The sequence below is a fragment of the Hyla sarda genome, chromosome 4, assembly GCF_029499605.1.
Source record: "Hyla sarda isolate aHylSar1 chromosome 4, aHylSar1.hap1, whole genome shotgun sequence".
Lineage (NCBI taxonomy): Eukaryota > Metazoa > Chordata > Amphibia > Anura > Hylidae > Hyla > Hyla sarda.
In genome coordinates this window covers 1,697,589-1,769,677 of record NC_079192.1, presented here as the reverse complement: position 1 = coordinate 1,769,677, position 72,089 = coordinate 1,697,589, and the positions used below count along the sequence as shown (strand labels likewise).

The window sequence follows — 72,089 nt, the reverse complement described above, 5'->3', positions numbered from 1 at the left end:
GCTGTAATATAGATTGTTTCATGTTTGCTCATCTCTAACCATAATACTCAAAATGGGTGAAAATGTATCAAACTGTATCCCAGAAAAGCAAATACTGAATATAAAGTTCCTAAATATATATATATATATATATATATATATATATATATATATATATATTATTTTATGCCATATCAAAAAAACAAACATACACAATTTGGCCACAAAGGACAGTTAAAAACTATTAAAATTGCTCCGAGCCACAACACAAGCTCGGATCAGGGCCACGAACCCCCCACTCCCACGGTAGTGACCCCGTCGTGCGGTATAAATGTCAATAATAATACTAGCAATATGTAATGACGCTGTTCAACATGCATATTATGTAAAATAATGGCCCTTATTTACTAAGCCAAACACAACAGTTTTTATCAGGTTTTGTGGACTAAATTTAGGGGGCGGGGCATGTCACCATGAGGGGGCGAGGCTATGACATCACAAGCTCCCAGCGCTGGCTCCAGCAATCGGAAGAATTTGTTCTAAACACCCAGTACCCCTTTAAACCCTCGTGCACCTAAATAAACAAAACAATGTGAGAAAAATTAATAAATAACTAATAGAAAACAAAAGAGAACAAAAAAAACACAAACAAAAACTGTGGTACAGATCAACATATTACTAAAGCAATGTCAAAATACACATAACCCAGCCCAAAAATATAGGTAACTATAAGCATCACATAACACAAAGCACAGAAAATAATGGGGAGCCAGCAATACAGCAGGAACAGGGCCACAGGGACCCCACGCGTTCCGTCACAAGTAACTTCCTCAGGCTTCACTACCTTGGGAGTGCGGGTTCATGGTCCTGATCCGAGGTTGTTGTTACGCCGAGCGCTCCGGGTCCCCGCTCCTCCCCGGAGCGCTCGCTACACTCTCCTCACCGCAGCGCTCCGGTCGGTTCCACGGACCCGGGGCGCTGCGATACTGCCTCCGGCCGGGGTGCGATTCGCGATGCGGGTAGCGCCCGCTCGCGATGCGCACCCCGGCTCCCGTACCTGACTCGCTCTCCGTCAGTTCTGTCCCGGCGCGCGCGGCCCCGCTCCCTAGGGCGCGCGCGCGCCGGGTCTTTGCGATTTAAAGGGCCACTGCGCCGCTGATTGGCGCAGTGGTTCCAATTAGTGTTTACACCTGTGCACTTCCCTATATCACCTCACTTCCCCTTCACTCCCTCGCCGGATCTTGTTGCCATCGTGCCAGTGAAAGCGTTTCCTTGTGTGTTCCTAGCCTGTGTTCCAGACCTCCTGCTGTTGCCCCTGACTACGATCCTTGCTGCCTGCCCCGACCTTCTGCTACGTCCGACCTTGCTTCTGTCTACTCCCTTGTACCACGCTTATCTTCAGCAGCCAGAGAGGTTGAGCCGTTGCTAGGGGATACGACCTGGTCACTACCGCCGCAGCAAGACCATCCCGCTTTGCGGCGGGCTCTGGCGAAAACCAGTAGTGACTTAGAACCGATCCTCTAGCACGGTCCACGCCAATCCCTCTCTGGCACAGAGGATCCACTACCTGCCAGCCGGCATCGTGACAGTAGATCCGGCCATGGATCCCGCTGAAGTTCCTCTGCCAGTTGTCGCTGACCTCACCACGGTGGTCGCCCAGCAGTCACAACAGATAGCGCAACAAGGCCAACAGCTGTCTCAACTGACTGTTATGCTACAACAGTTACTACCACAGCTCCAGCAATCATCTCCTCCGCCAGCTCCTGCACACCCTCCGCAGCGAGTGGCCGCTTCTGGACTACGACTATCCTCGCCGGATAAATTTGATGGGGACTCTAAGTTTTGCCGTGGCTTTCTTTCCCAATGTTCATTACACTTGGAGATGATGTCGGACCAGTTCCCCACTGAAAGGTCTAAGGTGGCTTTCGTAGTCAGCCTGCTGTCTGGAAAAGCCCTAGCTTGGGCCACACCGCTCTGGGACCGCAATGACCCCGTCACTGCCTCTGTACACTCCTTCTTCTCGGAAATTCGAAGTGTCTTTGAGGAACCTGCCCGAGCCTCTTCTGCTGAGACTGCCCTGTTGAACCTGGTCCAGGGTAATTCTTCCGTTGGCGAGTATGCCGTACAATTCCGTACTCTTGCTTCAGAATTATCCTGGAATAATGAGGCACTCTGCGCGACCTTTAAAAAAGGCCTATCCAGCAACATTAAAGATGTTCTGGCCGCACGAGAAATCCCTGCTAATCTACATGAACTCATTCACCTAGCCACTCGCATTGACATGCGTTTTTCCGAAAGGCGTCAGGAGCTTCGCCAGGATATGGACTCTGTTCGCACGAGGCGTTTCTTCTCCCCGGCTCCTCTCTCCTCTGGTCCCCTGCAATCTGTTCCTGTGCCTCCCGCCGTGGAGGCTATGCAGGTCGACCGGTCTCGCCTGACACCTCAAGAGAGGACACGACGCCGCATGGAGAATCTCTGCCTGTACTGTGCTAGTACCGAACACTTCCTGAAGGATTGTCCTATCCGTCCTCCCCGCCTGGAAAGACGTACGCTGACTCCGCACAAAGGTGAGACAGTCCTTGATGTCTACTCTGCTTCTCCACGTCTTACTGTGTCTGTGCGGATGTCTGCCTCTGCCTTCTCCTTCTCTGCTGTGGCCTTCTTGGACTCTGGATCTGCAGGAAATTTTATTTTGGCCTCTCTCGTCAACAGGTTCAACATCCCGGTGACCAGTCTCGCCAGACCCCTCTACATCAATTGTGTAAACAATGAAAGATTGGACTGTACTATACGTTTCCGCACGGAGCCCCTTCTAATGTGCATCGGATCTCATCACGAGAGGATTGAACTTTTGGTCCTCCCCAATTGCACTTCGGAAATTCTCCTTGGACTTCCCTGGCTTCAACTCCAGCCTCCATCAGGCAAACTCCTCCAGGAAAGACCTTTGTTTCTCCACGCCAACGCCTCGGAATCCTCAAATGGGGTCACTCCTCCCATCTCGCAGGTCATGCGGGCATCAAGAAATCTGTGCAACTCATCTCTCGCTTCTATTGGTGGCCGACTCTAGAGACTGATGTGGTGGACTTTGTACGAGCCTGCACTATCTGTGCCCGGGATAAGACTCCTCGCCAGAAGCCCGCTGGTTTTCTTCATCCTCTGCCTGTCCCCGAACAACCTTGGTCTCTGATTGGTATGGATTTTATTACTGACTTACCCCCATCCCATGGCAACACTGTTATTTGGGTGGTCGTTGATCGATTCTCCAAAATGGCACATTTCATCCCTCTTCCTGGTCTTCCTTCAGCGCCTCAGTTGGCTAAACAATTTTTTGTACACATTTTTCGTCTTCACGGGTTGCCTACGCAGATCGTCTCGGATAGAGGCGTCCAATTTGTGTCTAAATTCTGGAGGGCTCTCTGTAAACAACTCAAGATTAAATTAAATTTTTCTTCTGCATACCATCCTCAATCCAATGGACAAGTAGAAAGAATTAACCAGGTCTTGGGTGACTATTTACGACATTTTGTTTCCTCCCGCCAGGATGACTGGGCAGATCTTCTACCTTGGGCCGAATTCTCGTATAATTTCAGAATCTCTGAATCTTCCTCCAAATCCCCGTTTTTCGTGGTGTACGGCCGTCACCCTCTTCCCCCCCTCCCTACCCCCTTGCCCTCTGGTCTGCCCGCTGTGGATGAAATTTCTCGTGATCTTTCCACCATATGGAAAGAGACCCAAAATTCTCTCTTACAGGCTTCTTCACGCATGAAGAGATTCGCGGATAAGAAAAGAAGAGCTCCTCCCATTTTTTCCCCTGGAGACAAGGTATGGCTCTCCGCTAAATATGTCCGCTTCCGTGTCCCTAGCTATAAGTTGGGACCACGCTATCTTGGTCCTTTCAAGATTTTGCGCCAGATTAATCCTGTCTCTTACAAACTTCTTCTTCCTCCTTCTCTTCGTATTCCTAATGCCTTTCACGTTTCTCTTCTTAAACCACTTATCATTAACCGTTTCTCTCCCAAATCTGTTCCCCCCACTCCTGTCTCCGGCTCCTCGGACATCTTCTCCGTCAAAGAAATTTTAGCATCTAAAAAGGTCAGAGGGAAAACCTTCTTTTTAGTGGATTGGGAGGGTTGTGGTCCAGAAGAGAGGTCCTGGGAACCTGAGGACAATATCCTGGACAAAAGTCTGATCCTCAGGTTCTCAGGCTCCAAGAAGAGGGGGAGACCCAAGGGGGGGGGTACTGTTACGCCGAGCGCTCCGGGTCCCCGCTCCTCCCCGGAGCGCTCGCTACACTCTCCTCACCGCAGCGCTCCGGTCGGTTCCACGGACCCGGGGCGCTGCGATACTGCCTCCGGCCGGGGTGCGATTCGCGATGCGGGTAGCGCCCGCTCGCGATGCGCACCCCGGCTCCCGTACCTGACTCGCTCTCCGTCAGTTCTGTCCCGGCGCGCGCGGCCCCGCTCCCTAGGGCGCGCGCGCGCCGGGTCTTTGCGATTTAAAGGGCCACTGCGCCGCTGATTGGCGCAGTGGTTCCAATTAGTGTTTACACCTGTGCACTTCCCTATATCACCTCACTTCCCCTTCACTCCCTCGCCGGATCTTGTTGCCATCGTGCCAGTGAAAGCGTTTCCTTGTGTGTTCCTAGCCTGTGTTCCAGACCTCCTGCCGTTGCCCCTGACTACGATCCTTGCTGCCTGCCCCGACCTTCTGCTACGTCCGACCTTGCTTCTGTCTACTCCCTTGTACCACGCTTATCTTCAGCAGCCAGAGAGGTTGAGCCGTTGCTAGGGGATACGACCTGGTCACTACCGCCGCAGCAAGACCATCCCGCTTTGCGGCGGGCTCTGGCGAAAACCAGTAGTGACTTAGAACCGATCCTCTAGCACGGTCCACGCCAATCCCTCTCTGGCACAGAGGATCCACTACCTGCCAGCCGGCATCGTGACAGTTGTGTTGTGGCTCGGAGCGATTTGAATAGTTTTATAACTGTTCTTTATATGTTTGTTCTCTGATATGGAATAAAATAATCTTATATATATGTGTGGTGTGCACTGTGTATTCAGAGTTTACTTTCCTGGGATACAGAGCAGACACAGAGTGAAGACAGAGCAGAGACAGAGTGAAGACAGAGCAGTGACAGATCAGAGACAGATGAGAGACAGAGCGGAAACAGAGACAGAGAGAGCGGAAACAGAGACAGAGAGAGCTGAGACAGAGCAGAGCAGAAACAGAGACAGAACAGACACAGAGTGAAGATAGAGCAGAGACAGATAAGAGACAGAGCGGAAAAAGAGACAGAGAGAGCGGAGACAGAGCAGACACAGAGTGAAGACAGAGCAGAGACAGATGAGAGACAGAGCGGAAAAAGAGACAGAGAGAGCGGAGACATAGCAGAGACAGAGCGGAGGCAGAGACAGAGACAGAGGAGACAGAGCAGACACAGAGTGAAGACAGAGCAGAGACAGATGAGAGACAGAGCGGAAAAAGAGAGAGAGAGCAGAGACAGAGCAGACACAGAGTGAAGACAGAGCAGAGACAGATGAGAGACAGAGCGGAAAAAGAGACAGAGAGAGCGGAGACATAGCAGAGACAGAGCGGAGACAGAGACAGAGGAGACAGAGCAGAAACAGAGTGAAGACAGATGAGAGACAGATGAGAGACAGATGAGAGACAGAGCGGAAAAAGAGAGAGAGAGCAGAGACAGAGCAGACACAGAGTGAAGACAGAGCAGAGACAGATCAGAGACAGATGAGAGACAGAGCGGAAAAAGAGACAGAGAGAGCGAAGACAGACCAGAGACAGAGCAGACACAGAGTGAAGACAGAGCAGAGACAGATCAGAGACTTATGAGAGGCAGAGCGAAAAAAGAGACAGAGAGAGCGGAGACAGAGACAGAGAGAGCGGAAACAGAGACAGAGAGAGCTGAGACAGAGCAGAGCGGAAACAGAGACAGAACAGACACAGAGTGAAGATAGAGCAGAGACAGATCAGAGACAGAGCGGAAAAAGAGACAGAGAGAGCGGAGACAGAGCAGACACAGAGTGAAGACAGAGCAGAGACAGATGAGAGACAGAACGGAAAAAGAGACAGAGAGAGCGGAGACATAGCAGAGACAGAGCGGAGACAGAGACAGAGGAGACTGAGCAGAAACAGAGTGAAGACAGATGAGAGACAGATGAGAGACAGATGAGAGACAGAGCGGAAAAAGAGAGAGAGAGCAGAGACAGAGCAGACACAGAGTGAAGACAGAGCATAGACAGATCAGAGACAGAGCGGAAACAGAGACAGAGAGAGCGGAAACAGAGACAGAGAGAGCTGAGACAGAGCAGAGCGGAAACAGAGACAGAACAGACACAGAGTGAAGATAGAGCAGAGACAGATCAGAGACAGATGAGAGACAGAGCGGAAAAAGAGACAGAGAGAGCGGAGACAGAGCAGACACAGAGTGAAGACAGAGCAGAGACAGATGAGAGACAGAGCGGAAAAAGAGACAGAGAGAGCGGAGACATAGCAGAGACAGAGCGGAGACAGAGACAGAGAGAGAGGAGACAGAGCAGACAGAGTGAAGACAGAGCAGAGACAGATGAGAGACAGAGCGGAAACAGAGACAGAGCAGAGACAGAGCAGACACAGAGTGAAGACAGAGCAGAGACAGATCCGAGACAGATGAGAGACAGAGCCGAAACAGAGACAGAGAGAGCGGAAACAGAGACAGAGAGAGCAGAGACAGAGCAGAGCGGAAACAGAGACAGAACAGACACAGAGTGAAGACAGAGCAGAGACAGATCAGAGACTTATGAGAGGCAGAGCGAAAAAAGAGACAGAGAGAGCGGAGACAGAGACAGAGCGGACACAGAGTGAAGACAGAGCAGAGACAGATGAGAGACAGATGAGAGACAGAGCGGAAAAAGAGACAGAGAGAGCAAAGACAGAGCAGAGACAGATCAGAGACAGATGAGAGACAGAGCAGAAACAGAGACAGAGAGCGGAGACAGAGCAGAGACAGAGTGAAGACAGAGCAGAGACAGATGAGAGACAGAGCGGAAAAAGAGACAGAGAAAGCGGAGACAGAGCAGAGACAGAGCGGAAACAGAGACAGAGAGAGCGAAGACAGAGCAGAGACAGAGGGAAGACAGAGCAGACACAGATGAGAGACAGATGAGAGACAGAGAGAGCGGAGACAGAGACAGAGCGGAAACAGAGACAGAGAGAGTGAAGACAGAGCAGACACAGAGTGAAGACAGAGCGGAAAACGGGCAGAGACATAGCATAGACAGAGTGAAGACAGAGCAGAGACAGATCAGAGACAGATGAGAGACAGAGCGGAAAAGGAGACAGAGAGAGCGGAGACAGATCAAAGACAGATGAGAGACAGAGCGGAAACAGAGACAGAGAGAGCGGAGACAGTGACAGAGAGAGCGGAGACAGAGCAGAGAGAGCGGAGACAGATCAAAGAAAGATGAGAGACAGAGCGGAAAAAGAGACAGAGAGTGCGGAGAAAGAGCAGAGACAGAACGGAAACAGAGACAGAGAGAGAGGAGACAGAGCAGAGAGAGCGGAGACAGATCAAAGACAGATGAGAGACAGAGCGGAAAAAGAGACAGAGAGAGCGGAGAAAGAGCAGAGACAGAGCGGAAACAGAGACAGAGAGAGTGGAGACAGAGCTGAGACAGAGTGGAAACAGAGACAGAGTGAGCAGAGACAGATAAGACAGATGAGAGACAGAGCAGAAAAAGAGACAGAGAGAGCGGAGACAGAGCGGAAACAGAGACAGAGTGATCAGAGACAGATCAAAGACAGATGAGAGACAGAGCAGAGACAGAGCGGAAACAGAGACAGAGAGAGCGGAGACAGAGCAGAGACAGAGCGGAAACAGAGACAGAGTGAGCAGAGACAGATAAGACAGATGAGAGACAGAGCAGAAAAAGAGACAGAGCGGAGACAGAGCGGAAACAGAGACAGAGAGAGCGGAGACAGATCAAAGACAGATGAGAGACAGAGCAGAGACAGAGCGGAAACAGAGACAGAGAGAGCAGAGACAGATGAGAGACAGATGAGAGACAGAGCGGAAAAAGAGACAGAGAGAGTGGAGACAGAGCGGAAACAGAGACAGAGAGAGCGGAGACAGATCAAAGACAGATGAGAGACAGAGCGGAAAAAGAGACAGAGAGAGCGGAGACAGAGCAGAGACAGAGTGGAGACATAGAGAGCGGAAACAGAGACAGAGCGGAAACAGAGACAGAAAGAGCGGAGACAGAGCAGAGACTGAGCGGAAAAAGAGACAGAGAGAGCAGAGACAGAGCGGAGACAGAGCAGAGACAGAGCGGAGACAGAGCGGAGACAGAGAGAACGGAGACAAAGCAGAGACAGAGTGAAGACAGAGCGGGGACAGATCAGAGACAGATGAGAGACAGAGCGGAAAAAGAGACAGAGAGAGTAGAGACAGAGCGGAGACAGAGCAGAGACAGAGCGGAAACAGAGACAGAGAGAACGGAGACAAAGCAGAGACAGAGTGAAGACAGAGCGGAGACAGATCAAAGACAGATGAGAGACAGAGCGGAAAAAGAGACAGAGAGAGCGGAGACAGATCAAAGACAGATGAGAGACAGAGCAGAGACTGAGCGGAAACAGAGACAGAGAGAAGGGAGACAGAGCAGAAACAGAGACAGAGAGAGTGGAGACAGATCAAAGACAGATGAGAGACAGAGCAGAGACTGAGCGGAAACAGAGACAGAGAGAGCAGAGACAGATCAAAGACAGATGAGAGACAGAGAGAGCGGAGACAGATCAAAGACCGATGAGAGGCGGAGACAGAGCAGAGACAGAGCAGAGACAGACCAAAGACAGATGAGAGACAGAGCAGAGAGAGAGAGAGTGGAGACAGATCAAAGACAGATAAGAGACAGAGCAGAGACAGAGAGAGAGAGAGCGGAGACAGATCAAATACAGATGAGAGACAGAGCAGAGACAGAGAGAGCAAAGACAGATCAAAGACAGACGAGAGACAGAGCGGAAACAGAGACAGAGAGAGCGGAGACAGATCAAAGACAGATGAGAGACAGAGCGGAAACAGAGACAGAGAGAGCGGAGACAGATGAGAGACAGAGCAGAGACAGAGCGGAAACAGAGACAGAGAGAGCGGAGACAGATCAAAGACAGATGAGAGGCAGAGCAGAGACAGAGAGAGCGGAGACAGATCAAAGACTGACGAGTGACAGAGGAGAGACAGAGCGGAAACAGAGGCAGAGAGAGCGGAGACAGATCTAAGACAAATGAGAGACAGAGCAGAGACAGAGAGAGCGGAGACAGATCAAAGACAGACGAGAGACAGAGCGGAAACAGAGACAGAGAGAGCGGAGACAGATCAAAGACAGATGGGAGACAGAGCGGAAACAGAGATAGAGAGAGCGGAGACAGATGAGAGACAGAGCAGAGACAGAGCGGAAACAGAGACAGAGAGAGCGGAGACAGATCAAAGACAGATGAGAGACAGAGCAGAGACTGAGCGGAAACAGAGACAGAGAGAGCAGAGACAGATCAAAGACAGATGAGAGACAGAGAGAGCGGAGACAGATCAAAGACCGATGAGAGGCGGAGACAGAGCAGAGACAGACCAAAGACAGATGAGAGACAGAGCAGAGACAGAGAGAGAGAGAGTGGAGACAGATCAAAGACAGATAAGAGACAGAGCAGAGACAGAGAGAGAGAGCGGAGACAGATCAAATACAGATGAGAGACAGAGCAGAGACAGAGAGAGCAGAGACAGATCAAAGACAGACGAGAGACAGAGCGGAAACAGAGACAGAGAGAGCGGAGACAGATCAAAGACAGATGAGAGACAGAGCGGAAACAGAGACAGAGAGAGCGGAGACAGATGAGAGACAGAGCAGAGACAGAGCGGAAACAGAGACAGAGAGAGCGGAGACAGATCAAAGACAGATGAGAGACAGAGCAGAGACAGAGAGAGCGGATACAGATCAAAGACTGACGAGTGACAGAGGAGAGACAGAGCGGAAACAGAGGCAGAGAGAGCGGAGACAGATCTAAGACAAATGAGAGACAGAGCAGAGACAGAGAGAGCGGAGACAGATCAAAGACAGATGAGAGACAGAGCAGAGACAGAGCGGAGACAGAGAGAGTGGAGACAGAGCAGAGACAGAGCGGAAACAGAGATAGAAAGAGTGGAGACAGATCAAAGACAGATGAGAGTCAGAGCAGAGACAGAGCGGAAACAGAGACAGAGAGAGCGGAGACAGAGCAGAAAATGAGCAGAGACAGAACAGTAACAGAAAAAAGACTGAGCAATGACATAGCATAGAGTGAAGACAGAGCAGAGACAGAATGGAGAATGAGCACAGAGAGAACATATAAAGAGTGGAGACCGATCAGAGACAGAGGGAAGACAAAGCAGAGACAGAGGGGAGACAAAGCAGAGACAGAGGGAAGACAGAGCTCAGACAGAGGGGAGACAGAGCAGAGACAGAGGGGAGACAGAGCAGAGACAGAGTGGAAACAGAGACAGAGAGAGTGGAGACAGCAGAAAATGAGCAGAGAGAGCGGAGACAGAGCAGAAAGAGAGACAGTAAGCGGAGACAGAGCAGAAAGAGAGACAGAGAGCGGAGACAGAGCAGAAAACGAGACAGAACCGTTACATAGCATAGACAGAATGGAGACTGAGCACAGAGAGAACATATAAAGAGTGGAGACCGTTCAGAGACAGAGGGGAGACAAAGCGGAGACAGAGCAGAGACAGAGGGAAGACAGAGCGTAGACAGAGGGGAGACAGAGGGGAGACAGAGCAGACACAGAGCAGAGACAGAGCATAGACAGAGTGAAGACAGAGGAGACAGAGGGAAGACAGAGCAGAGACAGAGCAGAGAAAGAGCAGAGATAGAGTGAAGACAGAGTGAAGACAGAGGGGAGACAGAGGGAAGACAGAGCAGAGACAGAGGGGAAACATAGTGAAGACAGAGGGGAGACAGAGGGAAGACAGAGAAGAGACAGAATGGAGACTGAGCAGAGACAGAGTAGAGACAGAGTGGAAACATAGTGAAGACAGAGTGAAGACAGAGGGGAGACAGAGGGGAGACAGAGGGAAGACAGAGAAGAGACAGAATGGAGACAGAATGGAGACTGAGCAGAGACAGAGCAGAGACAGAGTGGAAACATAGTGAAGACATAGTGAAGACAGAGGGGAGACAGAGGGGAGACAGAGCAGAGACAGAGAAGAGACAGAATGGAGACTGAGCAGAGACAGAGCAGAGACAGAGCAGAGACAGAGTGGAAACATAGTGAAGACAGAGTGAAGACAGAGGGGAGACAGAGGGGAGACAGAGCAGAGACAGAGAAGAGACAGAATGGAGACTGAGCAGAGACAGAGCAGAGACAGAGTGGAAACATAGTGAAGACAGAGTGAAGACAGAGGGGAGACAGAGGGGAGACAGAGGGAAGACAGAGAAGAGACAGAATGGAGACAGAGCAGAGACAGAGCAGAGAGAGTGGAGCTCACCCGGATTGTTACAACAAAATGAATCTGAATAAGAAGTAACAAGTTTTGCTGCACCACGTTTTCACTTTAAAGGGGTACTCCGGTGAAAACCTTTTTTCTTTTAAATCAACTGGCTCTGGAAAGTTAAACACATTTGTAAATTACTTCAATTAAAAAATCTTAATCCTTCCTGTACTTATTAGCTGCTGAATACTACAGAAGAAATTCTTTTCTTTTTGGAATGCTCTCTGATGACATCACGAGCACAGTGCTCTCTGCTGACGTTATTATAATAATAAGAACACTTTATTTATTGTTGTCCTTAGTGGGATTTGAACCCAAGTCACCAGCACTGCAAGGCAGCAGTGCTAACCACTGAGCCATCATGCTGCCCTTAGCATATATCTGCTATGCACGGTTGCTAAAATGGACAGAGATGTCAGCAGAGAGCACTGTGCTCGTGATGTCATCAATGTTCCAAAAAGAAAGGAATTTCCTCTGTAGCATTCAGCAGCTAATAAGTACTGGGAGGATTCAGATTTTTTAATAGAAGTAATTTACAAATATGTTTAACTTTCTGGCACCAGTTGATTTAAAAGAAAAAAGGTTTTCATCGGAGTACCCCTTTAAGGCTATTTTCAGGTAAAAAGAAAAAAAACTGTAAAACTGTGGTGGCTCAGTGATTAGCACTGTATGGTGTTAGCATTTTATGGTGGCTCAGTGGTTACCATAGTATGGGGCTCAGTGGTAAGTATTGTATGGGGCTCAGTAGTAAGTATTGTATGGGGCTCAGCGGTAAGTATCGCATGGGGCTCAGTGGTTAGCACTGTATGGTGGCTCAGTGGTTAGCACTGTATAGGGGCTCAGTGGTTAGCATTGTATAGGAGCTCAGTAGTTTGCACTGTATGGTGGCTCAGTGGTTAGCACTGTATAGTAGCTCAGTGGTTAGCACTGTATAGGAGCTCAGTAGTTTGCACTGTAGAGTGGCTCAGTGGTTAGCACTGTAGGGTGGCTCAGTGGTTAGCACTGTATAGGGTCTCAGTGTTTAGCACTGTAGGGTGGCTCAGTGGTTAGCACTGTGTAGGGGATCAGTTGTTAGCACTGTATAGTTGCTCAGTGGTTAGCACTGAATTGTAGCTCAGTGGTTAGCACTGTATAGTAGCTCAGTAGTTTGCACTGTAGGGTGGCTCAGTGGTTAGCACTGTAGGGTTGCTCAGTGGTTAGCTATGTATAGTGGCTCAGTGGTAAGCACTGTATAGTGGCTCAGTGGTTAGCACTTTATAGTAGCTCAGTGGTTAGCACTGTATAGGAGCCCAGTAGTTTGCACTGTAGAGTGGCTCAGTGGTTAGCACTGTAGGGTTGCTCAGTGGTTAGCTATGTATAGTGGCTCAGTGGTAAGCACTGTATAGTGGCTCAGTGGTTAGCACTGTATAGTAGCTCAGTGGTAAGTATTGTATGGGGCTTAGTGGTTAGCACTGTATAGTAGCTCAGTAGTTTGCACTGTAGGGTGGCTCAGTGGTTAGCACTGTATAGTAGCTTAAAGGTTAGCACTTTATAGGGGTTCAGTGTTTAGCACTGTATAGGGTCTCAGTGTTTAGCACTGTAGGGTGGCTCAGTGGTTAGCACTGTGTAGGGGCTCAGTGGTTCGCACTGTATGGTGACTCAGTGGTTAGCACTATATAATAGCTAAGTAGTTTGCACTGTATAGTGGCTCAGTGGTTAGCACTGTATGGTGGCTCAGTGGTTAGCACTCTATAGTGGCTCAGTGATTATCACTGTATAGGGGCTCAGTGGTTAGCACTGTATAGGGGCTCAATGGTTAGCACTGTATAGTAGCTCAGTGGTTAACACTGTATGGTGGCTCAGTGGTTAGCACTATATATTAGCTCAGTAGTTTGCACTGTATAGTGGCTCAGTGGTTAGCACTGTATGGTGGCTCAGTGGTTAGCACTCTATAGTGGCTCAGTGGTTAGCAATGTATAGGGGCTCAGTGGTTAGCACTTTATAGGGGCTCAGTATTTAGCACTGTAGGGTGGATCAGTGGTTAGCACTGTGTAGGGGCTCAGTGGTTTTCACTGTTTAGGGGCTCAGTATTTAGCACTGTAAGGTGGTTCAGTGGTTAGCACTGTATAGGGGCTCAGTGGTTAGCACTGTATAGGGGCTTAGTGCTTAGCACTGTCTAGGGGCTCAGTGGTTAGCACTGTATAGGGGCTCAATGGTTAGCACTGTATAGTAGCTCAGTGGTTAGCACTGTATAGTAGCTCAGTATTTAGCACTGTATAGTAGTTCAGTGGTTAGCACTGTATAGTAGCTCAGTAGTTTGCACTGTAAGGTGGCTCAGTGGTTAGCACTGTATAGGGGCTCAGTGGTTAGCACTGTATAGGGGCTCAGTGCTTAGCCCTGTCTAGGGGCTCAGTGGTTAGCACTGTATAGGGGCTCAGTAGTTTGCACTGTAGGGTGGCTCAGTGGTTAGCACTGTATAGTAGCTCAGTAGTTAGCACTGTAGGGTGGCTCAGTGGTTAGCACTGTATAGTAGCTCAGTAGTTTGCACTGTATGGTGGCTCAGTGGTTAGCACTGTATAGTAGCTCAGTAGTTAGCACTGTAGGGTGGCTCAGTGGTTAGCACTGTATAGTAGCTCAGTGGTTAGCACTGATTGGTGGCTTAGTGGTTAGCACTGTATAGGGTCTCAGTGTTTAGCACTGTTGGGTGGCACAGTGGTTAGCACTGTGTAGGGGATCAGTTGTTAGCACTGTATAGGGGCTCAGTGGTTCGCACTGTATACTAGCTCAGTGGTTAGCACTGTATAGTGGCTCAGTGGTTAGCTCTGTATGGTGACTCAGTGGTTAGCACTGTATAGTAGCTCAGTAGTTTGCACTGTATAGTGGCTCAGTGGTTAGCACTGTATGGTGGCTCAGTGGTTAGCACTCTATAGTGGCTAAGTGGTTAGCAATGTAGAGGGGGTCAGTGGTTAGCACTTTATAGGGGCTCAGTGTTTAGCACTGTAGGGTGGCTCAGTGGTTAGCACTGTATAGGGGCTCGGTGTTTAGCACTGTAGGTTGGCTCAGTGGTTAGCACTGTATAGTAGCTCAGTGGTTAGCAATGTATAGTGGCTCAGTGGTTAGCTCTGTATGGTGACTCAGTGGTTAGCACTGTATAGTAGCTCAGTAGTTTGCACTGTATAGTGGCTCAGTGGTTAGCAATATAGAGGGGCTCAGTGGTTAGCACTGTATAGGGGCTCGGTGTTTAGCACTGTAGGTTGGCTCAGTGGTTAGCACTGTATAGTAGCTCAGTGGTTAGCACTGTATAGTGGCTCAGTGGTTAGCACTCTATAGTAGCTCAGTGGTTAGCACTGTATAGGAGCTCAGTGGTTAGCACTGTATCGTAGCTCAGTGGTTAGCACTGTATGGTGGCTCAGTGGTTAGCACTGTATTGTAGCTCAGTGGTTAGCACTGTAGGTTGGCTCAGTGGTTAGCACTGTATAGTAGCTCAGTGGTTAGCACTGTATAGTGGCTCAGTGGTTAGCACTCTATAGTAGCTCAGTGGTTAGCACTATATAGGGACTCAGTGGTTAGCATTTTAGGGTGGCTCAGTGGTTAGCACTGTATGGGAGCTCAGTGATTAGCTCTGTATAGTAGCTCAGTAGTTTGCACTGTATGGTGGCTCAGTGGTTAGCACTGTGTTGTAGATCAGTGGTTAGCACTGTAGGGTGGCTCAGTGGTTAGCACTTTATAGTAGCTCAGTGGTTAGCACTGTATATGGGCTCAGTAGTTAGCACTGTATAGGGGCTCAGTAGTTTGCACTGTAGGGTGGCTCAGTGGTTAGCACTGTATAGTAGCTCAGTGGTTAGCACTGTATAGTAAGCACTGTATAGTAACTCAGTGGTTAGCACTGTAGGGTGGCTCAGTGGTTAGCACTGTATAGTGGCTCAGTGATTAGCACTGTATGGTAGCTCAGTGGTTAGCACTGTATTGGGGCTCAGTGGTCAGCGCTGTATAGTAGCTCAGTGGTTAGCACTGTATGGTGGCTCAGTGGTTTGTACTGTATAGGGGCTCAGTGGTTAGCACTGTATAGGGGCTCGGTGTTTAGCACTGTAGGTTGGCTCAGTGGTTAGCACTGTATAGTAGCTCAGTGGTTAGCACTGTATAGTGGCTCAGTGGTTAGCACTCTATAGTAGCTCAGTGGTTAGCACTGTATAGGAGCTCAGTGGTTAGCACTGTATCGTAGCTCAGTGGTTAGCACTGTATGGTGGCTCAGTGGTTAGCACTGTATTGTAGCTCAGTGGTTAGCACTGTAGGTTGGCTCAGTGGTTAGCACTGTATAGTAGCTCAGTGGTTAGCACTGTATAGTGGCTCAGTGGTTAGCACTCTATAGTAGCTCAGTGGTTAGCACTATATAGGGACTCAGTGGTTAGCATTTTAGGGTGGCTCAGTGGTTAGCACTGTATGGGAGCTCAGTGATTAGCTCTGTATAGTAGCTCAGTAGTTTGCACTGTATGGTGGCTCAGTGGTTAGCACTGTGTTGTAGATCAGTGGTTAGCACTGTAGGGTGGCTCAGTGGTTAGCACTTTATAGTAGCTCAGTGGTTAGCACTGTATATGGGCTCAGTAGTTAGCACTGTATAGGGGCTCAGTAGTTTGCACTGTAGGGTGGCTCAGTGGTTAGCACTGTATAGTAGCTCAGTGGTTAGCACTGTATAGTAAGCACTGTATAGTAACTCAGTGGTTAGCACTGTAGGGTGGCTCAGTGGTTAGCACTGTATAGTGGCTCAGTGATTAGCACTGTATGGTAGCTCAGTGGTTAGCACTGTATTGGGGCTCAGTGGTCAGCGCTGTATAGTAGCTCAGTGGTTAGCACTGTATGGTGGCTCAGTGGTTTGTACTGTATAGGGGCTCAGTGGTTAGCACTGTATAGTAGCTCAGTGGTTAGCACTGTATGGTGGCTCAGTGGTTAGCACTGTATAGTAGCTCAGTGGTTAGCACTGTATAGTGGCTCAGTGGTTAGCACTGTATGGTGGCTCAGTGGTTAGCACTGTGTTGTAGCTCAGTGGTTAGCACTGTAGGATGGCTCAGTGGTTAGCACTTTATAGTAGCTCAGTGGTTAGCACTGTAGGGTGGCTCAGTGGTTAGCACTGTATAGTGGCTCAGTGATTAGCACTGTATAGTAGCTCAGTGGTTAGCACTGTATAGGGGCTCAGTGGTTAGCACTGTAAATTAACTCAGTGGTTAGCACTGTATAGTAGCTCAGTGGTTAGCACTGTATAGTGACTAAGTGGTTAGCACTGTATGGTGGCTCAGTGGTTAGCACTGTATAGGGGCTCAGTGGTTAACACTGTATGGGGGCTCAGTGGTTACCATAGTATGGGGGCTCAGTGGTAAGTATTGTATGGGACTCAGTGGTTAGCACTGCATGGTGGCTCAGTGGTTAGCTTTGTATAGTAGCTCAGTGGTTAGCACTGTAGGGTGGCTCAATGGTTATTACTGTATAGTAGCTCATTGGTTAGCACTGTATAGTAGCTCAGTGGTTAGCACTGTATAGTGACTCAGTGGTTAGCACTGTATGGTGGCTCAGTGGTTAGCACTGTATAGGGGCTCAGTGGTTAACACTGTATGGGGGCTCAGTGATTAGCACTGTATAGGGGCTTAGTGCTTAGCACTGTCTAGGGGCTCAGTGGTTAGCACTGTATAGGGGCTCAGTGGTTAGCACTGTATAGTAGCTCAGTGGTTAGCACTGTATAGTGGCTCAGTAGTTAGCACTGTATGGTGGCTCAGTGGTTAGCACTGTATAGTAGCTCAGTGGTTAGCACTGTAGGATGGCTCAGTGGTTGGCACTTTATATTAGCTCAGTGGTTAGCACTGTATAAGGGCTCAGTGGTTACCATAGTATGGGGGCTCAGTGGTAAGTATTGTATGGGACTCAGTGGTTAGCACTGTATGGTGGCTCAGTGGTTAGCACTCTATAGTGGCTCAGTGGTTATAACTGTATAAGGGCTCAGTGGTTAGCACTGTATAGGGGCTCAGTGTTTAGCACTGTATAGTAGCTCAGTGGTTAGCACTGTATAGGGGTTCAGTGGTTACCATAGTATGGGGGCTCAGTGGTAAGTATTGTAAGTGACTCATTGGTTAGCACTGTATAGTTGCTCAGTGGTTAGCACTGTATAGTAGCTCAGTGGTTAGCACTGTAGGGTGGCTCAGTGGTTATTACTGTATAGTAGCTCACTGGTTAGCACTGTATAGTGGCTCAGTGGTTAGCACTGTACAGTAGCTCAGTGGTTAGCACTGTAGGGTGGCTCAGTGGTTAGCACTGTATAGTTACTCCGTGGTTTGCACTTTAGGGTGGCTCAGTGATTAGCACTGTATGGTGGCTCAGTGGTTAGTACTGTAAAGGGGCTCTGTGGTTAGCACTGTATGTTGGCTCAGTGGTTAGCACTGTATAGTAGCTCAGTGGTTAGCACTGTAGGGTGGCTCAGTGGTTATTACTGTATAGTAGCTCAGTGGTTAGCACTGTATAGTAGCTCAGTGGTTAGCACTGTATAGGGGCTCAGTGGTTAGCACTGTAAATTAACTCAGTGGTTAGCACTGTATAGTAGCTCAGTGGTTAGCACTGTATAGTGGCTCAGTAGTTAGCACTGTATGGTGGCTCAGTGGTTAGCACTGTATAGTAGCTCAGTGGTTAGCACTGTAGGATGGCTCAGTGGTTAGCACTTTATAGTAGCTCAGTGGTTAGCACTGTATAGGGGCTCAGTGGTTAACACTGTATGGGGGCTCAGTGGTTACCATAGTATGGGGGCTCATTGGTAAGTATTGTATGGGACTCAGTGGTTAGCACTGTATGGTGGCTCAGTGGTTAGCACTCTATAGTGGCTCAGTGGTTATAACTGTATAAGGGCTCAGTGGTTAGCACTGTATAGGGGCTCAGTGGTTAGCACTGTATAGTAGCTCAGTGGTTAGCACTGTATAGGGGTTCAGTGGTTACCATAGTATGGGGGCTCAGTGGTAAGTATTGTAAGTGACTCATTGGTTAGCACTGTATAGTGGCTCAGTGGTTAGCACTGTATAGTAGCTCAGTGGTTAGCACTGTAGGGTGGCTCAGTGGTTATTACTGTATAGCAGCTCAGTGGTTAGCACTATATAGTGGCTCAGTGGTTAGCACTGTACAGTAGCTCAGTGGTTAGCACTGTAGGGTGGCTCAGTGGTTAGCACTGTATAGTTACTCCGTGGTTTGCACTGTAGGGTGGCTCAGTGATTAGCACTGTATGGTGGCTCAGTGGTTAGTACTGTAAAGGGGCTCTGTGGTTAGCACTGTATGGTGGCTCAGTGGTTAGCACTGTTTAGTAGCTCAGTAGTTTGCACTGTAGGGTGACTCAGTGGTTAGCACTGTATTGTAGCTCTGTAGTTTGCACTGTATAGTGGCTCAGTGGTTAGCACTGTATAGGGGCTCAGTGGTTAGCACTGTATAGTAGCTCATTGGTTAGCACTGTATAGTAGCTCAGTGGTTAGCACTGTAGGGTGGCTCAGTGGTTAGCACTGTATATTGGCTCAGTGGTTAGCACTGTAAAGTAGCTCAGTAGTTTGCACTGTATAGTGGCTCAGTGGTTAGCACTGCATGGTGGCTCAGTGGTTAGCACTCTATAGTGGCTCAGTGGTTATAACTGTATAGGGGCTCAGTGGTTACCATAGTATGGGTGCTCAGTGGTAAGTATTGTATGGGACTCAGTGGTTAGCACTGTATGGGGGCTCAGTGGTTACCATAGTATGGGGGCTCAGTGATAAGTATTGTAAGTGACTCATTGGTTAGCACTGTATAGTGGTTCAGTGGTAATCAATGTATAGTAGCTCAGTGGTTAGCACTGTAGGGTGGCTCAGTGGTTAGCACTGTATAGTGGCTCAGTGATTAGCACTGTATAGTAGCTCAGTGGTTAGCACTGTATGGTGGCTCAGTGGTTAGCACTGTATAGTAGCTCAGTGGTTAGCACTGTATAGTAGCTCAGTAGTTTGCACGGTAGGGTGGCTCAGTGGTTAGCACTGTATCGTAGCTCAGTAGTTTGCACTGTATAGTGGCTCAGTGGTTAGCACTGTATAGGGGCTCAGTGTTTAGCACTGTATAGTAGCTCAGTAGATTGCACTGTATAGTGGCTCAGTGTTTAGCACTGTAGGGTGGCTCAGTCGTTAGCACTGTATAGGGGCTCAGTGGTTAGAACTGTATAGTGGCTCAGTGGTTAGCACTGTATAGCAGTTCAGTGGTTAGCACTGTATAGTGGCTCAGTGGTTAGCACTCTATAGTAGCTAAGTGGTTAGCACTGTGTGGTGGCTCAGTGGTTTGCACTGTATAGTGGCTCAGTGGTTAGCACTGTATAGTAGCTCAGTAGTTTGCACTGTAGGGTGGCTCAGTGGTTAGCACTGTATAGTAGCTCAGTGGTTAGCACTGTAGGGTGGCTCAGTGGTTAGCACTGTATAATGGCTCAGTGGTTAGCACTCTTTTGTAGCTCAGTGGTTAGCACTGTATAGTAGCTCAGTGGTTAGCACTGTATAGGGGCTCAGTGGTTAGCACTGTATAGCGGCTCAGTCGTTAGCACTGTATAGTAGCTCAGTGTTTTGAACTGTAGGGTGGCTCAGTGGTTAGCACTGTATAGGGGCTGAGTGGTTAGCACTGTATAGGGGTTCAGGGGTTAGCACTGTATAGTAGCTCAGTAGTTTGCACTGTATAGGGGCTCAGTGGTTAGCACTGTATAGCAGCTCAGAGGCTAGCACTGTATAAGGGCTCAGTGTTTACACTGTAAGGTGGCTCAGTGGTTAGCACTGTATAGGGGCTCAGTGGTTCGCACTGTATAGTAGCTCAGTGGTTAGCACTGTATAGTAGCTCAGTGGTTAGCACTGTATAGTAGCTCAGTGGTTAGAACTCTATAGTAGCTCAGTGGTTAGCATTGTGTAGTAGCTCAGTGGTCAGCACTGTATAGGGGCTCAGTGGTTAGCACTGTATAGGGGCTCAGTGGTTAGCACTTTATAGTAGCTCAGAGGCTAGCACTGTATAGGGGCACAGTGTTTAGCACTGTAAGGTGGCTCAGTGGTTAGCACTGCATACGGGCTCAGTGGTTAGCACTGTAGTGTGGCTCAGTGGTTAGCACTGTATAGTGGCTCAGTGGTTAGCACTCTATAGTAGCTCAGTGGTTAGAATTGTATAGTAGCTCAGTCTTCAGCACTGTATATGGGCTCATTGGTGAGCACTGTATGGTGGCTCAGTGGTTAGCACTGTTTAGTGGCTCAGTGGTTAGAACTGTATAGTAGCTCAGTGGTTAGCACTGTATAGGGTCTCAGTGGTTAGCACTGTATAGTAGCTCAGTGGTAAGCACTGTATGGGGGCTCAGTGGTTACCATAGTATGGGGCCTCAGTGGTAAGTATTGTATGGGGCTCAGTGGTTAGCACTGTATAGTGGTTCAGTGATTAGAACTGTATAGTAGTTCATTGGTTAGCACTGTATAGTACCTAGATAGTTTGCACTGTTTAGGGGCTCAGTGGTTAGCACTGTATAGTAGCTCAGTGGCTAGCACTGTTTAGGGGCTCAGTGTTTAGCACTGTAAGGTGGCTCAGTGGTTAGAATTGTATAGTAGCTCAGTGGTTAGCACTGTAGGGTGGCTCAGTGGTTAGCACTGTATAATGGCTCAGTAGTTTGCTCTGTATAGTGGCTCAGTGGTTAGCACTCTATAGTAGCTAAGTGGTTAGCACTGTGTGGTGGCTCAGTGGTTTGCACTGTATAGTGGCTCAGTGGTTAGCACTGTATAGTAGCTCAGTAGTTTGCACTGTAGGGTGGCTCAGTGGTTAGCACTGTATAGTAGCTCAGTGGTTAGCACTGTAGGGTGGCTCAGTGGTTAGCACTGTATAATGGCTCAGTGGTTAGCACTCTTTTGTAGCTCAGTGGTTAGCACTGTATAGTAGCTCAGTGGTTAGCACTGTATAGGGGCTCAGTGGTTAGCACTGTATAGCGGCTCAGTCGTTAGCACTGTATAGTAGCTCAGTGTTTTGAACTGTAGGGTGGCTCAGTGGTTAGCACTGTATAGGGGCTGAGTGGTTAGCACTGTATAGGGGTTCAGGGGTTAGCACTGTATAGTAGCTCAGTAGTTTGCACTGTATAGGGGCTCAGTGGTTAGCACTGTATAGCAGCTCAGAGGCTAGCACTGTATAAGGGCTCAGTGTTTACACTGTAAGGTGGCTCAGTGGTTAGCACTGTATAGGGGCTCAGTGGTTCGCACTGTATAGTAGCTCAGTGGTTAGCACTGTATAGTAGCTCAGTGGTTAGCACTGTATAGTAGCTCAGTGGTTAGAACTCTATAGTAGCTCAGTGGTTAGCATTGTGTAGTAGCTCAGTGGTCAGCACTGTATAGGGGCTCAGTGGTTAGCACTGTATAGGGGCTCAGTGGTTAGCACTTTATAGTAGCTCAGAGGCTAGCACTGTATAGGGGCACAGTGTTTAGCACTGCAAGGTGGCTCAGTGGTTAGCACTGCATACGGGCTCAGTGGTTAGCACTGTAGTGTGGCTCAGTGGTTAGCACTGTATAGTGGCTCAGTGGTTAGCACTCTATAGTAGCTCAGTGGTTAGAATTGTATAGTAGCTCAGTCTTCAGCACTGTATATGGGCTCAGTGGTGAGCACTGTATGGTGGCTCAGTGGTTAGCACTGTTTAGTGGCTCAGTGGTTAGAACTGTATAGTAGCTCAGTGGTTAGCACTGTATAGGGTCTCAGTGGTTAGCACTGTATAGTAGCTCAGTGGTAAGCACTGTATGGGGGCTCAGTGGTTACCATAGTATGGGGCCTCAGTGGTAAGTATTGTATGGGGCTCAGTGGTTAGCACTGTATAGTGGTTCAGTGATTAGAACTGTATAGTAGTTCATTGGTTAGCACTGTATAGTACCTAGATAGTTTGCACTGTTTAGGGGCTCAGTGGTTAGCACTGTATAGTAGCTCAGTGGCTAGCACTGTTTAGGGGCTCAGTGTTTAGCACTGTAAGGTGGCTCAGTGGTTAGAATTGTATAGTAGCTCAGTGGTTAGCACTGTAGGGTGGCTCAGTGGTTAGCACTGTATAATGGCTCAGTAGTTTGCTCTGTATAGTGGCTCAGTGTTTAGCACTGTATAGTAGTTCAGTAGTTTGCACTGTAGGGTGGCTCAGAGGTTAGCACTGAACAGTAGCTCAGTGGTTTGCACTGTTATTAACTCAGTGGTTAGCACTGTAGGGTGGCTCAGTGGTTAGCACTGTATAGTGGCTCAGTGGTTAGCACTGTATATTAACTCAGTGGTTAACACTGTATGGTGGCTCAGTGGATAGCACTGTATAGTAGCTCCGTGGTTTGCACGGTATGATGGCTCAGTGGTTAGCACTCTATTGTGACTTAGTGGTTATCACTGTCTAGCGGCTCAGTGGTTAGCACTGTATAGGGGCTCAGTGGTTAGCACTGTATAGGGGCTCTGGGTTTAGCACTGTAGGGTGGATCAGTGGTTAGCATTGTATAGGGGCTCAGTGTTTAGCACTGTATGGAGGCTCAGTGGTTACCATAGTATGGGGGCTCAGTGGTAAGTATTGTATTGGGATCAGTGGTTAGCACTGTATAGGGGCTCACTGGTTAGCACTGTATAGGGGCTCAGTGTTTAGCACTGTATAGAGGCTCGGTGGTTAGCACTGTATAGTAGTTCAGTAGTTTGCACTGTAGGGTGGCTCAGTGGTTAGCACTGTATAGTAGCTCAGTAGTTTGCACTGTAAAGTGCCTCAGTGGTAAGCACTGTATAGAAGTTCGTTAGTTTGCACTGTAGCGTGGCTCAGTGGTTAGCACTGTATAGTAACTCAGTGGTTAGCACTGTAGGGTGGCTCAGTGGTTAGCACTGTATAGTGGCTCAGTAATTAGCACTGTATAGTAGCTCAGTAGTTTGCACTGTATAGGGGCTCAATGTTTAGCACTGTATAGGAGCTCATTGGTTAGCACTGTATAGTAGCTCAGTGGTTAGCACTGTATTGTGGCTCAGTGGTTAGCACTGTATCACAGCTCAGTAGTTTGCACTGTAGGGTGGCTCAGTGGTTAGCACTGTATATTGGCTCAGTGGTTAGCACTGTATAGGGTCTCAGTGGTTAGCACTGTAGGGTGGCTCCGTGGTTAGCACTGAATAGGGGCTCAGTGGTTAGCACTGTATAGGGGCTCAGTGTTTAGCACTGTAGGGTGGCTCAGTGGTTAGCACTGTATTGTAGCTCAGTAGTTTGCACAGTAGGGTGGCAGTAGGGTGGCTCAGTGGTTAGCACTGTATGGTGGCTCAGTGGATCGCACTGTTTAGTAGGTCAGTGGTTAGCACTGTATAGTAGCTCAGTGGTTAGCACTGTAGGGCGGCTCAGTGGTTTGCACTGTATAGTGGCTCAGTGGTTAGCACTGTATAGTAGATCAGTGGTTAGCACTGAATGTTGGCTCAGTGGTTAGCACTGTATAGCGGCTCAGTGGTTAGCACTGTGTAGTAGCTTAGTAGTTTGCACTGTTGGGTGGCTCAGTGGTTAGCCCTGTATGGTCGCTCAGTGGTTAGCACTGCATAGTAGCTCAGTGGTTAGCATTGTATAGGGGCTCAGTGGTTAGCACTTTATAGCGGCTCAGTGGTTAGCACTGTAGGGTGGCTCAGTGGTTAGCACTGTAAAGGGGCTGAGTGGTTAGCACTGTATAGGGGCTCAGTGGTTAGCAATGTATAGGGGCTCAGTGGTTAGCACTGTATAGTGGCTCAGTGGTTAGCACTGTATGGTAGCTCAGTGGTTAGCTCTGTATAGGGGCTCAGTGTTTAGCACTGTAGGGTGGCTCAATGGTTAGCACTCTATAGGTGCTCAGTGGTTAGCACTGTATAGGGGCTCAGTGGTTAGCACTGTAAGGTGGCTCAGTGGTTAGCACTGTATAGTAGCTCAGTGTTTAGCACTGAATAGTAGCTCAGTGGTTAGCACTGTAGGGTGGCTCAGTGGTTAGCACTGTATAGTGGCTCAGTGGTTAGCACTGTATAGTAGCTCAGTGGTTAGCACTGTATGGTGGCTCAGTGATTAGCACTGTATAGTAGCTCAGTGGTTAGCACTGTATAGTGGCTCAGTAGTTTGCACTGTATAGTAGCTCACTGGTTAGCTCTGTATAGTAGCTCATTAGTTTGCACTGTAGGGTGGCTCAGTGGTTAGCACTGTATTATAGCTCAGTAGTTTGCACTGTATAGTGGCTCAGTGGTTAGCACTGTATAGTGGTCAGTAGTTTGCACTGTATAGTGGCTCAGTGGTTAGCACTGTATAGTGGTCACTAGTTGGCACTGTATAGTGGCTCAGTGGTTAGCACTGTATGGTGGCTCAGTGATTAGCACTGTATAGTGGTCAGTGGTTAGCACTGCATACGGGCTCAGTGGTTAGCACTGTATATGGGCTCAGTGGTTAGCACTGTATAGGGGCTCAGTGGTTAGCACTGTATAGTGGCTCAGTGGTTAGCACTGTATAGTAGCTCAGTGGTTAACACTGTATAGTAGCTCAGCGGATAGCACTGTATCCCAAATCCCTTCCCTTCATCCTCCCATACCCCTTCCCTTCATTCTCCAATATCCCCTCCCTTCATCCTCCTATACCCCTCCCTTCATCCTCCAATTTCCCCTCTCTTCATCCTCCCACATCCCCTATCTTAATCTTCCCATATCCCCTCTCCTCATCCTCCCATATCCCCTCCCTTCATCTTCCCATATCTCTCCCTTCATCCTCCTATATCCTCTCCCTTCATCCTCCTATATCCCCTCCCTTCATCCTCCTATATCCCCTCCCTTCATCTTCCCATATCCCCACTCTTCATCCAAACATATCCCTTCCCTTAATCCTCCCATATACCGTCGCTTCATCCACCCATATCCCTTTACTTCAACTTACCATGTGCCTTCCCTTCATCCTCTCATATCTCTTCCCTTCATTCTTTCATATCCCCTCCCTTCATCCTCCAAAATCTCTTCCCTTCATCCTCCCATATCCCTCCCCTTCATCCTCCCATATCCTCTCCTTTCATCCTCCCATATCCCTTCCCTTCATCCTCCTATATCCTGTCCCTTCATCATCCAATATCCCCTCTCTTCATCCTCCCATATCCCTTCCCTTCATCCTCCCATATCCCTTCCCTTCATCCTCCCATATCCCTTCCCTTCATCCTCCTATATCCCCTCCCTTCATCCTCCCATATCCCCTCCCTTCATCCTCCAATATCCCTTCCCTTCATCCTCCCATATCCCTTCCCTTCATCCTCCCATATCCCTTCCCTTCATCCTCCCATATCCCCTCCCTTCATCCTCTCATATCCCCTCTCTTCATCCTCCTATATCCCCTCCCTTCATCCTCCCATATCCCCTCTCTTCATCCTCCCATATCCCCTCCCTTCATCCTCCCATATCCCTTCCCTTCATCCTCCCATATCCCTTCCCTTCATCCTCCCATATCCCCTCCCTTCATCCTCTCATATCCCCTCTCTTCATCCTCCCATATCCCTTCCCTTCATCCTCCTATATCCCCTCCCTTCATCCTCCCATGTGCCTTCCCTTCATCCTCCTATATCCCCTCCCTTCATCCTCCCATATCCCTTCCCTTCATCCTCCCATATCCCTTCCCTTCATCCTCTCATATCCTCTCCCTTCATCCTCCTCTATCCCTTCCCTTCATCCTCCTATATCCCCTCCCTTCATCCTCCCATATGCCTTCCCTTCATCCTCCTATATCCCCTCCCTTCATCCTCCCATATCCCTTCCCTTCATCCTCCCATATCCCCTCCCTTCATCCTCCTATATCCCCTCCCTTCATCCTCCCATATCCCTTCCCTTCATCCTCCCATATCCCTTCCCTTCATCCTCCCATATCCCCTCTCTTCATCCTCCTCTATCCCTTCCCTTCATCCTCCCATATCCTTCCCTTCATCCTCCCATATCCCTTCCCTTCATCCTCCAATATCCCTTCCCTTCATCCTCCTATATCCCCTCCCTTCATCCTCCCATATCCCCTCCCTTCATCCTCCCATATCCTTCCCTTCATCCTCCCATATCCCCTCCCTTCATCCTCCCATATCCCCTCTCTTCATCCTCCTATATAACTTCCCTTCATCCTCCCATATCCCCTCCCTTCATCCTCCTCTATCCCTTCCCTTCATCCTCCCATATCCCTTCCCTTCATCCTCCTCTATCCCTTCCCTTCATCCTCCTCTATCCCTTCCCTTCATCCTCCTCTATCCCTTCCCTTGATCCTCCTCTATCCCTTCCCTTCATCCTCCCATATCCCTTCCCTTCATCCTCCCATATCCCTTCCCTTCATCCTCTCATATCCTCTCCCTTCATCCTCCTCTATCCCTTCCCTTCATCCTCCTATATCCCCTCCCTTCATCCTCCCATATGCCTTCCCTTCATCCTCCTATATCCCCTCCCTTCATCCTCCCATATCCCTTCCCTTCATCCTCCCATATCCCCTCCCTTCATCCTCCTATATCCCCTCCCTTCATCCTCCCATATCCCTTCCCTTCATCCTCCCATATCCCTTCCCTTCATCCTCCCATATCCCCTCTCTTCATCCTCCTCTATCCCTTCCCTTCATCCTCCCATATCCTTCCCTTCATCCTCCCATATCCCTTCCCTTCATCCTCCAATATCCCTTCCCTTCATCCTCCTATATCCCCTCCCTTCATCCTCCCATATCCCCTCCCTTCATCCTCCCATATCCTTCCCTTCATCCTCCCATATCCCCTCCCTTCATCCTCCCATATCCCCTCTCTTCATCCTCCTATATAACTTCCCTTCATCCTCCCATATCCCCTCCCTTCATCCTCCTCTATCCCTTCCCTTCATCCTCCCATATCCCTTCCCTTCATCCTCCTCTATCCCTTCCCTTCATCCTCCTCTATCCCTTCCCTTCATCCTCCTTTATCCCTTCCCTTGATCCTCCTCTATCCCTTCCCTTCATCCTCCCATATCCCTTCCCTTCATCCTCCTCTATCCCTTCCCTTCATCCTCCTCTATCCCTTCCCTTCATCCTCCTCTATCCCTTCCCTTCATCCTCCCATATCCCTTCCCTTCATCCTCCTCTATCCCTTCCCTTCATCCTCCTCTATCCCTTCCCTTCATCCTCTCATATCCCCTCCCTTCATCCTCCCATATCCCCTCCCTTCTTCCTCTCATATCCCTTTCCTTCATCCTCCTATATCCCTTCCCTTTATCCTCCCATATCCCCTCCCTTCATCCTCCTATATCCCTTCCCTTCATCCTCCCATACCCCTTCCCTTCATTCTCCAATATCCCCTCCCTTCATCCTCCTATACCCCTTCCTTCATCCTCCAATTTCCCCTCTCTTCATCCTCCCACATCCCCTATCTTAATCTTCCCATATCCCCTCTCTTCATCCTCCCATATCCCCTCCCTTCATCCTCCTCTATCCCTTCCCTTCATCTTCCCATATCTCTCCCTTCATCCTCCTATATCCTCTCCCTTCATCCTCCTATATCCCCTCCCTTCATCCTCCTATATCCCCTCCCTTCATCTTCCCATATCCCCACTCTTCATCCAAACATATCCCTTCCCTTAATCCTCCCATATACCGTCGCTTCATCCACCCATATCCCTTTACTTCAACTTACCATGTGCCTTCCCTTCATCCTCTCATATCTCTTCCCTTCATTTTTTCATATCCCCTCCCTTCATCCTCCAAAATCTCTTCCCTTCATCCTCCCATATCCCTCCCTTCATCCTCTGAAATCCCTTCCCTTCATCCTCCAAAATCCCTTCCCTTCATCCTCCAAAATCCCTTCCCTTCATCCTGAAATATCCCTTCCCTTCATCCTCCAATATCCCTTCCCTTCATCCTCCAATATCCCTTCCCTTCATCCTCCTATATCCCTCCCTTCATCCTTCCATTCCCCTTCCCTTCATCCTCCCCTATTCCCTCCCTTCATCCTCCTATATCCCTCCCTTCATCCTTCCATACCCCTTCCCTTCATCCTCCTATATCCCCTCCTTTCATCATCCTATATCCCCTCCCTTCATCCTCCAATATCCCCTCCCTTCATCCTCCCATATCCCCTCCCTTCATCCTCCCATATCCCTTCCCTTCATCCTCCCATATCCTCTCCCTTCATCCTCTCATATCCCCTTTCTTTATCTTCCTCTATCTCTTCCCTTCATCCTCCAATATCCCTTCCCTTCATCCTCCCATATCCTCTCCTTTCATCCTCCCATATCCCTTCCCTTCATCCTCCTATATCCTGTCCCTTCATCATCCAATATCCCCTCTCTTCATCCTCCCATATCCCTTCCCTTCATCCTCCCATATCCCTTCCCTTCCTCCTCCTATATCCCTTCCCTTCATCCTCCTATATCTCTTCCCTTCATCCTCCTATATCCCCTCCCTTCATCCTCCCATATCCCTTCCCTTCATCCTCCCATATCCCTTCCCTTCATCCTCCCATATCCCTTCCCTTCATCCTCCCATATCCCCTCCCTTCATCCTCTCATATCCCCTTTCTTCATCTTCCTCTATCTCTTCCCTTCATCCTCCAATATCCCTTCCCTTCATCCTCCCATATCCTCTCCTTTCATCCTCCCATATCCCTTCCCTTCATCCTCCTATATCCTGTCCCTTCATCATCCAATATCCCCTCTCTTTATCCTCCCATATCCCTTCCCTTCATCCTCCCATATCCCTTCCCTTCATCCTCCCATATCCCTTCCCTTCATCCTCCTATATCCCCTCCCTTCATCCTCCTATATCCCCTCCCTTCATCCTCCCATATCCCCTCCCTTCATCCTCCCATATCCCCTCCCTTCATCCTCTCATATCCCTTCCCTTCATCCTCCTATATCCCCTCCCTTCATCCTCCCATATCCCCTTCCTTCATCCTCCCATATCCCTTCCCTTCATCCTCCCATATCCCCTCCCTTCATCCTCTCATATCCCCTCTCTTCATCCTCCCATATCCCTTTCCTTCATCCTCCTATATCCCCTCCCTTCATCCTCCCATATCCCTTCCCTTCATCCTCCCATATCCTCTCCCTTCATCCTCTCATATCCTCTCCCTTCATCCTCCTCTATCCCTTCCCTTCATCCTCCTATATCCCCTCCCTTCATCCTCCCATATGCCTTCCCTTCATCCTCCTATATCCCTCCCTTCATCCTCCCATATCCCTTCCCTTCATCCTCCCATATCCCCTCCCTTCATCCTCCTATATCCCCTCCCTTCATCCTCCCATATCCCTTCCCTTCATCCTCCCATATCCCTTCCCTTCATCCTCCCATATCCCCTCCCTTCATCCTCCCATATCCCCTCTCTTCATCCTCCCATATCCCTTCCCTTCATCCTCCGCTATCCCTTCCCTTCATCCTCCCATATCCTTCCCTTCATCCTCCCATATCCCTTCCCTTCATCCTCCAATATCCCTTCCCTTCATCCTCCTATATCCCCTCCCTTCATCCTCCCATATCCCCTCCCTTCATCCTCCCATATCCTTCCCTTCATCCTCCCATATCCCCTCTATTCATCCTCCTATATCACTTCCCTTCATCCTCCCATATCCCCTCCCTTCATCCTCCCATATCCCCTCCCTTCATCCTCCCATATCCCTTCCCTTCATCCTCCTCTATCCCTTCCCTTCATCCTCCTCTATCCCTTCCCATCATCCTCCCATATCCCTTCCCTTCATCCTCCTCTATCCCTTCCCTTCATCCTCCTCTATCCCTTCCCTTCATCCTCCTCTATCCCTTCCCTTCATCCTCCCATATCCCTTCCCTTCATCCTCCTCTATCCCTTCCCTTCATCCTCCTCTATCCCTTCCCTTCATCCTCTCATATCCCCTCCCTTCATCCTCCCATATCCCCTCCCTTCATCCTCTCATATCCCTTTCCTTCATCCTCCTATGTCCCTTCCCTTCATCCTCCCATATACCCTCCCTTCTTCCTCTCATATCCCTTTCCTTCATCCTCCTATATCCCTTCCCTTCATCCTCCCATATCCCCTCCCTTCATCCTCCTATATCCCTTCCCTTCATCCTCTCATATCCCCTCCCTTCATCCTCCCATATCCCTTCCCTTCATCCTCCCATATCCCCTCCCTTCATCCTCCCATATCCCCTCCCTTCATCCTCCTATATCCCTTCCCTTCATCCTCCTATATCCCCTCCCTTCATCCTCCCATATCCCTTCCCTTCATCCTCCCATATCCCCTCCCTTCATCCTCCCATATCCCTTTCCTTCATCCTCCTATATCCCCTCCCTTCATCCTCCTATATCCCCTCCCTTCATCCTCCCATATCCCCTCCCTTCATCCTCCTATATCCCTTCCCTTCATCCTCTCATATCCCCTCCCTTCATCCTCCCATATCCCTTTCCTTCATCCTCCTATATCCCCTCCCTTCATCCTCCTATATCCCCTCCCTTCATCCTCCCATATCCCCTCCCTTCATCCTCCTATATCCCTTCCCTTCATCCTCTCATATCCCCTCCCTTCATCCTCCCATATCCCTTCCCTTCATCCTCCCATATCCCTTCCCATGTGTCTTTTTTCAACCATGAAACTATGTGAGATCATACCAAGTTTTAAAAAATGGAGATTCCTCAGAACCACTCAACCCTTAATTTATCTTTTCAATAAATGACTCACCCGGGGTCAGATACCTGGGCTGGAGATAAGGAAGAAGACAGTTGTCACCGTGCAGAGACAAGACATCTCAGGTGTCAGGAACGATGAGGCTGCTGGGCTGGCGTCTCCTCTTCTTTATGTTTATCATTCTCCATGGATTTTATACAAACCTGCAGAACAGGATAGAGATCTACCTCAGGTACAGTCTACTAAAATTATTCATTTATCTATCTACCTTTCTATCTATCTATCTCATATCTATCTATTTCATATCTATCTCATATCTATCTATCTTTTATCTATCTCATATCTATCTTCTATCTATCTATCTATTTCATATCTATCTCATATCTATCTATCTTCTATCTATCTCATATCTATCTTCTATCTATCTATCTATTTCATATCTATCTCATATCTATCTTATATCTATCTATCTATCTATCTCATATCTATCTATCTATCTATCTCATATCTATCAATCTATCTCATATCTATCTATTTCATATCTATCTCATATCTATCTCATATCTATCTAACCATTTATCTATCTCATATCTATCTATCTATCTCATATCTATCGCATATCTATCTATTTCATATCTATCTCATATCTATCTATCTTCTATCTATCTTATAGCTATCTATCTATTTCATATTTATCTCATATCTATCTATCTATTTATCTATCTCATATCTATCTATCTATCTATCTATCTATCTATCTATCTATCTATCTGATATCTATCTCATATCTATCTATCTATCTATCTATCTATATATCTATTTCATATCTATCTCCTATCTATCTATCCAGCTAGCTATCTCATATCTATCTATCATCTATCTATCTATCTCATATCTATCTATTATCTGTCTATCTCATATCTATCTATCTATCTATCTCATATCTATCTATCATCTATCTATCTCATATCTATCTATCTATCTTTCTATCTATCTATAACAAAATGGTCTTGAAGCAGCACAACCAAAGCAATGTGAAGTCAGCGGGTGCAGGCTGATGGTAGACGGACCTAGTCGCAGACTGTTTAGTGATATCCAGACAAGATGATTCCGCAGGACACCAGAAGATTTCAAGCAGAAGGGGTCTTAGTTCTCCATGTACAGATACAACGTTTCGGCAGGATCTCACAGGCTTCCTCAATCATCACAAAATTGGAATCAAGGCTTCAATTTATCAGGTGAACAATAAAGTGCATAATCAATATCAATTAATACAAAAACTCATATAATTCATAAATATCTCCAAGTGCATTACATATAATGGAACCAGTGATTAGATATCATAATTAACTAAATATCTGAGAGTCCTTATAATTATTATATCCATAATATCAAGTCATCTTTAATTAATATTGTACAGGGGCATGACGTGAGAATGATTAAAAACATTAAGAGGGGCGGGCGATCGTAGCTCACTGGTATATAGTGTATAATCGCCGTTACAGTGTATGTCCGTGGTGAACGCCAAAATCATGTGATGAATATGTGAGGACGTATAAAAGTTATAATGAAAGTTTGTACAGAAATTACCTCCTATATAGATAAAGGGAGTGCGGGGATGCAAAGTCCAAATGTAATAATAAGGTCGGAGGCCATATGGTAGTGTATAAGAATGTGTATGTGTCTCAGTGAAACAAAAATATAGTGAAAAAATGAATCTATAAGATCGTATATAGTGAGAAATGAAAATAAGTGAAAATGAATAAAAAATAAAAAAAATAATAATAGAATAATAAAAATAAAATAATATGATAAAAATAGATAATGTATTGTATTGGGGATGAATGCATCAGCGCGCAACTCCCGTGTACACGTCCATGCGCACATAATGCACGCTTCCACGCATACACAGGTCCACACGCGCACACACCCCGCAAGGAATTTTTAGTAAGAATATGTGTGTCCCGCCTAGTGTGTAAGGTATATAAAGGGAACAAATAGAGAAAAATGTCAGCGGGAGACAGATATAGTGAATACAAAATGTTTGTAACACTACTCCTGCTCATGGATATATATTATTTCCAATAAAGTACAAAAATTACAAACAGTTTCCTACATTCCTATAGGGATATGGATAATGCAACCGGTGAGTCATTATGGCCTTCTCCATATTCATAAAAACGTCAAGATCTGTAATACAAGAGAAAAAAGGTTACATATTAAATATTATAAACATATATACCAAATTATGTATACAATGTATATTAAAATAGAGAGAGAACTGATAGCCAATGATATCCAAGGTGATTTTTAGGCGTACTAAATGGCTGGTGTAACAGTAAAATCTACATTTAAGCCCTTTGGACGTAAAGTGCCCAATTCATAGATCCAATAGAGTTCTTTTTTCTTGAGGCGTCTCTCTCTATCGCCGCCTCGTTTGGTACTAGGGATGTGATCAATCAATGTGTATTTGTCTATGAGCCGAGGAACGTGCTCTCGATTCACCCAAAGTGCAAGAAAAAGTGCAATGGTGTTACACTAAAAAAAACATGCACAGAGGATGCGGTCTATCGCAAGCCCTTCTCCGATAGGAGTGAGCCCCCCCCCCCAACAAACCTTACCCTTCACCTCCGGACCAAAAGGTACTCGCGAGGTTCCAGGTTCGATGTTCCTTTTCGCCGAAGCTACTAAGGGACCACAAATGCTCATGGATATATATTATTTCCAATAAAGTACAAAAATTACAGTTTCCTACATTCCTATATGGATATGGATAATGCAACCGGTGAGTCATTATAGCCTTCTCCATATTCATAAAAACATCAAGATCTATAATACACTAAGTGGAAGCAAAGAACAGACAGAAGCCGCACTCACCATCCAGGTCTTTATTGCGATCCGGTTATGTTGATGGTGGTAACAGGCGGGAGGGAGCTGGGTGGAGGACGGGGACCCGGAACAAGCTGTTTCGTGCGTCTGAGCGCACTTCCTCAGGAAGTGCGCTCAGACGCACGAAACAGCTTGTTCCGGGTCCCCGTCCTCCACCCAGCTCCCCCGCCTGTTACCACCGTCAACATAACCGGATCGCAATAAAGACCTGGATGGTGAGTGCGGCTTCTGTCTGTTCTTTGCTTCCATGTTGTGCTTTCTGCTTGGCTACAATTCAATTTAGTAATAAACGAGACGGCGATAGAGAGAGCCACCTCAAGAAAAAAGAACTCTATTGGATCTATGAATTGGGCACTTTACGTCCAAAGGGCTTAAATGAAGATTTCACTGTTACACCAGCCATTTATTACACCTAAAAAATCACCTCGAATGTCATTGGCTATCAGTTCTCTATTTTAATATACATTGTATACATAATTTGGTATATATGTTTATAATATTTAATATGTAACCTTTTTTCTCTTGTATTACAGATCTTGACGTTTTTATGAATATGGAGAAGGCCATAATGACTCACCGGTTGCATTATCCATATCCCTATAGGAATGTAGGAAACTGTTTGTAATTTTTATACTTTATTGGAAATAATATATATCCATGAGCAGGAGTAGTGTTACAAACATTTTGTATTCACTATATCTGTCTCCCGCTGACATTTTTCTCTATTTGTTCCCTTTATATACCTTACACACTAGGTGGGACACACATATTCTTACTAAAAATTCCTTGCGGGGTGTGTGCGCGTGTGGACCTGTGTATGCGTGGAAGCGTGCATTATGTGCGCATGGACGTGTACACGGGAGTTGCGCGCTGATGCATTCATCCCCAATACAATACATTATCTATTTTTATCATATTATTTTATTTTCATTATTCTATTATTTGTTTTTTATTTTTTATTCATTTTCACTTATTTTCATTTCTCACTATATACGATCTTATAGATCCGTTTTTTCACTATATTTGTTTCACTGAGACACATACACATTCTTATACACTACCATATGGCCTCAGACCTTATTATTACATTTGGACTTTGCATCCCCGCACTCCCTTCATCTATATAGGAGGTAATTTCTGTACAAACTTTCTTTATAACTTTCATACGTCCTCACTTATTCATTTACTCCCTTTCAAACATGGCGCTCATGTAACATATATCGCAGAATCTATGTATATAGGACACGGTTTATGTATCTGCCCCAACTTACAATGGCTGCCCGGATTTTACACTGTAAGGATCCGGACTGGTGGTTCTGGAAGTGGATCCCCTGTGTCAGTGAGGGATTGGCGTGGACCGTACCGGAGGATCGGTTCTAAGTAGTTACTGTTTTTCACCAGAGCCCGACGCAAAGCGGGATGGACTTGTTGCGGCGGTAACTACCAGGTCGTGTCCTCCGGTAGCGGCTCAACCTCACTAACTGCTGAAACAGGCGTGGTACAGAAGGGACAGGCAGAGGTGTAGTCAGACGTAGCAAAAGGTCAGGGCAGGCAGCACAGATTCAGAGGCGGTAGTCGTTAGCAATGGGTTCGGCAACAGGCAAGGAGTACACAGAAAACGCTTTCTCTTGGGCACAAAGGCAAAAAAGATCCGGCAAGGGAAGGAAGGGGCAGGATACATTTATAGGGACAGGTGTATTAGGATTGGGCCAGGCACCAATCAATGGTGCACTGGCCCTTTAAATTTTACACAGCCGACACGCGCGTGCAGGGACGCGCGCGCCGGGAGCCACGTGACCGGGTAGCAGAGGAGAGAGTCGGAGCGGGTGCAGGTAAGTGAGGATGGGACGCGGGACGCGCGCGGGGACAACCCGCAGCGAGCACCGTGTCCCCGCCGGTGACAGAAACAGAGTGTCCCCGGTCAGTGAGTCTGACCGGGGCACTCTGTGGGGACAAACGCAGTGAGCGCTCTGGTCCAGGAACAGAGGCTCAAAATGACCGTCTTGGGTATTAAAAGCCGTCTTCCACTCATCACCCTTTCGAATACGAATGAGGTTATAGGCCCCCTGAGATCCAACTTGGTGAAGTACTTGGCGCCTTGTAGACGGTCAAAGAGCTCTGAGATCAAGGGAAGAGGATAACGGTTATTGACGGTAATCTTGTTTAAACCTCTGTAATCTATACAAGGACGGAGGGAGCCGTCCTTCTTGGTAGCAAAGAAAAAAACAGCCCCAGCGGGGGAGGAAGATTTCCTTATGAAGCCTCTCTGCAGATTTTCACGAATGTACTCCGACATGACGAGAGTCTCTGGTGGTGAGAGTGGGTAGATTCTAGCCCGGGGTGGAGTATTACCAGGCACCAAGTCGATAGGATAGTCGTAAGGTCTATGAGGAGGAAGAACTTCGGCCTGCTTCTTACAAAAAATGTCAGCGAAGCAGTGGTAAGGCTCCGGGAGATAAGAAGATAGGAGCCAGACGAGGAAAGCGTCTGGGACGAGCACTTCCCTTTTCCTGTAGCAGTTCCTCTCGTCTCTCAGCAAAACGCAGGTCAATCCTGGTGGACAAATGGATAAGGTCACTTAGGTTGGTAGGCATTTCTCGTGCGGCCAGAACATCCTTTATGGCGCTGAATAAGCCTTTCTTAAAGGTAGCACAGAGCGTCTCGTTATTCCAGGAGAGTTCCGAAGCAAGGGTACGGAAACGAATAGCATAGTCTCCCACAGAAGAACTCCCCTGGTACAAGTTCAATAAGGCAGTCTCTGCTGAGGAAGCCCGAGCTGGCTCCTCAAAGACACTCTGGAATTCCTGGAAGAAACTCTGGACACTTGCAGTGGCAGGATCGTTGCAGTCCCAAAGCAGTGTAGCCCAGGCCAGGGCCTTCCCAGAAAGCAGGCTAACGAAAAATGCCACCTTGGCTCGCTCCGAGGGGAACTGGTCATCCAACATCTCAAGATGAAGAGAGCATTGGGACAGGAATCCGCGGCACAACTTGGGATCACTGTCATACTTGGCCGGCATGGACAAACGGACTCTAGAAGTGGCGGCGGCAACCGGCTGCGGTGGTGAAGCTGGTGCAGGCGGAGACAGCGGTTGCTGCTGCGCTGGAAGAAGTTGCTGCAGCATGGCGGTCAATTGTTCCAGCTGTTGACCTTGCTGGACGATCTGCTGCGACTGTTGGGCCACAACTGTAGAAAGGTCCGCGACACTAGGCAAGGGCATGTCAGCGGGATCCATGGCCGGATCTTACTGTAAGGATCCAGACTGGTGGCAGGAAGCGGTTCTGGAAGTGGATACCCTGTGTCAGTGAGGGATTGGTGTGGACCGTACCGGAGGATCAGTTCTAAGTAGTTACTGGTTTTCACCAGAGCCCGCCGCAAAGCAGGATGGACTTGCTGCGGCGGTAACTACCAGGTCGTGTCCTCCGGTAGCGGCTCAACCTCACTAACTGCTGAGACAGGCGTACTACAGAAGGGACAGGCAGAGGCGTAGTCAGACGTAGCAAAAGATCAGGGCAGGCAGCACAGGTTCAGAGGCGGTAGTCGTTAGCAACGGGTTCGGCAACAGGCAAGGAGTACACAGAAAACGCTTTCTCTTGGGCACAAAGGCAACAAAGATCCGGCAAGGGGAGGAAGGGGCAGGATACATTTATAGGGACAGGTGTATTAGGATTGGGCCAGGCACCAATCAATGGTGCACTGGCCCTTTAAATTTTACCCAGCCACCGCGCGCGCGCCCTATAGTGCAGGGACGCGCGCGCCGGGAACCAAGTGACCGGGGAGCAGAGGAGAGAGTCGTAGCGGGTGCAGGTAAGTGAGGATGGGACGCGGGACGTGCATGGGGACAACCCGCAGCGCAGACGCGTCCCCGCCAGTGACAGAAACAGAGTGTCCCCGGTCAGTGAGTCTGACCGGGGCACTCTGCGGGGACAAACGCAGTGAGCGCTCCGGTCCAGGAGCAGAGGCCGGAGCGCTCAGCGTTACATACGCATCTACCGCGCATGCTAACATGGTGAGGCTGATCACGTGATGTTGACGTTATGTGTGCGGACATCACATGATTTGGCGTTCACCACGGACATACACTGTAACGGCGATTATACACTATATACCAGTGAGCTACGATCGCCCGCCCCTCTTAATGTTTTTAATCATTCTCACGTCATGCCCCTGTACAATATTAATTAAAGATGACTTGATATTATGGATATAATAATTATAAGGACTCTCAGATATTTAGTTAATTATGATATCTAATCACTGGTTCCATTATATGTAATGCACTTGGAGATATTTATGAATTATATGAGTTTTTGTATTAATTGATATTGATTATGCACTTTATTGTTCACCTGATAAATTGAAGCCTTGATTCCAATTTTGTGATGATTGAGGAAGCCTGTGAGATCCTGCCGAAACGTTGTATCTGTACATGGAGAACTAAGACCCCTTCTGCTTGAAATCTTCTGGTGTCCTGCGGAATCATCTTGTCTGGATATCTATCTATTTGATATCTATCTTCTATCTATTTATCTATCTATCTATCTATCTATCTATCTCATATCTATCTATCTATCTCATATATATCTATCTCATATCTATCTATCTATCTATCTCATATCTATCTATCTATCTCATATATATCTATCTCATATCTATCTATCTATCTATCTATCTCATATCTATTTATCTACCTCATATCTATCTCATATCTATCTATCTATCTATCTATCTATCTATCATATATATCTATCTCATATCTATTTATCTACCTCATATCTATCTCATATCTATCTATCTATCTATCTATCTATCTCATATATATCTATCTCATATCTATTTATCTATCTCATATCTATCTATCTATCTCCTATCTATTTATCTATCTATCTATCTATCTATCTATCTATCTATCTATCTCATATCTATCTATCTATCTATCTATCTATCTATCTATCTCATATATATCTATCTCATATCTATCTATCTCATATATATCTATCTCATATCTATTTATCTCATATCTATTTATCTACCTCATATGTATCTCATATCTATCTATCTATCTATCTCATATATCTATCTATCTATCTCATATCTATTTATCTACCTCATATCTATCTCATATCTATCGATCTCATATCTATCTATCTATCTATCTCATATCTATCTATCTCATATCTATATCTCTTATCTATCCATCTATCTATCTCATATCTATCTATCTCATATCTATCTATATATCTCATATCTATCTATCTATCTATCTCATATCTATCTATTTATCTATCTATCTTATATCCATCTATCATAATAAATGATACAGGCCGTCTCTCTTGTCAGGAGACATGTCCCCTACAATCCACTGTCTGCTGCCCAATGTGCGGCCATCAAGGGCCTCATCCTCCACAACTCCCTGAAGAGGTAACTAAGGATATAATGCGGGGGGGGGGGGGGGGGTATATTCATGGTATAATGGGGGGGGGGGGGGTATATTCATGGTATAATGGGTGGGTATATTCATGGTATAATGGTGGGGGGTATATTCATGGTATAATGGGGGGGTATATTCATGGTATAATGGGGGGGGGTATATTCATGGTATAATGGGGGGGTATATTCATGGTATAATGGGGGGGTATATTCATGGTATAATGGGGGGGTATATTCATGGTATAATGGGGGGGGGTATATTCATGGTATAATGGGGGGGGTATATTCATGGTATAATGGGGGGGATATTCATGGTATATTGGGGGATATTCATGGTATAATGGGGGGGGGTATATTCATGGTATAATGGGGGGGGTATATTCATGGTATAATGGGGGGGATATTCATGGTATATTGGGGGATATTCATGGTATAATGGGGGGTATGTTCATGGTATAATGGGGGGGTATATTCATGGTATAATGGGGGGGTATATTCATGGTATAATGGGGGGGGTATATTCATGGTATAATGGGGGGGTATATTCATGGTATAATGGGGGGTATATTCATGGTATAATGGGGGGGTACATTCATGGTATAATGGGGGGGATATTCATGGTATATTGGGGGGGATATTCATGGTATAATGGAGGGGTATGTTCATGGTATAATGGGGGGGTATATTCATGGTATATGGGGGGTATATTCATGGTATAATGAGGGGGGTATATTCATGGTATAATGGGGGGTATATTCATGGTATAATGAGGGGGGTATGTTCATGGTATAATCTCTCACAGCTCTATGTATTTTGTGTTTATCACATGGAAAAGTCCATAAGTCCATATGAATCATAAATCTACTTGAATTCCAGTCTGTAATAGAAGCAGCATGGCCAATAGTCCATAGATGGTGAACACTGTTGTATTTATTGATATTTTTCTGCAGAGTCAAAGCCAATACCTTCAGGAGATACATGAACGACCTCCAGAGATGTCCCTGGAGATACAACCAATCAGAGCACAACCTGCTACGGTGAGGACGAGGAGGATATACAGTGTACAGAAATATACAATGATACAAAAGACACTGGGAATACGGGCAGTAGGCTGCTGTATATGCACACTCTGGGCCTACCCCAAACACTCTAACCAAGGGACGTGCACAGACATTTTGGGCAGGGGCTGAACTGGAAAAAAGGGCACTTCTCATAATTATTTATAGAAACACCCACATAATGATGCCAGACTTCCCTGCACTGCCCAGGGCACTTTTAGGAGGAACATTAAAAGGACATAGTCAACCTGTGCACCTCCCTGCACTAACCAGTCAGAATGGCTGGTTGTTGCCCCTTTGACACCTGCCAGTTCCCATCTACTAGACTGGTGTCCACTAAGGATCCTGTAGGCCATAGATGAGCGTTACAGTCTACGCTCCGGCCAGTCATTTTGGCCGTGAGCGTTCCCCTCCTGCACCCGCTGGCGGGACTGGGATTCACATCGCGGGACGCGCCCATCTTACAATAAGTCTATAAATTGTCCAACTACTGGGCTTCCCACCATAATGGAGGACACATTCTTCTTCCATGTCCACCAAAGCCCCAGTTGTCTACATATATACTCCGTTACTCTATACTTTATCCAGATATTTCCATCCAGGGTGTTTTTCTCATTCTTTTCCTACAGAATAAAGTTTGGAAGCTGTTGTAACGCGTCTCGCTCGTTCATAGTCACCCAGCAGAACGCTCCTCTCGGACATCAACTACAATATGAGACCAACCCCAAGAAAGTGACTGTCAACGAAAAACTTCATGAAATGCTCCCAAAGGTAAATGCCACCCATAACACGTCAGCCCCAGGTCAAGGTTCAGGTCGGCTTTCTTGTTATGTGCATTACAGCCCGTAGAGGGGTTTGGAGTCCACGTCATGATAATGTGTTGGGGGGGGGGGGTTCAGCCTTTGGGGAACCCCCGCGATCTTGGCTGCGGCACCCTAGACATTTGGTGCACGGAGTGAACTTCGCTCCATGCCTGATGACTGGCGATGCGGGGTGGAGGCTCGTGATGTCACGGCCACGACCCCTCAATGCAAGTCTATGGGAGGTGGCGTGACGGCCGTCACGCCCCCTCCCATAGGCTTGCATTGAGCGTTCATGGCCATGACGTCACAAGCCTCCGGCGCTGCACCCGATGCTCTAAACGACCACCGGGTGCAGCATTGAGATTGCTGGTGTCCCCAACTACGGGACACCCGCGATCAGACATCTTATAAAATGTCTAGGGGCTGAGTACCCCTTTAAGGGACTACTCCCAACTACCCTGCACTGCAACACCCATCATCTTCATGGTTACTGCACTAAAATAAAAGAATGGCACAAAGTACAACTTGTCCTGCAAGAAGTAAGTCCTCAAACAACTCTATTGGGGAAAATTGAAATGTTCTGACTCTTAGAAGGTGAAAAGTTAAAAAGACTAAAGAGGTCAAACAAAAATCACAGCAGGAGAAAGGCATTAATCCTTTGTTGTTAAATGACATGTATTGTGTACCCGTCAACGATCAACAATAGTACAAGTCATTGAGAGAACGATGCCAAGTGATCCAGCCCGAGATACAGTACAATGCATACCCAATGATGCGGATGAACATCATGAATATATTAGCTCCGCCCTATACATGATGGTCTGGGAACCAATTTGTCCCTCAGAGAGATAAGACTCTAAAATCAAACTTGTTTAAAGGAGAACTCTGGCCAAAAATAACTTTTTCGGTATCCACAGGATAGGGAATAAGTAACTGATCGTGGGGAGTCTGACCACTGGGACCCCCATGATCTCCAGAATGGGACCCAGCTCTCAGTGAAGAGCACATGTCGTCTACCGGTAGACAGCACAGGCTCCCTTTATTTCGATGGAAGTGCCATAGAGACCCGAGTCCAGCAATCTGGCATCATCTTAGCTCCCATAGAAATGAATGGAGCCCTTGCCTTCTATCGTCCCATTCTGGTCCCAGTGGTTGGACCCCCTCGATCAGCTACTTATCGCCTATCCTGTGGATAGGGAATAAGTTATCTTTGGGTGAAGTTCTCCTTTAATCAAGTTTGGTTTCAGATGACTTCGAGCCTGCCGAGGAATGCCCCCTTAGGGGTGCTGGAGTTCACATACAGTGAGATGAATAAAAAGGACACTAAATGGGTAAAAACCAAAGAAAAATTAAAATTAAGACAGGGAGGGTTGATAAGGGTGTGGGAATGAATAGGGAGGGGGGGCTGAAAACATCTTTTAATGACAGGTACTCTAATTTTGACGGGAGTTCTCCTTTAAGTCAACTATCCAACAAACTCAAGAAAGACAAAAAATTATTATAAAGGGTACACATGGGACTCTAGGGTACTGGTCACCTTATATTACATGAAATACCACGTGAGTAGACCAAAAAAATGTAACAGTAAAGGTGTCCATTCACCTCATACTAAAGTCTGGAAAATTCACCCCCATGTTCGGCCAAAGGGCTATGGTTCCCCAACCTAGTCCTCAGCCCACATACATTCCAGGTTTTCTCAGTTACTTCATTGGAATAGAAAAGGGAAAAACTGTCAGTTATCCTTGAGGACTGGGGTGAAGACCTTTGCCATGAGCTGTATGGCGACCTCTCAACTCTCGACAGATGATGATGGATTTTTTCCCACTCCACCCTTTTGTTCTTGGAGGAATGGGCTGGCCCTAGAGCTTTCTGGCTGCAGTTTGCCTCTACTCTCTCAGTAGAGAACACATGAACCTTTGGCCATGCTGAACGTTCATGTGTTTGGGAAGGTCTGGAGAGAACACTCGTCGACAATTGTCAAAAATGCACGGCAAGTTCAGTCAACAAAAATAGATTTGTTATAGTACCTGGGCTGTGAGCTACTCATGGTAGGAGAGTTATGACAACGACCTGAGGAAATATACATGTTCTCCTGGAATGGAATTTAAAGGGGTACTCCGCCCCTAGACATCTTATCCCCTATTCAAAGGGGACCCCCACAATTTCAGCTGCGGCACCCCAGATATCAGGTACAGCCAGCCGGATGACTGGTGATGCGGGGCTGTCAGGCCCAAGGCCTGATTATGGAAACATACATGTGTTTTATAAGACAGTGAATTCAGACAGTGAATCCTTTGTTTTCTGTGTATTGCATTTTATTGGGGGGTCTGGCTGTTTGTTTGTATCTCCTTTGAAGTCATGCACTCTGGTCTCATCATATAATCAAAGAGATAAGGGGCCAGCAAGAGAGAAGATCCCCTGGTGGGATCAGAGGGGAGGGGGGAATGGAGTCTCCCTCCAAAAAGGCAGATATATAATATTTAACAATGCTAGACTCAGGGTGTTCAATGCTGTGCAACAAGCTGACAAGACCATCCTAAGAACAGCTGGAACTCACTCTCATGGACTGCTAGATCATCATGCTGTAAGAACTTCATCTTTTGTTTTCTGAACTTGCCTTGCTAAACTCTTTCATATTTTTGTAACTGTATGTCATTTGTTTATATATATATATATATATATATATATATATATATATATATAGCACTGTGATACCTTTTATCAGATTAAATGTTTAATTAATCAGCTGTGGTCTTTGATCTCTAAATATATGAGCTCACCTTTCTGAAGGCAGCTCTGGTGGAAACACGTTTATCTAAGGGTTAATTTGGTGACTTGCTGGGACTAGTAGTGGATACCCAGAGGTCTGGCGGCTTTAACCCTTGCATCATCACACTCTCTCTAATGTCTTGGCTGGACCGATAGGGTGTGATCGTGACAACTGGTGGCAGCGTCGGGATATATTTAGAGATTTTTAGTGCTTGCTGGATTTTACCTGTAAGGAAATCTTAGCACTAAAAAGAAATTGCATACATCTTCTTGTGTGTAAATTCAGAAGACATTGCTCAGTGCTGGTTTAAAAGACATACAAAAAGAGTGCAAGACAGTTCTGTCCTCCCCATCTCCTGTTTTACCTCCTCTGTCTCATCTTGGAAATATGGAGGCATATCGCAAGCAGTCCAAGCCTGCACTGGAGCTAATGTGCCAAGAAAAGGAGATCACTACTGCAGGAAAGAACAAGGAACAACTTATTGCTGATCTTGTGGAGTATGATGCCCGTGCAGAGGAGCTGAGTGACATGAGACAAAGTCCTACAGCTGGAACTGCCATCCAAGGACTGATATCTCCTGGGGAATACAACATTACTTCCCATCAGGACAGTACTCCACATGAGGCCTTGGACTCTTATATGCGGACTGCCTTACAACACCTTGGGAATGTGGATGCCAATATGAAACTCCAATTGCTTCTCCAGTACCAAACTGCAGAGAGAGAGGCTCAGGCACGAGTCGCAGAGAGAGAGGCACTAGCGGCTGAGAGAGAGGCACGAGTTGCAGAGAGAGAGAGAGAGAGAGAGGCGGCAGAAAGAGAGGCCCAGGCACAAGCCACAGAAAGAGAGGCCCAGCGGAGGCATGAACTGGAGGTTCTGAGGCTGAGAGGGGATGCTTTATCTGCACGCAGTGATGTGCAGGATCAAGGAGACCACAAACCCTGCTTGGAACATTTCCCCATGTTGGAGAAAGAAGGTGATCTGGATGTGTTCCTGAGGGGTTTGCCGGCAGTTCCATCTACCTAAGGAACAGTGGGGACGATATCTAACCCCACGGTTGTGAGGGAAAGCTCTGGATGTGTTTGCTTTGCTTCCCTCTGAAAGTGACCAGGACTATGAGGCAATAAAATCTGCCCTGCTAAAAAGTTTTAATCTGACTCCAGAGGCTTATCGGAAAAGATTTAGGACTTTGCAACAAAGTGCCACAGAAAGCTGCACTGAACATGCAGGTCAGCTAAGGACTGCATTCAGGCAATGGACTGGGGGCCTTCAAGTCACTACCTATGAGGCCCTGGAGGACTTGATGGTCCTGGATCAGTTTCTCCAAACGCGGAGCTTTGAAGCCAGAGAGTGGATTTTGGACCGCAAGCCCAAGACAGCAATGGAAGCAGCAGAACTTGGAGATGACTTTGCCAACCACCGGGCACCAACAGCAAAGTGGGGATCTGCACAAGCTGGAGCAAGTACCTGGAGGGGAGCCACACCACCACAAAGCACCACCAGGTCAGCCGGGAAATTCTTGCCATCATTCCCAAAAGCAACAGGAGCCACATTGGGTCAGGGGGACACCCGCCGATGTTACAGATGCAACAATATTGTGCACCTGAGTGCCACTTGCCCCAACAAAAGAATTCTCCACCAGTAGCTGGAGGACACACAGCCATTCTTCTGGTGTCCGTAGCGGTGGAGAAAAGAGCGGATAACCTGCAGAGTGTAACTGTGGGTGACCGGGTGACAGTGGTGCGGCCTGAAGTGGTGGATACAGAGGACATCATCTCTGGAAGAACCATGGCTTTAAAAGGAATTGGAGGTGTGTGGCCTGCTGTGCCCATGGCCCGTGTTTACCTGGATTGGGGTACAGGCAAAGATTTGCGGGAGGTGGAGGTCTCTGAGAACATCCCTGTTAATTTTCTGCTGGGGAATTATTTGGGTTGGATGGTCTGTCATTATGCTCCAGAGGACACTACCTGCACAGTAATGTTTCCCAAAAGTGAAATGGGGTGTATTGTGAAACGTGGTAACTGGGAGGGGGTGCAGGGGATTGATAATTGTTTACCTGTGACTGAACCAGTAATGTTTTCCAAAAAGTGGAATGGGGTGTATTGTGACATGTGGTGACAATGCATTGCCAATGCCAACACTTAGTGGAGCTGGGCTAGGGGGAGGGGTTGGTGTGCCCCTGGTGACATGTAAAGATGAGGGACCAGCAGTGAGTGATATGTCCCAATCCTGTGAGCCTAAGGAGGAGGAGGGAAGGAGTGATAGCCCTGTGTATGATACCTGTATTGTTATGTCTCGAACTGAGGGGGAGTAAGGTAAACCCCAGGGAGGCATACTAATGGTGGCAGTGGTAACGCGTCAGCAGCATTCCAGGGCTGCAGCTTTAAAAGGAAGGGGGGATGGTGATGCAAGGGGTAAGCTGTGTGACTTGCAAGCCCCAGCAGAGGAAGGTGGAGATGCTAGTTCACCTGGGGGAAATGTGCTCCCTGATACCAGAAGATGGGGGAGGGAAATGAGCATTTCCGGGAGTGACCCTTCCCTTGAAGGGCTGAGACAACGTGCTGAACATACAGGTGTTGACACAGATGGGCATTGGGTATATTGGGAAAATGATATCTTGTACTGGGAGTCCCTTTCCAAAGGCATGCTAGGGGCCCAGGAGAGAGAAAGGCCGTTAGTGGTTCCTAGGTAGTACAGGAAAGAGCTGCTGAGGTTGGCCCATGAGACCCCCCTGGCAGGACATTTGGGAGTGGCCTATGCGGTCATAGAGAAGGAATGTCTAGCTGTGGTCTGGGCTTTGCAAAAATTACAGCCATACCTGTATAGCAGGGATTTTACTGTCATAACTGATCACAACCTTCTACATTGGTTGGACAGAGTGTCCGGTAACAATGGCACCTTGAAACAAATGCTGAAACAAATGAGGGCAGAGACTGGGGAAAGTATTTACCCCATCTGTTATTTGCTTACAGGGAGGTACCCCAAGAGTCTACAGGTTTCTCGCCCTTTGGGTTATTGTATGGTTGCAAAGTGCGGGGACCCCGAGATTTAGTTAGGGAAGAATGGGAAGGGGGGCTACCTGCCCCTGAGACTTCTGTGGGGAAGTATGTTCGGAGATTCAGGGACAGGATGCAGACATTGACTGGGCTGGTACAGGACAACCTCACAGCAGCACAGTCCAGGCAGAAGTACTGGTATGATTGCATCAGGGAGTAATGGAGACAAATCTATTAGCCTGGAAAGGCAAGATCTCTCTGTCTCCATCTTAAGGGGGAGGTGTCAGGCCCAAGGCCTGATTATGGAAACATACATGTGTTTTATAAGACATGGGTGAGGGGTCATTCAGACGGTGTATCCTTTGTTTTCTGTGTATTGCATTTTATTGGGGGGTCTGGCTGTTTGGTATCTCCTTTGAAGTCATGCACTCTGGTCTCATCATATAATCAAAGAGATAAGGGGCCAGGAAGAGAGAAGACCCCCTGGTGGGATCAGAGGGGAGGGGGGAATGGAGTCTCCCTCCAAAAAGGCAGATATATAATATTTAACAATGCTAGACTCAGGTTGTTCAATGTGCAACAAGCTGACAAGACCATCCTAAGAACAGCTGGAACTCACTCTCATGGACTGATACCATCATGCTGTAAGAACTTCATCTTTTGTTTCCTCACTTGCCTTGCTACACTCTTTCATATTTTTGTAACTGTATGTCATTTGTTTATTTTTATATATATAGCACTGTGATACCTTTTATCAGATTAAATGTTTAATTAATCAGCTGTGGTCTTTGATCTCTAAATATATGAGCTCACCTTTCTGAAGGCAGCTCTGGTGGAAACACGTTTATCTAAGGGTTAATTTGGTGACTTGCTGGGACTAGTAGAGGATACCCAGAGGTCTGGCGGCTTTAACCCTTGCACCATCACACTCTCTCTAATGTCTTGCCTGGACCGATAGGGTGTGATCGTGACAGGGGCAGAGGCTTGTGACGTCGCTTGTGACAGGGGCAGAGGCTTGTGACGTTGGCTGCTGCGGAGGGAGGGGGGGGGGAGCATAATAATTTTCTTGGGGCATCCTAGTTCCATACCATGGATGATGCTTGGACAGTAGACATATCTAAGCATTGTGGTGACTAAGTTAATCCATTCATTGACCCTTTTCCCCTATGATGGAGGAAGACTGTCAGCATGACAATACACCATCCACAGGGGGTCAAATAGTCATGGTCCATGGATTGGCTCCAGAAACATGGCAGTGATTCTTCCTGTCTTCTCCATTTTTCAGAGTCCCCAGGGCTTGTCAGGACCTCCATCTCCATCCATGTGAAGAGAACTATGAGAAGCCAATTAGTTATGGGCCAATATTCCTGCAGAGTGAGTTCCTCGACTAGTGGATTCTATGTCGTGAGGACTCACAGCAGTTCTGACGACTCAAGGAGTTCCAATAAGTTTTAAAACTCTTTCTTCCAATATCTGTATATCTTATAGCAGATAATTAAAATAGATTATATACCTTTTAGATACAGAGAGAAGTCTGGTAAAAAAAAACAATACAAAAAAAAAACAAAAACAAAGGGCCCTGATCTCAAGATGGGGCAATTATAAAACATCATGGCTTGGCCTACATCCCATAAGAACAAATATTAATACAGAGACTCTGTAGATACACCTAATGTCTTATTATTATACAATTATGCAATTGTTCTACAACAAGAAAATGCCAACAGCTTGTATCAATATTGAGATGAAACCTGATGTGACCGAGGCATCTCTAATACGTGCAGACTGTGACCTACTTTATACCGAGATGGAGTAAAGGACAAAAAAGTAACAACAAATTGTAATGTCCATTTCTGTGTTTTTGCATTTTTCTGTTTTTGGTCCTGTTCAGACATTAGGTTTGTGTTTGGACTGTTTCTGTGCTAATTCTCCCTGGTTTGGGAAGAGTTAATGCTTCCAGCCTATGAGATCCAGGGTCGGATTATTTAGACCCTAGCTCAGCTGGGACTCTCGGCTGGTAGTTAGACCTGTACTCTGACCATGTATTGTTTATTATGAACCTTAACTTTGTCTCTGTGCACAAATTCTGAGTTTTAACATAGTTATCTTTCATGTTTGATATATAGATTTTAGCCTGCTTTGTTTTAGTACATTTGTCGGGTTTTAGTATTTGTGTATGTTCGTTCTGCATTTTGCTTTGTGTTGCCTTAGTCTGTATTCACACTGTGCATTTGTGAGTCCTGTTTTGACCTTGTTACCCTGCAACTCAGAGGATAGAATCCTGTTCTGAGTATTGTGCTATTCTTTCTATCTAGGAGTGAGTGAGTCTTGTGTCTGTACCTGTGTTTGCTTGTATTTAGAATTTTTGTTTCCTCCTAGGCCAGTACCCTGATCACTTGGTGGAGAGTACCTGCTGGAGAGGAGCCTATTTGGCTTTGGTATTGATGTCCCTCTATCAGTGGAGTGGGGTGTCTATTGTGTTCCTGGTTCTGGGTCCAGTGTGAACAGTGCTCTTGATTTCCTGACCCGTTGTATGTTAGTATGCTATATCCTGCCTTGTTTGTATTCATATATCTGTTTGTTGGTTATTGTATTCCCCTTATGTTCCGGACTTGTTCACCAACATGTACAGTCCTGTTTGTTTTGTTGACTTCGATGTCCATGCACTCTAGTGCACTGAAGGGACCAGCTCCAAGTTTTCTATCCATCATTTAGGGCAGATGGGCAAGTAGGGTCTTAGGTACCACTTTAGGGACAGCTTTAGGTCTCACTTCTCCCTGCCCCCAGTTTATGACACTAATTGTGTAAGCCAAAGGATGAAACTAAGCCTGGAGTCCGGACTAGATAAAGAGCCGTGTGATATTTATTTAAGTCCATTTATCCCATTTGAAGTTACGGGAGGAGATGAAGTTTCATCCATACTGTAGTCATCGCTGACACAATGAGTTTATTCATGAAGGGACTTTTCTTCTGCTTCACAATGAGAGTCTTTGCAGAGATTAAGATGTCAAAAAACAATTGTTCTATAAAGGTCAAAGAGAAGAATAAATATAACAGCACAAAGCATGAGGAACATCAAGAGGAACATTAAGAGGAACATCAAGAGGAAGGTCAAGATGAACATCGAGAGGAACATCGAGAGAAACATCAAGAGGAATGTCAAGAGGAACATCAAGAGAAACGTCAAGAGGAACGTCAAGAGGAACATCGAGAGGAATATCGAGAGGAACATCGAGAGAAACATCAAGAGGAATGTCAAGAGGAACATCAAGAGGAACATCAAGAGGAACGTCAAGAGGAACATCAAGAGGAACATCAAGAGGAACATCAAGAGAATATCAAGAGGAATGTCGAGAGAAACATCAAGAAGAATGTCAAGAGGAACGTCAAGAGGAACATCAAGAGGAACATCGAGAAAAACATCAAGAGGAACATCGAAAAGGAATATCGAGAGGAACATCAAGAGGAATGTCAAAAAGAACGTCAAGAGGAACGTCAAGAGGAACATCAAGAGGAACATCGAGAGAAACATTAAGAGGAACATCAAGAGGAACATCAAGAGGAAGGTCAAAAGGAACATCGAAAGGAACATCGAGTGGAACATCAAGAGGGACATCAAGAGGAACATCAAGAGGAACATCGAGAGGAACAACGAGAGGAACATCGAGTGGAACATCAAGAGGGACATCAAGAGGAACATCAAGAGGAACATCGAGAGGAACATCGAGGGGAACATCGAGAGGAACATCAAGAGGAACATCAAGAGGAAAATCAAGAGGAATGTCAAAAGGTCCCCTGCAGAGATCTCCCCCTCACTCCAACCATGTTGGATCCGCATACAGACCACAATATCTGCTTTTAACCCCTTCCCTGATTCTTGGCATCAGCATTTAGTAGTTCTTTCCGCCTCATCTTCTAAGAGCCTTAAACTTAAAAAAAAAAAAAAATTATATGAGGCTTATATTTTATGAGATTATCCACTATAAGGTGACTTTAGTACTTACCTGCCAGACAGTATTGGACATGCTTAGGAAGTATCCCTGCTTGCCTTAGGGTTAAATGACTGTTTTTTGAGTCCTCCATAACGCTGCTGCTTTCTTTTTGTGAAAGGGCTATTTTCCGGTTGGAGTTCCCTCCCATAACTACAAGTCCCAGGATCCCTTGTTTGTTAGTGTGAGGTCACTTTTCTCCCACCCACACATCAGTCATCCCACTCATTGCAGCACAGCTAGGCTCCCTTCAGCGTGCTGTTCATGAAACTAAAATTCACTGGAGCTCTGTGAAGAGTGATCTCTCTCCCACACTGTGGTCGCTCCACCTATTGAAGCACAGACAAGCTCCCTTTCAACACCCAACTAGTGATTTAATGTATCAGGCCACACTGCAACCTGAAAAAAGCTAAGAAAACACAAATGTTGTATACTTCTAAAAATAAACATTCGGGCAAAGATCACGTAAGAATGACAAGACCAACCATCAAACATAGGAACAGGCACTATAGTATGAACTACACTAACTTTACAGCCCCTGTAGCATAGTCAAATAAAAATAAAATCCTGGCATACCCCTTTAATAATTTTACCTTTTTATTGGCCCCCATTAGGTTACCGTAATGTATTGCTGAAACCAAAATAAAAATGTTTATGGGTTAGAACTGGATTTTTGTTGGGTTCTGTCTTTTACTTATACTTGGAGTTGTGGATTGGCAAAATGTGAAGGCACCCTGGTTGGGAAACACTGGTCTAGAGGTAGGAGAGGGGCTCATACCTGATATCAGTTTTGGTGAACTCTTTGTCTCGCAAACCGCCTCCTGCTGGAACCATTGGTGGCATGTTGCATATATGAGACCTCTAGCTTCTTGACCTTGGATAGCCATTGGCCTATCCCTATCTTATATGAAGAATGAATATCCTTATGCCTTTCCCTATCTAATTTGAAGGATAGCCTTATGCTTATCCCTATCTTATATATATCCCTATCTTATATGAAGGATCGCCTTATGTCTATCCCTATCTTATATGAAGGATAGTCTTATGTCTATCCCTATCTTATATAAAGGATAGCCTTATGCTATTTCTATCTTATATGAAGGATAGCTTTATGCCTATCCCTATCTTATATGAAGGATATCCTTAAGTCTATCCCTATCTTATATGAAGGATAGCCTTATGAATATCCCTATCTTATATGAAGGATAGCCTTATACCTATCCCTATCTTATATGAAGAGTAGCCTTATGAATATCTCTATCTTATATGAATGATAGCCTTATGAATATCCCTATCTTATATGAAGGATAGCCTTATACCTATCTCTATCTTATATGAAGGATAGCCTTATGAATATCCCTATCTTATATGAAGAGTAGCCTTATGAATATCTCTATCTTATATGAATGATAGCCTTATACCTATCCCTATCTTAGATGAAGGATATCCATATATATATATATATATATATATATATATATATATATATATATATATATATATACCTATCTTATATGAATGATAGCCTTATGAATATCCCTATCTTATATGAAGAGTAGCCTTATGAATATCTCTATCTTATATTTAGGATAGTCTTATGCTATTTCTATCTTATATGAAGGATAGCTTTATGCCTATCCCTATCTTATATGAAGGATATCCTTAAGTCTATCCCTATCTTATATGAAGGATAGCCTTATACCTATCCCTATCTTATATGAAGAGTAGCCTTATGAATATCTCTATCTTATATGAAGGATAGCCTTATGAATATCCCTATCTTATATGAAGAGTAGCCTTATGAATATCTCTATCTTATATGAATGATAGCCTTATACCTATCCCTATCTTATATGAAGGATAGCCTTATGTCTATCCCTATCTTATATGAAGGATAGCCTTATGAATATCTCTATCTTATATGAATGATAGCCTTATACCTATCCCTATCTTAGATGAAGGATATCCATATATATATATATATATATATATATATATATATATACCTATCTTATATGAATGATAGCCTTATGAATATCCCTATCTTATATGAATGATAGCCTTATAACTATTCCTATCTTAGATGAAGGATAGCCTTATACCTATCCCTATCTTATATTAAAGATATCCTAATGCCTATATTACTTCCTGTATTATTTTCAATGTGTGAATAATATCAGACAGGAGTTTAACCTCTGAAAATTGTTGCATAATCCCCATTGTATATAAAAGTAAAGTTTAAGGTTCCGCTCTTCATCACTGGAATTACTACATCAGACGTGAAATTGTGGAGATGACGGGATCAGTTGACATAATAATTATATGCAAACTATAAGAAAATAGAAACAAAACATTCCGTACATCTCAATGTATTCAGTATGAAATATGAGCGCCCCATGCAGAAGTACAAGTCCTTACTCGCCTTGGCACGATATCAATGAGGTTATTAATGGTCATCTTAACAATGTTCTGCCACGCTGAATGCACTTGGGCACACAAATGAAGATCCCTTTGGCGTCCAAGATGCTCTCAGTGGGAGACAAGTCTTCTACTGAGAGCACCGAGCACTGATAACACTGATCAATGCTATGCTATGGCATAATATTATACAGTGTATGCAATCAAAATATTGCATGGTATAGTCCCCTATGGGCCTAAAAAAATTAAAAATAAAGAAAAAAAATGAAGTGTTAAAAAAAAGTTTAAAAAAAATGAATCCCCCCTTTCCTATTTAAAAATAATTAAATAAAAAATGTTATAATCATATGTGGTACAGCCGCGTGCATAAATGTCCAGACTATTAACTCCTTGGGGACGGAGGGCGTGCCTATATGCCCTCAGACAACTCCCTTTCTATAACGTCATAGCAGGTCGGGCTTGGCCTCTAAAAACGTCAGGGACCCGTGGCTAATAGCGCGCGGTGATCATGGTGCCGCGCGCTATTAACCCTTTAGATGTGGCATTCAAAGTTGAACGTCGCGTCTAAAGTGAAAGTGAAAGTTAGCTAAGGGATCTGTTCGGGATCGCCGTGATGAAATCGCGGCATCCGGAACAGCTTACAGGACAGCTGGAGGGTCCAAACCTTCCTCCATGCTGTCCGATCGCCAAATGACTGCTCAGTGCCTGAGATCCAGGCATGAGCAGTCAAGCGGCAGAATCATTGATCAATGTTTTCCTATGAAAAACCATTGATCAATGTAAAAGATCAGTGTGTGCAGTGTTATAGTCCCCTATGTGATAACAATTATCAGTGTAAGAGATCAGTGTGTGCAGTGTTATAGCCCCCTATGGGATAATAATGATCAGTATAAGAGATCAGTGTGTGCAGTGTTATAGGTCCCTATGGGATAACAATGATCAGTATAAGAGATCAGTGTGCCCAGTGTTATTGTCTCCTATGGGATAATAATGATCAGTATAAGAGATCAGTGTGTGCAGTGTTATAGCCCTATGGGATAACAATGATCAGTATAAGAGATCAGTGTGTGCAGTGTTATAGCCCATATGGGATAACAATGATCAGTATAAGAGATCAGTGTGTGCAGCATTATAGGTCCCTATGGGATAACAATGATCAGTATAAGAGATCAGTGTGTGCAGTGTTATAGCCCCCTATGGGATAATAATGATCAGTATAAGAGATCAGTGTGTGCAGTGTTATAGGTCCCTATGGGATAACAATGATCAGTATAAGAGATCAGTGTGCGCAGCGTTATTGTCTCCTATGGGATATTAATGATCAATGTAATAGATCAGTGTGTGCAGTGTTATAGGTCCCTATGGGATAACAATGATCAGTGTAATAGATCAGTGTGTGCAGTGTTATAGGTCCCTATGGGAGCTATAACACTGCAAAAAAAAGTGAAAAAATAGTGAATAAAGATCATTTAACCCCTTCCCAAATAAATGTTTGAATCACCCCCCTTTTCCCAATAAAAAAAAAACTGTGTAAATAAAAATAAACATATATGGTATCACCGCGTGCGGAAATGTCCGAATTCAAAAATATATCATTAACTAAACCGCACGGTCAATGGCGTACGCGCAAAAAGATTCCAAAGTCCAAAATAGCATATTTTTGGTCACTTTTTATATCATGAAAAAATTTACAAAAAGTCCGATCAATACATAAATCATACCTCTAAAAATTTCAGATCACGGTACAAAAAATTAGCCCTCATACCGCCGCATACGCAGAAAAATAAAAATGTTATAGGGGTCAGAAAATGACAATTTTAAACGTATAAATTTTCCTGCATGTAGTTATGATTTTTTCCAGAAGTGCGACAATATCCAACCTATATAAGTAGGGGATCATTATAATTGAATGGACCTACCGAATAAATGTAAGGTGTTATTTTTACCGAAAAATGTACTACGTAGAAACGGAAGCCCCCAAAAGTTACAAAATAGCATTTTTTCTTAAATTTTGTCGCACAATTGATTTTTTTTCCATTTCGCCGTAGATTATTGGGTAAAATGACTGATGTCACTGCAAAGTAGAATTGGTGGCGCAAAAAATAAGACATTTTATGAATTTTTTGCTGCAAAATTCAAAGGGTTATGATTTTTAAAAGATAAGGAGGAAAAAACAAAAGTGCAAAAACTGGAAAACCCTTCGTCTCCAAGGAGTTAAAATATAAGGTTAGTTAAACCGCACGGTCGATGGCGTACACGAAAAAAAAATACCAAAGTCCAAAATTGTGCATTTTTGGTATAAAAAAGCAATCAAAAAGTCTCATCAAAACAAAAAGGTACCAATAAAAACTATAGACCACGACACAAAAAATCAACCCTCATATGGCCCCATATGCGGAAAAATTAAAGTTATAGGGGTCAGAAGATGACAATTTTTAGCATACTAATTTTGGCGCATGTAGTAAAGTAGTTTGAAGTAGTAAAAAAAATCTAAAGTAGTTTAAAGTAGTAAAAAAAAATTAAAACCTAAATAAATTGCGTATTCTTGTAACCATGTAGACCTACAGAATAAGTAGGTAAGATAAGGTGTAATTTTTACCAAAAAGTGCACTGCGTAGAAACAGAAGCCACCAAATTTTAAAAAATGGCGTGTTTTTTTATTTATTTCACCCCACAAATAAGTTATAAAAGAAGTGATATCATTACAAAGTACAATTGATGACGCAAAAAACAAGACCTTATATGGGTCTGTAAGTGCAAAGTTGAAAGCGTTATGATTTTTCGAAGGGAAGGAGGAAAAAAACTAAAGTGAAAAAACACTTAAAGGGGTAATCCGCCACAAACATCTTATCCCCTATCCAAAGAATAGGGGAGAAGATGTTATATTGCGGGGGTCCTGCTGCTGGGGCCCCCCATGATCTCCATGCCGGCAGTGGTGGCGACAGGAACGAGGAAGTTTGCAGCTTTCACATTCGTGACGTCACGCCGCACCCCTATCATTCACTTCTATGGGCTGTCATGCCTCCTCCCATAGAAGGGACCCCCAGCAGCGGGACCCCCATGATCTAGCATCTTATCCCCTATCCTTTAGATAGTGGATGAGATGTTTGCGATTGAGTACTCCTTTAAGGTCAAAATGGGCTTACTCCCCAAGGGGGTAATAATAATTTTTTTTTAAAAGATTGTAAGATTCCAGTGGAGAAGTTGGGTTGTTTTGGTGCAAATTCTGGTACAAAAGCCGTACACCAAAATTTTGGCACCAAACCAAACCAAAAGAAGCCGGAAACACTTTAATACCCATTCAGTGCACTTTTGTAGTCAAGAATTGATCTGGTTTCCCGGAGAGGTGTCTCTATGGTGGGTCACTATGATAGGTGGTAGTTTACTGGACTGCCCTTCCCTTTCTCCCGGCTTCTAGTATAAAGGTCTTACTACAAAATTGGACCATAAATTGTCTTGTTTACATTTGTCTTGTTATTTTCTTGACCTTATCCTAGGATGGTTGGCCATGATAACTGTTGGGCAATAGACATACCTAGGGAAGCCCAGATTAGTAAGTAGTTTTTTTTTTTTTTACTTGTTGTAAGTTACCCATGAACACAATGGAGGGAGTGCTGACCAATTAGGCGTACACATGTTCTTAGGAGGAATGTTTATATCCATCAAGGTGAATCCATGTCAATTGCTCAGATGGTAGGTAAAGTAGACTTGTCGATGCAGAAACTCTGAAATAAGGAATGAGAAGAATGTGAAGGCGACATCCATAAGGCTAATTACATCTCATAGAGCAGTGGTCCCCAAACCCAGTTCTCAAGGTTACCAATTTTTTTTTCTGTTACTCTATTAAAATAGAACAAGAAAATGTTTAAAGGGGTACTCCGCCCCTAGACATCTTATCCCCTATGCAAATAATAGGGGATAAGATCCCTGATCATGGGGGTCCCGTCGCTGGGGACCCCAGCAATCTTGGCTGCGGCACTCCAGCGAACTTTGCTCCGTACTAGATGACTGGGGATTTGGGGCAGAGGCTCATGACATCATGGCCATGCCCCCTCAATGCAAGTCTATGGGAGGGGGTGTGACGACCTCCCATAGACTTGCATTGAGGAGGTGTGGCCATGATGTCCCTAGCGGGGCGTGACTGTGACATCACGAGCCTCTGGCGCTGCACCCAATACTCTAAGCGAACACTGGGTGGAGCAGGGAGATTGCGGGAGTCCCCAGTGGTGGGACCCCCGCAATCAGACATCTTATCCCCTATCCTTTGCATAAGGGATAAGATGTCTAGGGGTGGAGTACCCCTTTAAATCCTGGACTGTTGGTGGCCTTGAGAACTGGGCTGGGGACCTCCATCATAGAGGACTTAAATCACGTGTTCTAGGTTCCTGATATATTGACACTGTTGCATTATTTTCCTTACCGTTCCAGACATCACCTTTTACCAGTAAACCCTTAGACTCTTGTGCCGTGGTCGGAAATGGAGGAATTTTGCTCGACAGTTTTTGTGGGAGTGAAATTGACAAAATGGATTACGTGATCAGGTGAGGAACTGAGAATTGTATTCTGCTCCATGGGTTTAGATCAAGTGGATTCACCTTCATCCTACCATAAGGTCATTGAGTTTGGATCTGGAAGGCTTAGAAAATAGGGTATATGCTCTTGCCACTAGGAGGCACTGATACTAGGAAAAAATGTTGTCTCCTCCCTGGCAGGATATACCCACCCACTGGAAGTGAGGTAATCAGTTTTGTAACAAAGCAGTAGGAGCAGCCAACAAAGAAATATGTCCGAAGGACCCCAGAAAGAATTCTGGGTCAGATTCTAAAATGAACCAATGAACCAAGAATTCAGGGTCAGATTCCAAAATGAACCAACTGTTGCGTATGGCAATAGCCACCTGTTGGTTCATGTTGGAACTTGCCAGGGAAAAGCAAAAACGTTTTGGGGACCTGTCACATTTTTTTCTTTCCAGTTAGGAGGGCGGATCTATCTATGCCCCTAACTTGCTGGAGACATCGTTTCCAACATGTGTTGTACTAGATGAAGCAGTGGAATGACGTAATTCATCCCATAATCCAGGCGATTTACAAATAATGTGGCTTCCGCAAAGGGCCTCAGCAAACGGCAGGTGTCACGTATGAGCTGCCACTGGTTCACATTGAAGTTACACAGAGGAGTAGTCCTATCCGCTTTTATCATCAAGAAATCGGTGATGGCTTTTCTCTGTTCGTACAGTCGGTCCAACATATGGAGGTTCGAATTCCAATGTGTGGAAACGTCGCAAATCAGACTATGTTGGGGGATACCGTTCTTACGCTGCAGCTCAAGGAGAGCATGCTTTGCGGTGTACGAGTGGCTGAAGTGCATGCAAAGTTTCCTTCCCATTGTTAGGATGTTTCAAAAATGGGGTGAAGACTTCAGGAAGTGCTTGACAACCAGATTGAACACGTTTGCCATGGAGGGCGCATGGCTCAGTCTTCCCAGTCGCAGCGCAGACAAGATGTTCTTCCCGTTGTCAATCACCATGGTTCCCATTTCTAACAGCATAGGTCAGAGGCAATGGGAGGACATGGACTGCTCCCGGTTCATGCCAACTGAGGGTTGTGTCTGAGGAACCCACCGACTGTTGACTGGGGGTGTCAGATGTCACTTGTGGTGAAGTGGATGACCGTGTTAACCAATCGATGACGGCAGATGGTTGCTGGTCGAGACACGACCGCTAGCTGATACCGGGAGATCAGGCCTCTCACTGTGACTCCTGCTGCCAATTGCTCCTAGTCTGCTGGGACCTCTGCCTGACATACTTAGTGCGTATATGAGGGGAGTACAACACGCTGTACTACGCTTAAAACAGTATTTGTGTACAATACCAGCCGGTGTGTCCTTTTGGCTGGCCTTTCACAGTATCTAGGCCCTTAAGACTTTAACAGGAACAAAATAGTACACCACTTAGATGTACGTATGGGGTATGCACTTATGAGGGGAGGAGAATGCGCTCCAGTATGCTTCAAAAAGTATTTGTGTACAACACCAGCAGTACACACCAGTGCTGCAGCACACAGTCGCTGTGTACTACACTGCACTTTCTCTCTCAATCTCACTCCCTTCCCTATCAGTGCTTCTGGGCAGAATATGGGCTTGAGTAGTGATGAGCGGCAAGGGCCATATTCAAATTTGCGACATTTCACAAATATATTGATGATTATTTGTCCTATGTTCGCGAAATTCACTTGGAAAATGTGCATAAAAATTCACATAAATTGCATGTGAAAAAAAAACTTCTGTGTAACAGAATGCTGATGTGACTGGGAGGTGAATCGCTGCTGGAAAAATGCTTTTCTGTGCAACACACACTGCTGTCCGTCCCTATCTATCTCTCTGCAATGAAAGGCTAAAGTGACTGGCTGCAAGATGGCTGCGGATAATATTGGGCTGTGACATAACAGGGGTGACTGGCTGCTGATAGGCTGCATCCTGCATGTGATTCAGGGTCTTTCCGCCTACCCTCGTTCCCGTCTCCCCAGGATTCCCTGCCCCATGTCCTCACATGTGGATCCGCCATTTTAGATGCCCTGGAGCCTGGACCGCAGTAAATGGAGTTTAATGAAGCGTGATCGAATCGCAGCGATGTTCGCATTAGTTGAGAATCACATTTTTCCTGAAATTCGTAACGAATTCCGATTTGTCAGATTTGATTTGCTCATCCCTATTCAAGGGTATGGAAAAATCTGTTGCCCCAGTCTCTTCCATATTCGCCTTGTTGAGTTGTGCTGGTAAAAATAGAAGTTTTTTGTTTTCGCTACTTCACTGCAATATAGCCGGGCCAAGAAGCATCTGACCCTGTTTTGGTGGCACCGAGGTTAGGTGAGCACCATCTTCATAATTACATACATAGACCAGAGTCTCACCATAGTGCTCACCTCTCCTCAGTGCCACCTAAAAAGGCTTAGATGGTTCTTGGCCCTGATGTAGCTGTCTTATCCAATGCTCCTGTTCTTCTCATGATACCTCCACAATAAGAATCACTTGAGCAATACGATCATGTCCTCCTCTTATTTATGAGACATTTCTTCTCTTACAGATTTAATTTGCCCCCTCTGACCATGGCGGATGATGTTGGCACCAAGACTGATGTGGTCACCGTAAATCCCAGTATCCTGATAAATAAGTGAGATGAACAACTTTCTGTATATGAAATGAGAGAAAAAGGTAGTTTTCTACCTTGATATTGTGCTGTATCTTCTGCTCAGTCTCAGTCAGCTCCACAAACTGGGAAGGGGCGTTCCTCAGCAGGCGTGACATCATCTGAAGCCATACAGGGGAGAACTTCCTCCCTCACTCTGCTATGCTGCTCTGAACATACAGCCCTGAGCAGATCAGTATGTCATAGGCTGTGATTGGCTGAGACCGCACACACACCCATAGCCCTGTGCACTGAACTCTACAGGGTGCCAGCTCTGCCAAGAAGCTGCAAATGGAGCAGAAATATCCAGCCCAATGTTTAGCACAATATTTAGCACTGTGCACTGAAGGCATCATGACACAAAGGCTGTCAAGGCATGCTGGGAGTTGTTGTTTTGCTGGAGGCACACTGGTTTGGAAACCCTGCTCTACAGCCTAGCTTAGCTCAAAAGGAAAGGGTACTGAAATATTCAGCTCTATGAACTCTATATACTCTGTACATATACTCTATACACTCTATATACTTATACATAGACTCTATACACTCTTTATACTCTATACACTTTATACATATGTGGTAGCCATGGGTAGTGTAGGGAAATACCTTATCACTTCGTGACGCCAGGGCACCATTATCCTATACATGGTCCGAGGTTGGAGACGGCTTCTCCTGGGCCAGACACGGGGAGTAAATAAACACACCGACATCAGGTTATGGATAACGGTCTTTACTGAGCTGGTGCAGATGGTATCATACAGACAGTATGGTGCAGAGTGAGAGGATACAAAGAAAGCAAACTCAGGCAAGTGCGGCTTTATTCACATCAACGAGGCAACAGGTACAGAGAGGAAGTGACGCGTTTCGGCCAGGTGCTGGACTTAGTCGTACAATGATTACAAATTCCAGGTACTCTTATATATGGAACCGGGGGCGAGGGGAGGCACCCAGGGCTAATTAGCCAGGAGTGGCTCCCGTTCACACCCGGATCCACTAGCATAGAGAACAAAAAACACTTATGCACTGTTATATTAATCATATGATGTGATCGGAGTTAAAAAGAAATAAAAACAAAATCTTTATTAACTATATATAGAAAAAACGAGTGCAAATATAATAAAAATAGAATAACTAACAATCTATGCGATTGAACACCGGCAGCCCAAGGGGAACATAGGCTGATCCACTGTGCATCCGCTAGAGGTATAAAAAGTTCTCCAAAGCATTGTGTGAACTGCGACATGGAAATATGTATTATATAATTTAAGATTAAAAAATATATATATAAAGACGCAAATGTCGCAATTCACACAACGGCATAGGAAGAATTGCAATACATGAGATTTTGTATGGAAAAAAATAATAAATACATAAATATCAAAATTTCTTATACCTCATGTAATAATAATGAATAGAGAAAACGGGGGACCTTATGCAGGTAATGGTGAGAAATATAATATTGTATAATAATATAATAGAAAAGTATATATGTATATATATATATATAGTATTAATAAATATATTAAGCTTGGAAGAAGAGATCGCAGACGGCACTCACGGAAACAGCAAGAAGTTTTATTCGGGATCGCTGGTCCACGCAACAACAACGACAGGTAAGTCGACCGGTTTCGCGCTACACAGAGCGCTTACACGTGACCTCTGAGAGGTCACGTGTAAGCGCTCTGTGTAGCGCGAAACCGGTCGACTTACCTGTCGTTGTTGTTGCGTGGACCAGCGATCCCGAATAAAACTTCTTGCTGTTTCCGTGAGTGCCGTATGCGATCTCTTCTTCCAAGTTTTCTACGCTTATGCTTATGGCGGACTGAGCACCGGATTTGTGGCAGTTGGACGTGAAGGTGCAGTGATCCAGTAACTCCGGCAAAATCGTGAGTGCGGCAGTGCCGACTTTTCTCCTTCTCCATGTGTTCGATAAATATATTAAGGCAAAACTAGAAAAAAATACATACAAGAACATGGTAGGTACAAACTTCTATCAATGGGCGAATATCATGAGTAGACTACCCCAACAATGAGACCAAAAACTGAAAAAAAGAAAAGGGGGGAAATAATAATGGACCGCTAATAATGAAGCACTACGTCCAACCTTTTATTAAGACCCTGGGGTAGGATGTAAAAGTGGAAAGAAACCAACTCAATGCTGTGAGGAATGATGGAATATAGAGCAGTAACGTCTGCAGTGATCCACATGTGACACTCTTGCCACACAAAATCATCAAAGGCTGCTAACACATGCTGTGTATCTTTAATGTAACCGGGCATGTGGGGAACAAAAGGTTGAAGCATACTATCGGTCCAGGCACAAAGCCTCTCATTTAGTGACCCAATGCCTGCCACGATAGGTCTCATCTGTGGTGGGAAAGAGTTTTTATGAACCTTGGGTAAAGAATGGAATATAGCCACCACCGGACACTCAGGTACAAGGTAATCTGCAATTTTTTGTGACAGTATTCCACTCTTTACCCCCAACTGTACAAGATTAATAAGGGCTTTTTTGAAAGCGGGTGTCGGATTCCCCGACAGGGGCCTGTATGTGGTGCTGTCCAAGAGTGAGAGGATGCAGCGTAATCCCTTGGGAGCCCTGTTGCCTTGCTGGGACTTGTGGTGCTTCCACCCAATAAATTGATACTGACTTCAAGATTGGTAGCTAGGGTTCTGTCAAGGTCTTGTAGCGTCCTCCGACAGGTCATGAACTTCCACCGTGCGGGTGATCCTTGTAGAATAACCGGATAAAACAGATTTGATCTGGGCCTTCCCTTAGAGCACAAAACACACAGCACACCTTTACCACACTGATGCTCAGGAACAACTGGGGCAACTCCTCCCCCACTACACTATATGGGCAAGAATTTAGGGGATCCCATTGGTGGGCACGACCCCTCCCATCACGCCCACACCCATAGACTTGCATAGCAGGGCGGGGGTGACGTCACACGGGGGCAGAGTCGTGACGTCACGATACTCCGGCCCCGTGGTCATCACCCGGCTGTTTGTGAGCTGGCACTGCGGCGTGAAGCTCAAACAGGTGGGTGGCGAATACAAGATTGCAGGGGGTCCCAAGCGGCGAGACCCCAGCAGTGAGACATCTTATCCCCTATCCTTTGGATAGGGGATAAGATGTCTCAGGGCTGGAGTTCCCCTTTATTTTAAAGGGGTTTTTCACCCCTAAACATCCTATCCCCTATCCAAAGATAGCGGATAAGGTGTCTGGTCCCAGCAGCCTGCATTCTGAACATAATGTCTATGGGAAGGGGCATGACGGCTGTGGTCGGCCTTCATCCGGCATGGAGTAAAGTTTGCCCCATGCAGCGGATTACTGGTGTGCTGGGCTAGAGATCGCGGGGGTCCCAGTGGCCGGACCCCCCTGTGATCAGACATCTTATCCCCTATGCTTTAAATGTGGTGTTAACATATCTAGGGGCAGAGTACCTCTTTCAATAATCAATAGACCACACCATTTTCTGGTGGTTGGTTGAGTCCTATTGACTGTTGACCATGTTCTCCATTTGCCACCATCTTTCTCCATGTCTCCGTTTTATTGATGATTTTTTTTTCTTGCCCTATATTTTGTTTTATTTTTTTGCATTTCCTTTCAGGTTTGGTAAGCTTCACCAGAGGAGAAAACCATTCATTGACCTCGTGAGGAGTTACGGCTCTGCCATGGTCGTCTTACCAGCTTTTTCATATGTATTTAATACAGACGTCAGTTTCCGAGTGCTCCATTCGGTACAGGACTTTGACTTGCCAAACCAGGTCGTCTTCTTCCATCCAGAATACCTGAGAAATCTCTCAATCTACTGGAAAGAGAAGGGACTTCAGGTGAAGCGCTTGTCTTCTGGGCTCATGCTGGTCAGTGCCGCCATCGAGCTCTGCAGGAATGTGACTCTCTATGGGTTTTGGCCATTTTCACAAAATCTAGACGGAACGGTTCTTCCTCATCACTATTACGATGACATGAAGCCCAAACCCGGATTCCATGCAATGCCTGAGGAATTCTATTTCTATACACAGATGCATCTGAAGGGGGCGATACACCTCAGAGTCGGACGATGTTCTTGAGGAAGGTCTCAGACCTGGACTTTATGGAGACTCTACTAATCTGAAGGTCATAGGGATATTGTGATATAGTGACATATCCTGCAGATTATTACACCTCTGACCTCTCTAGGGATCTGCAGAACATCGCTCTGTCCTCTCTACCTCCTGATACATAGTGACATATCCTGCAGATTGTTACACCTCTGACCTCTCTACAGATCTGCAGAACATTGCTCTGTCCTCTCTACCTCCTCATACATAGTGATATATCCTGCAGATTATTACACCTCTGACCTCTCTACAGATCTGCAGAACATCGCTCTCTCCTCTCTACCTCCTGATACATAGTGATATATCCTGCAGATTATTACACCTCTGACCTCTCTAGAGATCTGCAGATCATCGCTCTGTCCTCTCTACCTCCTGATACATAGTGACATATCCTGCAGATTGTTACACCTCTGACCTCTCTACAGATCTGCAGAACATTGCTCTGTCCTCTCTACCTCCTCATACATAGTGATATATCCTGCAGATTATTACACCTCTGACCTCTCTACAGATCTGCAGAACATCGCTCTCTCCTCTCTACCTCCTGATACATAGTGATATATCCTGCAGATTATTACACCTCTGACCTCTCTAGAGATCTGCAGATCATCGCTCTGTCCTCTCTACCTCCTGATACATAGTGATATATCCTGCAGATTATTACACCACTGACCTCTATACAGATCTGCAGAACATCGCTCTGTCCTCTCTACCTCCTCATACATAGTGATATATCCTGCAGATTATTACACCTCTGACCTTTCTACAGATATGCAGAACATCGCCCTCTCCTCCTAACAGATACATCCTGCAGATTATTACACCTCCTACCTATATACAAATCTACAGAACATCGCTCTGTCCTCTATACCTCCTGATAAACAGTGATATATCCTGCAGATTATTACAACTCTGACCTCTCTACAGATCTGCAGAACATTGCTGTTTCCTCTCTACCTCCTGACACATACATACTGTAGTGATATATCCTGCAGACTATTGCACCACTTGTTCTTGGTCACATCAGCTTCTTCCTTTTTGGCCCTGAAGAACAAGTCGTCTCTGTTGTGTTATTAAAGAAGATCTGCAGCAAAAGACACAGGATAAGGGATAAGTGTCTGATGGCGGGAGGTCCGACCGCTGGGACCCTCCGCCATCTCCTGCTCTTTGTGAGCAGCTAATGCATGTCGTGCTGACCTCTCTGAGGTCGTCGGTACACCCCCTCCATGCCCCCTCCCCATACAGTTCTATGGGAGACCCGGGGAGGCAGTCTGTCCCAAAGAGATACATGGAGGAGGGGTGTCGGCTGCAACATCACACTGTGGCCGGCACGACTCCTGAACGGCAGAGCCGCGGCCCCGTGCAGGAGATCGTGGGGGGTCCCAGCGGTTGGACCCCCTGTGATCAAACACTTATCCCCTATCCTGGGGATAGGGGATAAGTTGTCTTTTGCTGCAGATGTCCTTTAATCTTCTTGACCTTTCATAAACATAATTTGCATAATTGTCACTTTTAATTTCTAGTAAGTTGTGAGTGACGAATGATAAATGGAAATGTTATGCAAATCTTGTGTCCGGAGATATTAAATTGGCGCTGTCAGATACAAAAACTTTTGGGTTTGATATGTTGTAAAGCAATAACCAATAGGTTTCGCTATTGCTTTCATTAAAAAAAATGTCAATATTTCATACCGAAATAGCCAAACAACTACCCCCCCCCCGGGATACATACTAGTCCTGCTGTGTCCGTGCATCATCACCTACGTCATGGACACACTTCATGATTGACAGGTCTTCAGGTCTAAAGCTGCTGCTTGGTGCTCCTGTGGAGAGAAGGGGGAGGGGCAGAAGCACACTGCTCTACCTGAATGGAGGATTTTTTTGTTTACAAAGTAAGTGTCCTTGCATGTATATTTATATGTGTGTGGATATATATGTATGCGTATACAGTAACCCCCTGACATGCGATGGCCCCGACATATGATGAAATGGACATACAATGCTTTTATATGTCGGGGCCATCGCATTAACTGCTATCCGACAGCGCAAAATGCTTAAGGTCCGGGCCTCGCTTTCCGGCATCGTTATTACGTCACTACACATGCCGCGCCGGCGCAGAAAGCGAGGCCCGGTCCCTGCAGAAGATGCGGAAGACACCGGAGGATCGCGAAGAAGACACCGGAGCAGCGGGACAGCATCGGGAGCGGTGAGGACCTGGTCCGGAACGGCGGGGACAGGTGAGTATAACTTCCTATACTTTACATTGCACGGATCCCTCAACATACGATGGATTCGACAAACAATGGGTCGTTTGGAACGAATTACCATCGTATGTTGAGGGATTACTGTATATCTGCGAATATAAAAAGTGAATGTGTGTGTGTTACAGGGGGACTACAATCATATGCTTCCTTCTGTTGCTAAACTACAATTCCCAGCATGCCTGCACAGTCAAATGATGTCTGGGCATGCTGGGAGTTAGGGATTTGCAACAAGTGGAGGAACACAGCCTGCACCAACACTGCTGTAAATCAGTTTTTACCAATCATATGCCTCCAGCTGTTGCAAATATACAACTCTGGGAGCTTGTGTGTGTGTGGTGTGTGTGGTGTGTGTGTGGTGTGTGGTGTGTGTGTGTGTGTGGTGTGTGTGTATGTGTGTGTGTGTGGTGTGTGTGGTGTGTGTGTGATGTGTGGTGTGTGGTGTGTTTGGTGTGTGTGTGTTTGGTGTGTGTGTGGTGTGTGGTGTGTGTGTGTGTGTGGTGTGTGTGTATGTGTGTGGTGTGTGTGTGGTGTGTGTGTGATGTGTGGTGTGTGGTGTGTTTGGTGTGTGTGTGTTTGGTGTGTGTGTGTGGTGTGTGTGTGGTGTGTGGTGTGTGTGGTGTGTGGTGTGTGTGGTGTGTGGTGTGTGTGTGTGTGTGTGTGGTGTGTGTGGTGTGTGATGTGTGGTGTGTGTGGTGTGTGTGGTGTGTGTGTGTGGTGTGTGTGTGTATGTGTGTGTGTGTGTGGTGTGTGTGGCGTGTGTGGCGTGTGTGGCGTGTGTGGTGTGTGGTGTGTGTGTGTGTGTGTGTGTGGTGTGTGTGTGGTGTATGGTGTGTGTGTGGTGTGTGTGGTGTGTGTGGTGTGTGGTGTGTGTGTGGTGTGTGTATGTGTGTGTGTGTGTGTGGTGTGTGTGTGTGGTGTGTGTGGTGTGTGTGTGGTGTGTGTGTGGTGTGTGTGTGGTTTGTGTGTGTGATGTGTGGTGTGTGTGTGTATGTGTGTGTGTGTGTGGTGTGTGGTGTGTGTGTGTGGTGTGTGGTGTGTGTGTGTGTGTGGTGTGTGTGTATGTGTGTGTGTGGTATGTGTGTGTGTGTGGTGTATGGTGTGTGGTGTGTGTGGTGTGTGTGGTGTGTGTGTATGTGTGTGTGTGGTGTGTGTGGTGTGTGTGTATGTGTGTGGTGTGTGTATGTGTGTGTATGTATGTGTGTGTGTGTGTGTGTGTGGTGTATGGTGTGTGGTGTGTGTGTGTGGTGTGTGTGGTGTGTGTGGTGTGTGTGGTGTGTGTGGTGTGTGTGGTGTGTGTGGTGTGTGTGGTGTGTGTGTGTGGTGTGTGTGGTGTGTGGTGTGGTGTGTGTGTGTGTGTGTGTGTGTGTGTGTGTGTGGTGTATGGTGTGTGTGTGGTGTGTGTGTGGTGTGTGTGTGTGGTGTGTGTGTGTGGTGTGTGGTGTGTGTGTGTGGTGTGTGGTGTGTGGTGTGGTGTGTGGTGTGTGTGTGTGGTGTGTGGTGTGTGTGTGTGGTGTGTGGTGTGTGTGTGTGGTGTGTGGTGTGTGTGTGTGGTGTGTGTGGTGTGTGTGGTGTGTGTGTGTGGTGTGTGTGGTGTGTGGTGTGGTGTGTGTGTGTGTGTGTGTGTGTGTGTGTGTGTGTGGTGTATGGTGTGTGTGTGGTGTGTGTGTGGTGTGTGTGTGTGGTGTGTGTGTGTGGTGTGTGGTGTGTGTGTGTGGTGTGTGGTGTGTGTGGTGTGTGTGGTGTGTGTGGTGTGTGGTGTGTGTGTGTGGTGTGTGGTGTGTGTGTGTGGTGTGTGGTGTGTGTGTGTGGTGTGTGGTGTGTGTGTGTGGTGTGTGTGGTGTGTGTGGTGTGTGGTGTGTGTGGTGTGTGTGTGTGGTGTGTGTGTGTGGTGTGTGTGTGTGGTGTGTGGTGTGTGTGTGTGGTGTGTGGTGTGTGTGTGGTGTGTGGTGTGTGTGTGTGGTGTGTGGTGTGTGTGTGTGGTGTGTGGTGTGTGTGTGTGGTGTGTGGTGTGTGTGTGTGGTGTGTGTGGTGTGTGTGGTGTGTGGTGTGTGTGGTGTGTGTGTGTGGTGTGTGGTGTGTGGTGTGTGGTGTGTGTGGTGTGTGTGGTGTGTGGTGTGTGTGTGTGGTGTGTGGTGTGTGTGTGTGTGTGTGGTGTGTGTGTGGTGTGGTGTGGTGTGTGTGTGGTGTGTGGTGTGTGTGTGTGTGTGGTGTGTGTGTGTATGTGTGTGTGTGTGTGTGTGTGTGTGGTGTGGTGTCTTCTCCGTGCAGGGATCCCCTGTATGGCCGGCGCTCTCCTTCCTCGTCATCACGACATCGCGTACGTTCGTCGGCGTGCGTAACGCCGTGATGGCGGCGACGGAGAGCGAGGATACCCGGCCGGCAGCAGAGACGTTCCGGAGCGACGGGGACACTGGCGACAGCGATAGAGCGACATCCAGGCCAGCGGTGACGGGTCCGGAGCGGCGGGGACACGTGAGTATTACCTCCTATGCAGTGGTCTTCAACCTGCGTACCTCCAGATGTTGCAAAACTACAACTCCCAGCATGCCCGGACAGCCAACGGCTGTCCGGGCATGCTGGGAGTTGTAGTTTTGCAACATCTGGAGGTCCGCAGATTGAAGACCACTATTGGGTTCAACATTTTTTATTTTTTAGATTTTTGCACCTAAAAATAGGGTGCGTCTTATACGCCGGTGCGTCCTATAGGGCGAAAAATACGGTATATGTTTAAAATTGTCGTCTTCTGACCCCTATAACTTTATTTTTCCGCATACGGGGCTATTTGAGGGCTTATTTTCTTTGCGCCGTGGTCTGTAGTTTTTATTGGTACCCTTTTTGCTTTGATGGGACTTTTTGAACGCTTTTTATTAATATTTTTATGATATATGAAGTGACCAAAAATTCCCTATTTAGTACTTTGGTATTTTTTTACGTGTACGCCATCGACCGTGCGGTTTATATAACGATATATTTTAATAGTTCGGACATTTACGCACATGGCGGTACCACATTTGATTTTTTTTTTATTATTACTATTACATTATTTTATTTATAAAATAGGAAAATAGGGTGATTTAAACTTTTATTGGGGGGGGGGGGGCCTTATTCATATTTATTCTCTTATTTTTTTTTTTTTTTTACCACTTTTTACTTTTTTTTTTTGCCCCCTTAGGAGGCTATACCATGCAATCTTTTGATTGCATGCACTGTTCAATGCTATGCCATAGCATAGCATTGATCAGTGTTATCGGTGCTCTGCTGCTCCAGCCTTCTTCCCAGGCATGGAGCGGTAGATCGCCAATCGGACGACGAGGAGGCAGGTGAGGACCCTCCCGTCGTCCAGGAAGCTGATCAGGACATCAAGATTCTGTTGCCATAGTCCCGATCAGCTGCGCTGAGCTGCCGGGATAGTTAAACTTTCAGCTTAGATGCCGCGATCAGCTTTGATTGCAGCATCTAAAGGGTTAATGCCGGCCACCGGCCCGATCGGCGATGTCCGGCATTATCCGTAGGTCCTGTCTGCCCGTAGCAACCGGGAGCCACAGGCTTTAACCCGTTCTCTGCTTGTGAGAACGGTTTAAACCCCGTTAGCGGGATCAGGGCGTACAGGTAAGGACTCGGGAACAGGGGCGTACCTATACCCCCTGCAACCTTAACTGGTTAAAGTGGGTACTCTGGTTAAAACATCATTTTTATTTATTTATTTTTTAAATCAACTGGTGCCAGAAAGTTAAACAGATTTATAAATGACTTTATTAAAAAAAAAAGTCTTTACCCTTCCAGTACTTTTTAGCGGCTGTATGCTACAGAGGAAATTCTTTTCTTTTTGAATTTCTTTTTTTGTCTCGCCCACGGTGCTCTCTGCTGACACCTCTGTCCATGAGTAGCATAGGTTTGCAATGGGGATTTTCCCCTGCTCTGGTCAGCAGAGAGCAGTGTGGACAAGACAAAAAAGAAATTCAAAAAGAAACTAATGTCCTCTGTAGCATACAGCTGCTAAAAAGTACTGGAAGGGTAAAGATTTTTTAATAGAAGTCATTTACCAATCTGTTTAACTTTAGGGTAAAGGATTAAGCCTACGCATGACTGTGAGCTTCAAAGGTCTGGGGCCACATTCGGGTGTATGTTGGTCCTCCTGGAGTCAAGTGGAGACTGTTCACAGACCATGAGATGGGGTCGATGGAGAAGTTCTGGTCTTGGTGTTGTACAGGCGCCGGTTGGGCTCGAGGAACAGAACAGCTTTGTTCCTTTCTATAAATATACGACATTTCTTTGTTATTGTTCTCTTGTTTCGATATACACTTAATATCACGTCTAATATCCTCTGCTCGGCCTCCTGGTGTTTAGTTTAACTTTTATTTTGTTTCTGTTATTAATGTTTTTTTTAATTACCGCACCCAATTTTTAGGGGCAAAATCTAAAAAAATTAAGATTTTGAACCCAATAGTGGTCTTCAACCTGCGGACCTCCAGATGTTGCAAAACTACAACTCCCAGCATGCCCGGACAGCCGTTGGCTGTCCGGGCATGCTGGGAGTTGTAGTTTTGCAACATCTGGAGGTCCGCAGATTGAAGACCACTGCATAGGAGGTAATACTCACGTGTCCCCGCCGCTCCGGACCCGTCACCGCTGCCCTGGATGTCGCTCCATCGCTGTCGCCGTCGCTCTGGAACGTCTCTGCTGCCAGCCGGGTATCCTCGCTCTCCGTCGCCGCCATCACGTTGTTACGCACGCCGACGCACGTACGCGACGACGAGGAAGGAGAGCGCCGGCCATACAGGGGATCCCTGCACGGAGAAGACACCGAGGAGGCAGGTAAGGTCCCCCCCGGGGTCCTGTAAGCACTAACCCGGCTATTCTGTCGGGCTGTTTGGGACCGCCGCGGTGAAATCGCTGAACAGCCGGGTTAGTGTCACTTTCCTTTCAGACGGGGCGGTCAGCTTTGATCGCCGCGTCTGAAGGGTTAATACAGGGCATCACCGCGATCAGTGATGTCCCGTATTAGCCGCGGGTCCCGGCCGTTGATGGCCGTAGGGACCGCCGCGATAGGGGTGTATACGCCGTATAAGACGCACCGACTTTTCCCCCCCAGTTTTGGGGAAGAAAAAGTGCGTCTTAGGCTGGGTTCACAC

The 72,089-nt window shown here is 46.3% G+C and overlaps 1 protein-coding gene across 1 annotated transcript; it reads left to right on the top strand.

Annotated features, from left to right (window-relative positions):
* Positions 1–40,348: 40,348 nt before the first annotated feature.
* Positions 40,349–64,664, top strand: LOC130366726 (alpha-2,8-sialyltransferase 8F-like). Its single transcript, XM_056569049.1, has 5 exons — positions 40,349–40,410; positions 41,061–41,202; positions 57,836–57,948; positions 60,489–60,575; positions 64,202–64,664. The coding sequence occupies exons 1-5, from the start codon at positions 40,352–40,354 to the stop codon at positions 64,662–64,664; spliced, it is 864 nt and encodes a 287-aa protein (XP_056425024.1). The 5' UTR covers positions 40,349–40,351.
* Positions 64,665–72,089: the final 7,425 nt, after the last annotated feature.

Coding starts and splice junctions, on each gene's coding strand:
- LOC130366726 (XM_056569049.1), top strand. CDS start 40,352: ATGAACGACCTCCAGAGATGTCCCTGGAGATACAACCAATCAGAGCAC. Junction 40,411..41,060: donor TCAGAGCACAACCTGCTACG/GTGAGGACGAGG, acceptor CTTTTCCTACAG/AATAAAGTTTGGAAGCTGTT. Junction 60,576..64,201: donor CCCAGTATCCTGATAAATAA/GTGAGATGAACA, acceptor ATTTCCTTTCAG/GTTTGGTAAGCTTCACCAGA.